At 38.2% G+C, this 72,089-nt stretch overlaps 2 protein-coding genes across 2 annotated transcripts; both read right to left on the reverse strand.

The window, feature by feature from the left end:
* Positions 1–3,399: 3,399 nt before the first annotated feature.
* On the reverse strand, positions 3,400–29,128 carry LOC110293135 (selection and upkeep of intraepithelial T-cells protein 1). Its single transcript, XM_021160927.2, has 7 exons — positions 29,053–29,128; positions 20,501–20,848; positions 18,221–18,502; positions 7,197–7,307; positions 4,526–4,633; positions 3,929–4,051; positions 3,400–3,446 (listed from the first exon to the last, which is right to left on the reverse strand). Exons 1-7 carry the CDS (start codon positions 29,126–29,128, stop codon positions 3,400–3,402), a joined length of 1,095 nt encoding a protein of 364 aa, XP_021016586.1.
* A 36,465-nt stretch (positions 29,129–65,593) lies between these two features.
* LOC110293217 (selection and upkeep of intraepithelial T-cells protein 7) lies at positions 65,594–68,950 on the reverse strand. Its single transcript, XM_021161070.3, has 3 exons — positions 68,875–68,950; positions 67,329–67,676; positions 65,594–65,928 (listed from the first exon to the last, which is right to left on the reverse strand). The coding sequence occupies exons 1-3, from the start codon at positions 68,948–68,950 to the stop codon at positions 65,594–65,596; spliced, it is 759 nt and encodes a 252-aa protein (XP_021016729.2).
* Positions 68,951–72,089: the final 3,139 nt, after the last annotated feature.

The following is a 72,089-nucleotide window of genomic DNA, read 5'->3' on the forward strand; positions in this document are numbered from 1 at the left end:
TACCATACCTGACCTCAAGCTGTACTACAGAGCAATGTGATTAAAAAATAAATAAATAAAATTAAAAAAAAAAACTGCATGGTGCTGGTACAGCGACAGACAGAAATATCAGTGGAATAGAATTGAAGACCCAGAAAAGAACCCACACAACTATGGTCACTTGGTCTTTGACAAAGGAGCTAAAACTATGCAGGGGAAAAAAGACAGCATTTTCAACAAATGGTGCTGGCATAACTGGGGGTTGTATTGTAGAAGAATGTGAATTGATTAATTCTTATCTCCTTGTACAAAGCTCAAGTCTAGGTGTATCATGAAACTCCACATAAAACCAGAGACACGAACTTATAGAGGAGTAAGTGGAGAAAAATCTCGAAGATATGGGCACAGGGGAAAAATTCCTAAACAGAATAGCAATGGCTTGTGCTATAAGATCAAGAATCAACAAATAGGACCTCATAAAATTGCAATGCTTCTGTAAGGCATAAGACACTGCCAATAAAACAAAAAGGCCTCCAACAGATTGGGAAAGGATTTTTACCAATCCTAAATCTGATAGGGGACTAATATCCAATATATAAAAGGAACTCAAGAAGGTGGACTCCAGAAAAACAAACAGCCATATTAAAAATGGGGTACCTTTCCATCTTCTGAGATCTTCTTTAATTTCTTTCTTCAGAGACTTGAAGTTCTTGTCATACAAATGTTTCACTTCATAGTTGGAGTCACACCAAGGTATTTTATATTATTTGTGAATATTGAGAAGGGTGTTGTTTCCCTAATTTCTTTCTCAGCCTGTTTATTCTTTGTGTACAGAAAGACCATTGACTTGTTTGAGTTAATTTTATATCCAACTACTTCAGTGAAGCTGTTTAATAGGTTTAGGAATTCTCTGGTGGAATTTTTAAGCTGGAAAGAACCCAGATGCCCCTCAACAGAGGAATGGATACAGAAAATGTGGTACATTTACTCAGCTATTAAAAAGAATGAATTTATGAAATTCCTAGACAAATGGATAGACCTGTAGGGCATCATCCTGAGTGAGGTAACCCAATCACAAAATAACTCACACAATATGTACTCACTGATAAGTGGATATTAGCCACTTAGAATACCCAAGATATAAGATACAATTTGTGAAACACATGAAACTCAAGAAGAACAAAGACCAAAGTGTGGACACTTTGCCCTTTCTTAGAATTGGAAACAATACACCCATGGAAGGAGTTACAGAGACAAAGTTTGGAGCTGAGACGAAAGGATGGACAATCTAGAGAATGCCATATCCAGGGATCCATCCCATAATCAGCTTCCAAAACGCTGACACCATTGCATATACTAGCAAGATTTTGCTGAAAGGACCCAAATATAGCTGTCTCTTGTGAGACTATGCCGGGGCCTAGCAAACACAGAAGTAGATGCTCATAGTCAGCTATTGGATGGATCACAGGGCCCCCAATAGAGGAGCTAGACAAAGTACCCAAGGAGCTGGGGGGATCTGCAACTCTATAGGTGGAACAACATTATGAACTAACCAGTACCCCCCAGAGCTCATGTCTCTAGCTGCATATGTATCAGAAGATGGCCTAGTCGGCCATCAGTGGAAAGAGAGGCCCATTGGTCGTGCAAACTTTATATGCCTCAGTACAGGGGAATGCCAGGGCCAAGAAGTGGGAGTGGGTGGGTGGAGGAGTGGGTGTGGGAGGGTGTGGGGGACTTTTGGGATAGCATTGGAAATGTAAATGAAATAAATACCTAATTAAAATAAAAGAACAAAGGGTCTATAAAAAATGGGGAACAGGGCTGAACGAAGAATTCTCAACAGAGGAATATCGAATGGATGTGAAGCACCTGAAAAAAATGTTCAACATCCTAAATTATCAGGAAAATGAAAATCAAAACAACCCTGATATTCCACCTCACAAGAGTCAGAATGGCTAAGATCAAAACTTCAGATGTCAGCAGATGCTGGAGAGGAGGTGGAGAAAGAGCAACTCTCCTCCATTGCTTGTGGGATTGAAAGCTGGTACAACTACTCTGGAAATCAGTCTGGCATTTCCTCAGAAAATTAGACATAGTACTATTAGAAGATACTGCAATACCTTCTGGGCATATACTCAGAAGAGGTTCCAACTTGTAATAAGAACACATGCTCCACTATGTTCAGAGTCACCTTATTTTTAATAGCCATAAGCTTGAAAGAACCCAGATGTCCCTCAACAGAGGAATGGATACAGAAAATGTGGTATATTTACATAATGGTGTACTACTCAGCTACTAAGAATGATGAATTTATGATATTCTTAGGTAAATGGATGGATTTGGAGGATATCTTCCTGAGTGAGGTAACCTAATCACAAAAAACCTCACATGATATGCACCCACTGTTAAGTGGATATTAGCCCAAAAACTTAGAATACCCAAGATACAATTTGCAAAACATATGAAACTCAAGAAGGAAGACTAACGTGTGGATACTTCATTCCTCCTTAGAATGGGGAACAAAATACCCATAGCAGGAGTTGCAGAGACATACTTTAGTGCTGAGATGGAAGGAAGGACCATCCATTGACTGCCCCACGTGGGAATCCATCCCATAAACAACCACCAAACCCAGACACTATTGCATATGGCAGCAAGATTTTCCTGACAGGACCCTGATATAGCTGTCTTTTGTGAGGCTATGCCAGTGCCTGGCAAATTCAGAAGTGGATGCTCACAGTCATCTATTGGATGGAATACAGGGCCCCTAATGGAGGAGAAAAGGTATCCAAGGAGCTGAAGGGGTTTGTAACCTTATAGGAGGAACAACAATATGAACTAACCACTACCCCCAGAGCTCATGTCTCTAGCTGCATATGTAGCAGAAGATGGCCTAGTCAGCCATCATTGGGAGGAGAGGCCCTTGGTCTTGTGAAGATTATATGCCCCAATACAAAGGAATGCCAGGGCCAGGAAACAGGAGTTGGTGGGTTGGGGAGCAGGATACGGGGCGGGGAGAGGTTATAGGGGACTTTTAGGATAGCATTTGAAATATAAATGAAGAAAATATCTAATAAAATTTTTTTAAAAAGGCTGGTTGAAGCAAGCCAGTAGGAGGAAAGGGTACTAAAAGCAGGCAACTGATTCAGAAAAAGCTCCTACTTCCCCTGTTAGAAGTCTCACCAGTAGATCCAGCTACATAACTGTAATGTATTTGAAGAGGGCCTAGGTCACTCCTATTCAGGCTTCCTGGTTGACTGCTCAGTCTCTGTGAGCCTCTTTCAATCCAGGTCAGTTGATTCTGTGGGTTTTCCTGTGGTGTCCTTGACCTCTTTGGTTCTTACATTCCTTGCCCTTCCTTCTATAGGATTCCCCGAAGTCTGCTTAATGTTTGGATGTGGATCTTTTCACCTGTTTCCATCAGTTGCTGGTGAAGACTCTCTGAGCATGATTGTGCTGGCACCAGTCTATAAGTACAACGGAGTATTATTAGGCATCCTTTTACTGACATTTTTGTTAGTCATGTTTGTTTCTATACTAGAGCTCTAGACTATTCAGCCTCTTGGTCCTGGCCTATAAGGCAGTGTCATGGGTGGGATGCTTCTCATGTCACAGGTGTCAAGCTGGACCATCATTATCATCTTAATATTTAAAATTGGAAGAAACCTTACAAGCCTTCAGAGAATGAATGAAACAGTAGTCTTTCCACGTTTCCCTGACACATTTGTCAGAAGTGAAATCCAATCTGAGTATGCCACTAGTCTTTGAGGCACAAAGATTACTATAACTACATTCCCCAGAACCCTGAAGGTCTTTATGGAGCACACATGTTTTCCAATTTTTCTTTCTAATTAAGATATAATGATTAAGAATTTCAACTTAAAGACATCTTTACATCATACAAAACACACTCTATAAGTCAAGTTAACACGCATCTCATCGCATTTACCTTTCAACCTGAAGTATGTATAGGAAACGAGCATGGTGGCAGGAACCATCAGTGAACACAGGATTACACTTATGTCTTCCACCCACAAAGTATCCAATTCAAAATGTACATCTGAAACAGGAACTGAAGAGAGTTGCAAAGATTAGGAAGGTTGCCACAGAGGTGATGCACCCGAACTACAGACCTATGATAGATTCACTTCTCAGGTTGTATGCAGTGTGGATGTATGAGTATGAGAGAAAAGGCTAAGATATTGATTTTAGGCAAGGTCCAAATCTCACAAGAGAGAATTAATACAATATTACTGAAAATACAGCTCAAGTTTGTGAATTCTGCATTGGACTTTTGGAATATAACTCAATTGCTATAGAGAATTACCCCATCTTCATTTTCTTTATCTTCTTTATATAGCTCCTATTACAACTATAAAATTAAAGAGTCTGCAACCCAATTGTAGGACAGGTAATTAAGGAATCAACTGATCTTGCAATCTAAGCCACCATCACCCTTCTTTAGCCAAGTGCTTTACCAGTGAGAAGACATTTTGGGAAAAAAAGGGTATTTGCTAGAAGTTTCCATATACTTGATGGCACTTACCTCTTTGTTTCATATGTAAATACACCATGACTAATACAACAGTCACCACAGAAGATGTAATTATTAATAATCCTATTATCCAAGGAGCATCCCACGTGCACCTAAAAACTGGAAAGAAAAAGTTATAATCACTATTTATGATATAAAGTTTCCTATGTTTGAAAAGTATATCAAAAAATCAGGAGCTATAATCTGATGTCATATTTCTTTGGCCATTAGAACATAGCATGACTTAGGACTAAAGCTCACATATCTGATGGTGACATGAGGGAAGGGCAAACTGTTTATAGGATGGAATGAATGCTGGGCTGAGACTGACAAGCCCACAGAAAGAAGATCCTCTTTACATTGCTGCCTCTTGTTAATCAGCGTGTGATGTAATAATTCTCATTACAAAGTTAATTCTTCCCCTTTGTAAATGATCCATTTAACACTTTATACACAACATTAGAAAAATGTTAGGTGCTCATTGCATGCCAATGATAAACACTCAAATAATGGGAAATTTTTACAGTAAAACTCTACTTAGAACTATTTTTATTAAATTAATTTATTTTTCACTCCATATTTCATTTCCTGTCCCCCATCCACCCTCCAACTGCTCCACACACACACCCTGTCTCCACAAGGATGCCTCCACACTCCACCCCACCTGACCTCTAAACTCCCTGGGGCATCCAGTCTCTTCTACTGTAAGTCTCTCAAAAGCTTTGGGAAAAACATGTTTAACCTTTAATACCTGAAAAAATGTGGGACACACAGGAAATGTGTTCTTACATTTAAAAGAATGTTTTCTATTTTTTAACTTTTTACACAAGTTTACAGTTTCTCTCTTCCCTTTTCTTCCCCAAATCTTTCCATATTGCACATCTCACACAGATCTATTTCAAATTAATGGCCTATTTTATTGCCATTAATATATATATTATATATTACATATACACATATGTATATATGTGTATATACTCACATATATGTGAGTGTGTACGTGTGTGTGTGTGTGTGTGTGTGTGTGTGTGTGTGTGTGCGTATGGCATGAGGATCCCAAGGGGACAATATTGGCATGAATGCCCTCAGTGGTAACTAATATTATGACCTGCTCAGCAAGAAGAAATCAAGCCTGGTACTGGAGTCCTAGATAATCATCCAGGGCTAGCAAAATTATGTATGTTGAAGGAGAACCTACAAATGTCAATTTACTAAGCCTCCATAATTTATAAGTACATTGTAAATATTTTCCTTAAATCTACATTTTAAAGAATGCAATAACAGTATAATGCAGATGTAGCTCAGTTGATAAACTGTGTGCTTAGTATACACAATGTCCTGGGATCCATCCCTAGCATTGTGTAAAACCATGCTTGCAGCACACACCTATTATATTAGGATTAGGGAGGTTGAAGAAAACAAAGCAAATTCAAAGTCATTCCCAGGGATGGTAAAATTGTGACTAGTACTGGCAACATTCTTCAGGCATTCCATTCTATATTCCTTAGATACAGTAGTAGAAAATGGGAACTATTTGAATCAGCTAGCAAGCTCAGACTAAAATAGAAGTTTTCAATGTGGAGAGGAAATTCATGAACTTTTCTGGGGTAACAGCAATGTTCTCAACTGTACATGACAGAATGACTATACAGATTCATGCATCACAGCAATGGGACAATAGATAACAGTGGAAAGTGCACTAATTGTGATGTCACAACACTGAATTCCCTAACTGATGGCCAAACTACACTTGGGAGGAAATCTAGGATGTCTAATTGTGATCTTCCAAAAGAGATCTCTATTTGAGGCCTTTTAAGTGGGGAGCACCTTAAAATTCGAGACAGTTTTTTTCATTAATTAATTTATTTATTCACTTTACATCCCAATTTCTGTAACCCTCCCTCATATTCTCCCAGTCCCAGTTTTTGTTGTTGTTGTTTTGTTTTTGTTTTGTTTTGCATTTTATGATTTTGGAGGAATTCTTCTCTTGAGCACAGCATATTAGAGAGTGTATGCAAACTTTTTCTCCTATAATAAATTAATAACCTAATGTCGCAATTAACACCCCTCCCAGTGTACTCATCTCTCCCTTTGCTGTGATGAGTAACCTCTGTTACCATTCTTACTATGGTTGAGAACATTGCTGTTTCCACAGATAAGGTCACTGGATTCTTGAGGAAGTGAAGTGACAAATACATTTTTGTATTTTTTGGTTTTTGTTGTTGTTTTGGTTTTGGTTTTGGTTTTTGGTTTTGGGGTTTTTTTTGTTTTTTGTTTTGGTTTTTTGAGATGTTTTCTTTGTGTAACTCACTCTTTCTGTTGTGGAACTCACTCTGTAGACCAGGCTGGCCTCGAACTCAGAAATCTGCCTGCCTCTGCCTCCCAAGTGTTGGGATTACAGGCAAGCACTACCACTGCCCAGCCAACAAATACATTTTTAAAACATTTTCCAGGTTGGCTTTGGGTCTTCAACACAATCAGACAAAAAAAATTCCAACATGAGCCAAACAGCATTGTCAATAGATTCAGCAGAAAGGGAGGACACATTAGGAACAAGGAATAAGTAAAGGCAGACAGCTAACTGACAACAAAAACTCATTAGAGCACTGTAAAAGAGAAAGACCCACAAATCAAGGCATGTGCAGCGCTAGTTCCCTCCCCTGCTCCCACATGGCATACGTACCTTTATGCTCATGATGTAGCAGACAACTAAAAACAAGGATAGAGACCACCATCATAGATAGTATTATACCCAGAATCATTTTCCAAATCCTATTCCACGAAAAAAATGCATCTGCAATAAAGGGTCACAAATCTTAGAATGTAGAAATTAATAAGTCTTTAGACCAATCCAATTTCAAATGATCAACTTGCAAGGCATGTTTCTGTTCAAGATCTCATATCTCTGGTAGATTAGATGTAGTACATTTTAGAGAAAGTTATTATGTACCCAATGAAATGCACAGCATTGTCTGAAGTAAAGCTAAGCCAGGCATGAATGAGTGTGAGACTTATGCAAAGTTAAATGGGAGCACTTTTCTTGTATATTCTTCCCCATTTCCTCTCAGGAGCTTCTTTGGTAAAAGAAAAGAGGCAAAGCAAAGTTTTAGCAGGGGCCTGTGGCTAAAATACAGGTTTGCAGGAGCCATTTATAACTTCATCTTCCAGCCCTTTGTCTTAGCTCTTATACTGTGTGCAGTACTAAATTCATATGAGGATTACCTTGAACTTCTGATTCTCCTGCCTTTACCTCCCTGGTACTGGGATTACTAAAGCACGCCAGAAAGTGCAGAGTATGTGGTACTAGGAATTGAACTCATTACTTTGTGCATTCTAGGCAAATATTCTATCAACTGTGTTATAACTACAGTCCCCAATACATATATAGCAGAGGACAGCCAGGTCTGAGTTCAGTAAGAGAAGATGCACCTAACCCTCAAGAGACTGGGTGTCCCATGAAGTTTAGAGATCTAGTGGTGTAGGGGGTAGGGATTTGGGGGTGGGGGTGGGGAGTGGGGATATCCTCATGGAGCCAGGGAGCCAGGAGGAGGTACAGGATGTGGAAGAGTCAGAGGGTAGACCAAAAGGAGAATAAAATCTAGAGTGTAAATAAATAAATAAATACATAAATACATAAAAGATTAAATAAAAATAAATGAAATATAATAAAATGATAGGGTGTTAAAATAAAAAAAAAACAGCTTATCTTCGCTAAGTAGCTACTAACTCATACAATATGCATTGCATCCTTTACTCAAATTGTAAATAAATAACAAGTTCTTCCTTTTCCTGTTTTTATTTTTTTTAATTGGGTATTTATTTCTTTTACATTTCCAATGCTATCCCAAAAGTCCCTCACACGCTCCCCCCACCCACTCCCCCATCCACCCACTCGCACTTCTTGGCCCTGGCATTCCCATGTACTGAGGCATATAAAGTTTGCACGACCAATGGGCCCCTGTTTCCACTGATGACTGAGTAGGCCATCTTCTGATTCATATGCAGCTAGAGACACGAGCTCCGGCGGGAGGGGGGGGGGTGTTGGTTAGCTCATATTGTTGTTCCACCTATAGGATTGCAGATCCCTTCAGCTCCTTGGGTACTTTCTCTAACTCCTCCATTGGGGGCCCTGTGATCCATCCAATAGCTGACTGTTAACACCCACTTCTGTGTTTGCCAGGCCTCGGCATAGTCTCACAAGAGACAGCCATATCTGGGTCCTTTCAGCAAAATCTTGCTAGTGTATGCAATGGTGTCAGCGTTTCAAAGCTGATTATGGGATGGATCCCCGGATATGGCAGTCTCTAGATGGTCCATCCTTTCATCTCAGCTCCAAACTTTGTCTCTGTAACTCCTTCCATGGTTGTTTTGTTCCCAATTCTAAGAAGGGGCAAAGTGTCCACACTTTGGTTGTCGTTCTTGAGTTTCATGCGTTTAGCAAATTGTATCTTATATCTTGGGTATTCTAAGTTTCTGGGCTAATATCCACTTATCAGTGAGTACATATCATGCGAGTTCTTTTGTGATTGGGTTACCTATGTTGTAGGTGCATTATAGGTGTCTATATGTGTGTTCCTATACACATAGCATGTCATATATATGTATATATATATACATACATACTGTGTCTGAGAGAGAGAGAGAATGTATGTAAGTATAACTATATTTATATACATATAGGCTATGAACGCTAAAAGGAGGATAGAATATTTAAATTTTGTTTATACCTTGGAATTATTTACATTCCTATTTCTGCTGCAACTAAATTACGAAGATTTACTTTTCCATTGAACATGTAATGGAATGGGAAAATGGAGTCAACTGAAGAAACTAAATTGTCGAAAGTGGTAGGTGAGGAGGCGGCGCCATTTTCGGCTCCAGACAACCGGCCACCTCCCTAGTCAGAGCACACGTCTCCACTCAGCCTGAGAGGCTTCTGCCACAGGTTTCACGGAACCAGCTTGGTTCCAGGACTCCGCGGAGGGCAGTCTGCACAGGCCAAAGCAACACAGCATCTGGGAAAGATCCTGTTTTGGGCCTTCATCTTCAGCCAGGAGGAGGTCCAAACACCAGATAACTGTGCACCTTCCCTGAAAGAGGAGACCTTGCCTGCAGAGACTGCTCTGAACACTGAAACTCAGAGGAGAGAGCTAGTCTCCCAGGTCTGCTCATAGAGGGTAACAAAATCACCAGAGGAACAATCTCTAAACAGAGACAACTATAACAACTAACTCCAGAGATTACCAGATGGCAAAAGGTAAACCTAAGAATCTTACTAACAGAAACCAGGACCACTCACCATCATCAGAACCTAGCACTCCCACTTTGCCCAGTCCAGGGCACCCCAACAAACCTGAAAAGCTAGACCTGGATTTAAAAGCATATCTCATGATGATAGTGGAGGACATCAAGAAGGACTTAAATAAGTCACTTAAAGAAATACAGGAGAACACTGCTAAACAAGTAGAAGACATTAAAGAAGAAACACAGAAATCCTTAAAGAATTGCAGGGAAACATAACCAAACAGATAGAAGACATTAAAGAGGAAACACAAAAATCCCTTAAAGAATTGCAGGAAAACACAACCAAACAGGAGATAGAATTGAATAAAACCATCCAAAACCTAAAAAGGGAAGTAGACACAATAAAGAAAACCCAAAGTGAGGCAACGCTGGAGATAGAAACCCTAGGAAAGAAATCTGGAACCATAGATGCGAGCATCAGCAACAGAATACAAGAGATGGAAGAGAGAATCTCAGGTGCAGAAGATTCCATAGAGAACATCAGCACAACAATCAAAGAAAATGGAAAATGCAAAAAGATCCTAACTCAAAACATGCAGGAAATTCAGGACACAATGAGAAGACCTAACCTACGGATAATAGGAGTTGATGAGAATGAAGATTTTCAACTCAAAGGACCAGCAAACATCTTCAAAAAATTATTGAAGAAAACTTCCCAAATCTAAAGAAAGAGATGCCCATGAACATACAAGAAGCCTACAGAACTCCAAATAGACTGGACCAGAAAAGAAATTCCTCCCGACACATAATAATCAGAACAACAAATGCACTAAATAAAGATAGAATACTAAAAGCAGTAAGGGAAAAAGGTCAAGTAATATATAAAGGCAAGCCTATAAGAATTACACCAGATTTTTCACCAGAGACTATGAAAGCCAGAAGAGCCTGGACAGATGTTATACAGACACTAAGAGAACACAAATTCCAGCCCAGGCTACTATACCAAGCCAAACTCACAATTACCATACATGGAGAAACCAAAGTATTCCACGACAAAACCAAATTCACCCATTATCTCTCCACGAATCCAGCCCTTCAAAGGATAATAACAGAAAAAAACCAATACAAGGATGGGAACCACGCCCTAGAAAAAACAAGAAGGTAATCCCTCAACAAACCTAAAAGAAGACAGCCACAAGAACAGAATGCCAACTTTAACAACAAGTATAACAGGAAGCAACAATTACTTTTCCTTAATATCTCTTAATATCAATGGACTCAACTCCCCAATAAAAAGACATAGACTAACAAACTGGCTACACAAACAAGACCCAACATTTTGCTGCTTACAGGAAACTCATCTCAGAGAAAAAGATAGACACTACCTCAGAATGAAAGGCTGGAAAACAATTTTCCAAGCAAATGGTAGGAAGAAACAAGCTGGAGTAGCCATTATAATATCTAACAAAATCTACCTACAAACCAAAATAATCAAAAAACACAAGGAGGGGCACTTCATACTCATCAAAGATAAAATTCTCCAAGAGGAACTCTCAATTCTGAATATATATGCTCCAAATACAAGGGCAGCCACATTCATTAAAGAAACTTTAGTAAAGCTCAAAGCACACATTGCACCTCACACAATAATAGTGGGAGACTTCAACACACCACTTTCACCAATGGACAGATCATGGAAACAGAAACTAAACAGCGACACAGTGAAACTAACAGAAGTGATGAAACAAATGGACTTAACAGATATCTACAGAACATTTTATCCTAAAACAAAAGGATATACCTTCTTCTCAGCACCCCATGGTACCTTCTCCAAAATTGACCACATAATTGGTCACAAAACAAGCCTCAACATATACAAAAATATTGAAATTGTCCCATGCATACTATCATATCACCATGGACTAAGGCTGATCTTCAATAATAAAATAAATAATAGAAAGCCAACATTCACGTGGAAACTGAACAACACTCTTCTCAATGATAACTTGGTCAAGGAGGGAATAAAGAAAGAGATTAAGGACTTTTTGGAGTTTAATGAAAATGAAGCCACAACATACCCAAACTTATGGGACACAATGAAAGCATTCCTAAGAGGAAAACTCATACCTCTGAGTGCCTCCAAAAAGGAACTAGAGAGAGCACACATTAGCAGCTTGACAACACACCTAAAAGATCTAGAACAAAGGGAAGCAAATTCACCCAAGAGGAGTAGAAGGCAGGAAATAATCAAACTCAGGGGTGAAATCAACCAAGTGGAAACAAGAACTATTCAATGTATCAACCAATCAAGGAGCTGGTTCTTTGAGAAAATCAACAAGATAGATAACCCCTTAGCCAGACTAGTGAGTCTAGCAAGTGAGAGGGCACAGGGAAAGCATCCTAATTAACAAAATCAGAAATGAAAAGGGAAACATAACAACAGATCCTGAAGAAATCCAAACACCATCAGATCCTCCTACAAAAGGCTAAACTCAACAAAACTGGAAAACCTGGATGAAATGGACAAGTTTCTAGACAGATACCAGGTACCCAAGCTAAATCAAGATCAGTTTAATAATCTAAACAGTCCTATATCCCCTAAAGAAATAGAAGCAGTCATTAATAGTTTCCCAACCAAAAGAAGCCCAGGACCAGATGGTTTTAGTGCAGAGTTGTATCAGACCTTCAAAGAAGACCTAATTCCAGTTCTTCACAAACTATTCCACAGAATAGAAATGGAAGGTGCTCTACCTAACTCATTCTATGAAGCCACAATTACTCTGATACCTAAACCACAGAAAGATCCAACAAAGATAGAAAACTTCAGACCAATTTCCCTTATGAATATCAATGCAAAAATCCTCAATAAAGTTCTTGCTAACCGAATCTAAGAACACATCAAAACAATCATCCATCCTGACCAAGTAGGTTTCATCCCAGGGATGCAAGGATGGTGCAATATACGGAAATCCATCAACGTAATCCAGTATATAAACAAACTCAAAGACAAAAACCACATGATCATCTTGTTAGATGCTGAGAAAGCATTTGATAAAATCCAACACCCATTCATGATAAAAGTCTTGGAAAAATCAGGAATTCAAGGCCCATACCTAAACATGATAAAAGCAATCTACAGCAAACTAGTAGCCAACATCAAAGTAAATGGTGAGAAGCTGGAAGCAATCCCACTAAAATCAGGGACTAGACAAGGCTGTCCACTCTCGCCCTACCTATTCAACATTGTACTTGAAGTCCTAGCCAGAGCAATTCGACAACAAAAGGAGATCAAGGGGATACAAATTGGAAAGGAAGAAGTCAAAATATCACTTTTTACAGATGATATGATAGTATATATAAGTGACCCTAAAAATTACACCAGAGAACTCCTAAGCCTGATAAACAGCTTCAATGAAGTAGCTGGATATAAAATTAACTCAAACAAGTCAATGGCCTTTCTCTACACAAAGGATAAACAGGCTGAGAAAGAAATTACGGAAACAACACCCTTCTCAATAGTCACAAATAATATAAAATACCTTGGTGTGACTCTAACTAAGGAAGTGAAAGATCTGTATGATAAGAACTTCAAGTCTCTGAAGAAAGAAATTAAAGAAGATCTCAGAAGATGGAAAGATCTCCCATGCTCATGGATTGGCAGGATCAACATTGTAAAAATGGCTATCTTGCCAAAAGCAATACACAAATTCAATGCAATCCCCATCAAAATTCAAACTCAATTCTTCAATGAATTAGAAAGGGTGATCAGCAGATTCATCTGGAATAACAAAAAACCTAGGATAGCAAAAATTCTTCTCAAGGATAAAAGAACCTCTGGTGGAATCACCATGCCGGACCTAAAGCTGTACTACAGAGCAATTGTGATAAAAACTGCATGGTATTGGTATAGTGACAGACAAGTAGACCAATGGAATAGAATTGAAGACCCAGAGATGAACCCACACACCTATGGTCACTTGATCTTTGACAAGGGAGCTAAAACCATCCAGTGGAAAAAAGACAGCATTTTCAGCAAATGGTGCTGGCACAACTGGAGGTTATCATGTAGAAAACTGCGAATTGATCCATTTCTATCTCCTTGTACTAAGGTCAAATCTAAGTGGATTAAGGAACTCCACATAAAACCAGAGACACTGAAACTTATAGAGGAGAAACTAGGGAAAAGCCTCGAAGATATGGGTACAGGGGGAAAATTCCTGAATAGAAGAGCAATGGCTTATGCTGTAAGATCGAGAATCGATAAATGGGACCTCATAAAATTGCAAAGCTTCTGCAAGGCAAAAGACACTGTCAATAAGACGAAAAGGCCACCAACAGATTGGGAAAGGATCTTTACCTATCCCAAATCGGATAGGGGACTAATATGCAATATATATAAAGAACTCAAGAAGGTGGACTCCAGAAAATCAAATAACCCCATTAAAAAATGGGGCTCAGAGCGGAACAAAGAATTCTCACCTGAGGAATACCGAATGGCTGAGAAGCACCTGAAAAAATGTTCAACATCCTTAATCATCAGGGAAATGCAAATCAAAACAACCCTGAGATTCCACTTCACTACAGTCAGAATGGCTAAGATCAAAAATTCATGTGACAGCAGATGCTGGTGAGGATGTGGAGAAAGAAGAACACTCCTCCATTGTTGGTGGGATTGCAAGCTTGTACAACCACTCTGGAAATCAGTCTGGTGGTTCCTCAGAAAATTGGACATAGTTCTACCGGAGGATCCCGCAATACCTCTCCTGGGCATATATTCAGAAGATGTCCCAACCAGTAAGAAGGACACATGCTCCACTATGTTCATAGCAGCCTTATTTATAATAGCCAGAAGCTGGAAAGAACCCAGATGCCCCTCAACAGAGGAATGGATACAGAAAATGTGGTACATTTACACAATGGAGTACTACTCAGCTATTAAAAAAAATGAATTTATGAAATTCCTAAGTAAATGGATGGACCTGGAGGGCATCATCCTGAGTGAGGTAACCCAATCACAAAGGAACTCACACAATATGTACTCACTGATAAGTGGATATTAGCCCAGAAACTTAGGATGCCCAAGATATAAGATACAATTTGCTAAACGCATGAAATTCAAGAAGAACGAAGACCAAAGTGTGGACACTTTGCCCCTTTTTAGAAATGGGAACAAAACACCCATGGAAGGAGTTATAGACACAAAGTTTGGAGCTGTGACGAAAGGATGGACCATCTAGTGATTGCCATATGCAGGGATCCATCCCATAATCAGCTTCCAAAAGCTGACACCATTGCATACACTAGCAAGATTTTGCTGAAAGGACCCAGATATAGCTGTCTCTTGTGAGACTATGCCGGGGCCTAGCAAACACAGAAGTGGATGATCACAGTCAGCTATTGGATGGATCACACGGCCCCCAACCGAGGAGTTAGAGAAATTACCCAAGGAGCTAAAGGGAACTGCAACCCTATCGGTGGAACTACAATATGAACTAACCAGTACCCCAGAGCTCATGTCTCTAGCTGCATATGTATCAAAAGATGGCCTAGTCAGCCATCACTGCAAAGAGAGGCCCATTGGACTTGCAAACTTTATATGCCCCAGTACAGGGGAACCCCAGGGCCAAAAAGGGGGAGTAGGTGGGTAGGGGATTGGGGGGTGGGTATGGGGGACTTTTGGGATAGCATTGAAAATGTAAACGAGGAAAATACCTAATAAAAAATAAATTAAAAAAAAAAGTGGTAGGTAAGTTATTCCTATATGATTCTCTTGAGTTCTCAACATGTTTCCCTTCATCTTAATCTTACATTGGCATCCTGAACACATATAAACACTGACACATGCATGATTACTTGGCATTTTATAAGGCACACTTTAAGTTTTATTTTAATTCAGCTATATAAATTGGTTTATATAAATATAAATTAGATATTATGATATTAAATATTTGAAATACCTTACAGATATCAATATATACAACCAACAAAGATTAGACTTTTGTGCTTTTGATACATAGGTAAGGGAAAATAAGTAGAACTAAGTTATACAGTGTTCTTAAAGGAAATAATACTAAAGGAATAAGAAATAGAAAAGTAACAGATTACCAGGTGTGTGGAGGGGACAGATGGCATGCTTTTCAGTTGTTTTGTATAAGTATTCTTTTATAAGATCATTGACAATTGAGCAAAGAACTGTGAAAGAAACAAGGAAAATAAGTAGTATATACAGCTTGTTGAGAGAAAAAGTCATGCAGAGTGAAGATCTCACATCAGGAGTTAGTCTCCATGGATGAGAAGCATCAGAATATATGTGAATAGATTTGTGTGGACAATGAAGATGATTAGGGGATGAGATCAGATAAATTAATGGGCACATACAATACTGAACACTGTGAGGCATTTGTTCTGGAAAAAATATTTTAATAAATCTTTCCTCCTATTGGCTAATTTTAATTAATCATGGACAAAAGTAGCAATGGGTAACTTCCATCTTCCTATTGCTAAAACTGAGCATGGGTGATTGTGTCTTAAAATTGAATGGCAGGAGTAATATGGTCAAAAGAGATGATAAAGAATCCAGTCAATTTGAAACCATTTTTCTCTCTGCCCTGTTCTTTTATGAGATGCTCTATCCCTAATATATATCTTAAATCCAGAAGCATAGGTCTGATAAACACCTTGTACCCCAGGACTATAGCCTGTAGATTCCTCCAGTCTTTACAAAGCAACAGTTTTCTTGGTTCCATTACCATGGTATCTTCTTTAAAACCCCTCAACCCCTTCATTTGTTCAATCTCATATACAATATGACACCTGATACTGATAGTAGAACAGCCATCAAATTTGTCTTCCCACTTTGACTACACTAAAATTAAAGTTACATACATTACTTTTTGATGCATTACCATCAAAATCATTTTCTAAATTATATTCAGCTTATAAATGTGTGTGTGTGCATTTCTCTGTGTGTGCTCATGCACTCATGTATACACCTTTGAAGATCAAAGAACTACTTATGCTAGTGGTTTCTATCTTTTAACCAGGTGAGGCCCTGTGATCAAACTCAGTTCACTCACCATCAAGTCCTTTATCTGTTTTTCATTTCAAATACACAGCTAAATCTGTGTCATCAAGTCCCAGAATCAAATTTCTGCTTTGAAATTACAGTAGCAATGAGATTTTGGATAGACCTACTGCTTTCCCATAAAGAAAAAAGTCAAGCATTACTTCAAAATTTTTATTTAGAGAAGCTGAATATGTGAAATGTAATTTGTAAAGCAAAAAGTTCATCAAGCTTCTCCTATACTAGCTAGCTTGTATAGTACTGGAAGTTTCTATGTGGGTGGCTGGGGAAGAAAGGACATTTATGGTCCTACCTAGTGCTGAACTCCGCATAATTCAATATTCATGTGTCTGGCAAAATATGTGTACTGGAGCAATGACACAACAATAAAAGACTAATTGCATTCTGATTTTGTTTGAAACCTACTCCACAGGAGGAAATTTCATGCCTGATACTAGAATCCTACTCAAAAGCCCACGGCACAGAAACTCATAAACACTAGTGTTGAAACTGCTGTTTCTATTCTTCTCAGTGGTTTGTGTCAAATTGTCTTCTAAATAATTATGTTTACATGCATAATCCTAGACTCCTCTCAACCTTGGTCAGAGGCGCTTCTTGTGGAAAGAGCAGTAGTCAATGTTCACAACTGACTGAGAATAAGAAGCAGAATACTCTCAGCCCCTAACTATACCATATATATTAGTCTCACCACCCTTAGGTCTCTGAGAAAATTTCTGAAGTGTTGACAGAAAGACTATGATAGCCAGAAGATAGGGGGTGAGTGCTATAAAATGATGACTTTTGGATATGGCTTAGATTGAGCAGTCATGAACCCACAACAGCTGGGCAAGTCCTCAAAATATCAAGCCAATAAAAATCACAGCACAGATAGGGGTAAGTGATCTCCAGATCCCATTCTGAACTGTTTGCAGGAGATAGTTGCTGTAAGACAGTAACTTACTGTCTGTTGAGATGTGATCACTGGAAGGTTTCCAATCATCCAGTGATGCCTCCACAGCCATATCCATAGGGAAAACACTAACTAGACAGAGTAGGTTATCAGTAACAAAAGGACATGGAGTTGGGAGATGTGTGTGTTAAGGAGGCTGTGAGGAGGGGGGTGTTGAAAAGTACAAAGGGGATAGGTATGGTTATATATCACTATATATACATGCATAAAAGTTCTCCAAATAAAGATTTTTTTTAAATTGCCCTAGAACTCAAATATGAATAAGGAAAAGTGGATTAAAGAATGTAGAAGCTATAATAATCATGGTAAAAGTAATATGATGAATAAAACCAAAATAAAGTAGAGCTTAAGCAATCAAGTCAAGGAAGAAAATGAATCATTCTGTTTAGCTTTAAACTATGATACTGAAGAACAAATATACAGACATTACCTGATAGAATAACACTTGTCCTTTCCTCTTGGCCTGTTAGAGGGTTCTGAAGGCAACAAATGACTTTCGGAAAGAAGCTTTCTCTAATGAGAAGGGATATCTTCATATTGAACAGTTTGTCTCTACCCTGTGAGTGGGATTTTGATGCAGCTGGAATGACCTCCCCTCTTCTGTCTCTCCATTGCATAAGAGGCCGTGGGAACCAACCTCCAGAGTGACACTCCACTATCACACCTTTGGTATTAGGAGGGTGCACATTAATCTGTACCCGTAAGTTTATGGCTGGTGGGAACAGAAGAGTAAAACAGTATTTTTAATTTAATAAAAGGAGAAATAATAAAGAAAGAATAAAATTCTCTCACCTATTTTAATTGATTACTAGAACCTAAAGAGGCAAGGGCTCTAATTGCATGATTTTTCAAAATAGAAAAGTACCTGATAGAAAGTCATAGTCTGGACTGTAAAAAAAAGATTAAAGAATAAATTCTAAAAAAAGAAACCCATAGTACACTACTACCAACACATTCTATATTATTATTTATCTATTGATTCCCTCAAAATATTATCTATTTTATATGGATTCACTCAAAATATTTACTTCTTACTAACTTGAAACTAGCCTAGGTTCTTGAAATATAATAATAAAACAAAATCAATATTTATATACTATAGAATCTGGGATTTAAAATGATTTCTCCATAGTCAACACTTAATCACTGTTGAACTCCAATTTTAAATGTTGAAGTAAAAAATATAATGCAGCTTTGAGTCTTTAATTGAAACTTAAATTGTATATTCTGAGTATACAACTGATATTTACATACAGTATATTTCATATGAAATAACTAATACCTTGGTGTCTTCAAAATGTATTACATACTAATTTGGATCAAATTAATGTCTTTGAAAGTGTTAGGACATTATATGGGATATAAAACTTGCCTAAAATGTGGAGAAGAAAGAACTGTGATTTAACCCAACCGCAAAGCAACTGTCTTACAAATCTCTCTGATATAACAAAATTAGCTTATATCTTTGATGTCTGATACAGTTCTACTTTCTCCATGTGATGGTTAAGTGTCTAAACTATGGCAAGTGGTATTGAAGAAGAGAATAGCTAATTTTAATTTTAGGATATGTATGTGTGTGTGTGTGTGTGTGTGTGTGTGTGTGTGTGTGTGTATGAAGAAATAATACAGAAAGAATAAAATTCTCTCAGCTATTTTAATTTATTAATAAAATTTAAAGAGGCAAAGGCTCTAATTGCCTGATTTTTCAAAATAGAAGAGTACCTGATAGAAAGCCATAGTCTGGACTGAGTCCAGACTATATGTATATACACTATATGTATACACACACACACACACACACACATAGCTTTGCTGTAGCAATCTTCCTCCTCCTCCTCCTCCTCCTCCTCCTTCTTCTTCTACTTCTTCTTCTTCTTCTTTCTTTCTCTCTCTCTCTCTCTCTCTCTCTCTCTCTCTCTCTCTCTCTCTCTCTCTCTCTCTCTCTCTCTCTCTCTGTAATCCTGACTGGCGAAGAATTCCACTGAATTCATGGAAATCTGCCTACCTCTGCCTCATGTGTACAGGAAATAAAGAATCTTGCTATTTTAACTGGCTTTAAAATATAAAATTAATTAATTAATTACATCATATTCCTTAGTTTAGCTTTTAATTATTGGTTTGGAAAAACATATGAGCTTCATAAATATTAACTGTCTATGAGCTTAGAGTCAAAACCACACATGATCAGAAAACAAATCACTTCCATTTTCCTCAAGTCCTCACTTTCCTGCCATTATTTTCCAAATCATAAGTTAATAGGTGAAGAAAATTGTAAACGTGACATACTTACAGAAGTGATGATTCAGGAAAGTTATTCTCACACAAATTATCTAGTAGATTGATTTAAGTAAAATTGAGAATAAGAATTACCACAAAGAAAAATATTTTAAAATTTACATCACTGGTAATTATCACATCTTACTAACACGTTGTTAGAAAATAACTACAATGATAAAATAAACCTGAAAGTGTTCTGTGGATAAGTTAAAAATCTGGCAATCTGTTTAAACCAAAATCGGAATTTACTCATAGACTTGATGTGTATACAGACATAATTTTATTTTTGATTTAGGTAAAAAACAAAATTCATGATAACGACCTTGGGAATAAAACAATGTATTTAGATGTAGGAACACTGAAAATCTACCTTTCAGACCCAGAGGAGTTAAAAATGTTGATTCATAGAAACCTCAGAAAGATCCATGCCCACCTGTGACCTTGACCTCTGTTATGTGCTCTTCATAGAAATCACCATCTTTGAACACACAGTGGTAAGACCCATCATCATCAACAGTCACATTAAAGATCCTAAGGGTCACTTTCCCTTCTCCAATCCCATCTTTTAAGAGTTCTGTTCGTTCCACATACTTGGAGATAATTTCTCCAAACATGTCTTTGCCATCTCTGTACAGGTGCACAGGCTCTGTATAGAGGTTCCGGAACCAGCGAATCTCCATGTGCTGGGCTTGTTGTGGTGGAGACAACTGACAACTGAGTTCTAAGTTTCCACCCAATGAAGCCAAGACTGGCCCCTCTGAGCCGTTCACTATAAATGGCTCTGGAAAGAAAAATAAGAATGTAAGGTAGTAAAGATAGGACATTACTTTTATTTAAATCAGTCTCTCTCCCTGATCTCCCTATGACTCCCCTTCCCGTTTCACTTCCCCTTCTCCTTCCCCTTCCTCTTCCTCTTCCTCTCTCCCTTCCCCTCTGCCTCTCTATGCTCAACACACTAAAGGAAAATAAAAACACCATTTATTTATAATCGGTTAGTTCACCCCAAAGATATCATAATGTATACATTTAACTTATTTTTATATTTGATGTACTTCATAATAACTTGCATAAATTCTTTCTTCATTTTTTTCTGGTAAAGAGATTGAACTATAAAATTCCTACCTTTGTTCATTTCTGATTAATTCTTTTTCATTAAATAGTTATTACCCTTCTTCATTCATTTTAATCTCTTACCATATAACCTTCTATTATCTGTTAAGTATCACCTAGTTCAAACATATCTTTATTGTTGTTTTTCCTTTTAATAAAAGGTAGTAATAGCATATTATTTTTGGTTAGAGATTCAGAATTCTCAACTTTGACATTGTGTTCCTAAAGATTGGGAGTAGAACACATTTTATAGTTTCTTGTTTCTGTCCAGTCATACTTACTGAACGGGGGAAAAAAAACAGTTGATTTTCTTAGTATTCGGACTTTCCCCAAAAGAAACTTTTTAAAATTTCTGTTATTTTTCTGAGTTGATCAAGATTACTGCATCAATTTAAGTTATTCTCATCGTTGAGGCTAAACATTCCCTAATGCCAATGTATAACAACAGATAAATTGAGGTTTAGGATAATAAAATTATTTTGCTTAAATAAATAAAATAGAACATACATGATATGTACTCACTTATAAGTGGACACTGGTCATAAAATATAGGATACTCATGCTACACTCTACAAACTCAAAGAAGCTAAACAAGAAGCAAGGTTCAACCTATGATGCTTGAATCTCACTTAGAAGGGGAAATAAAATAGTCATAAAAGGCTAATGGAGGGATGAAACTGGGAGGGAAAGGAATGTGGAAAGAAATTAAAGGTTTTAGGATCAGGTGTGGGGATGGACAGGAAAGATAGCCAGATGGCCATGAGAATGAATAGTAATCTGTAACTGACAGGGGTGGGGAGGTGGGGAGCATCTCCAGAATGAGACAGAGACCTGAGATAAAGGAGGCACCTAAGATGCCTATAAAGGCATCAATAGGGGTAACCTTAGCTGTGACTCAGAGCATTGGAAAGATGAAACCTGAAAAGGCCACCTCTTGTGGCCAGGCGAGAACCCCAGTGGATCAATAGAGACACCAACACATCCACAAGATTTCAACCCAAAGTTTAACCTGTCTACATGAAATTCAGGGATGGGAGGATACAAGAGAAACTAAGGAGTTAGCCAACCAATAACTGGCCCAACTTGAGACCCATCCTGTGAGCAATTATCAATCTCTGACACTATTAATGATACTCTGTTGTGATTGCAGGCAGGAATCTAGCACGGCTGTCCTATGAGAGGCTCCACCCAGCAGCTGATTCAGACACAAGCAGACACCCACAACCAAATAGAGGATGGAGCTTGGGGACTCCTATGGAAAAATAAAGGGACGGATTGTGGCCTGAAAGGGATAGAAATTCCACAGAAAGACCAACAGGGTCAACTAACCTAGATCCTTGGGGCTCTCAAAGATTGAAGCACCAATCAAAGAACATACATGGACTGGACCTAGGCCTCACCACACATATACAGCAGATGAGCAGCTAGGTCTTCATGTGGGTCCTGAACAACTTGATTGGGGCTATTCCAAAACCTGTTGCTTCTCTGTGGAATATATTCTTCTAGCTAGGCTGCCTTGTGTGGTCTCAGTGGGAAAAGATATGCCTAGTCCCACAGAGACTTGATGTGTCAGGTTTGGGGGGATACCCAGAAGGTCCCACCAGCTCAGAGAAGAAAGGGAGGGAAGATGAGGAAAGTATTATGGGAAGAGGTGAATGCAAGGGAAGCAGTGGGCAGGATGTAAATTGAATACATAAAAATAAATAATTAATTTTAGATAGATGGGATAGATAGATAGATAGATAGATAGATAGATAGATGATAGATAGATGATAGATAGATGATAGATAATAGATAAAATTGGACAATAAATGTTTATTTTAATGTCCATGTAATAATATAAGAGTGTGTTTATGTGTTGCTAAAAATAATTTTATTTTCTTGGGAAAATAAATTCTGAAAATTTATTTGGGAATCTCAGATGACGATAATATGAGGCACTTATTTTCTGTGTCTGGCTTACCTCACTCAATAAAATTTTCTACTTCCATCCATTTTTCTGTTACATCTATGATTTAATTTTTCACAACTGAATAAATAGTATAGTGTAGTATATATGTGATATGTTTTCATTGTCAACTCATTACTTGAAGTTAATTGAATGAAGTTCTCTTACATTGTTTCCATTCTCTAGCGATTGTTAATACAGTAGCAATGAAAACAGATTAGCAAGTGTCTGTGGAGGAAGATATTAAGTCCTTTGTGCATATGTCAAGGAGTTATATAACGGGGTAATAGAGTAAAGTTAATTTTACCTTTCAAGGATTTTTCACATTGATTTACAGAGTGACTGTACCAGTTTGCAATCCCACCAACAGTGATGGAAGGTTCTGTTACCCAACTATTCCTTCCAGAATTTGTTGTCCATTGCTTTCTTGATATTAATTACTCTGAGTGGGATAACATGAAATCCCAAAATTGTTCTGATTTGTATTTCTTTAATCACTAAGTATAACGAACACATTTGACATATTTCTTAGTTATTTTTATTCCTTCACTTGAGAAGTCTCTGTTCAGATTCATAACCCATTTTTATTTTGGCTATTTTCTTGATTCTTTGTTTTCTCAGGAATTTATACAACTGTACAATAATCCTCTGATAGATGAATAGATGACCAAGAATCTCTACTACATCATGGACTTCATTTTCACTCAGTAGATTTGTTCCTGCTATGTGAAGAAGCTTTCCACTACTGCTGCCACTCTCCTAATTCAGTATAATTCTTAACTGCACATTAAATATATATTTTTAAATCCAGAGGTCAATGTAACCCTCACCTCTCATCAATTAAGATTTTTGCAGAAAGTCATAACTTGTCAAAGTACATAGAAAACTGACCTTGGGCTACTTAGCCAAATATATAACCCAACTCATATAAATAAAAGTCGAGGTTTTATTTATATATCTATGTATTTATTTAAATATGCTTATTTATATTTTTATATATGTTTTAATCTCTAGACAAAGGGGTCAGAAAGATTGTAAAAGCCAGAGGGACCAGGAAATCTACTGTTGAGTTTGTATCTAATAGAAAAGACAAGAAAGCTACAGCCATGAAATCTCAACAGTATAACTACCAAAACAAGACTAGAACAACAACTGCACCAGTTGACATGCCAATATGTACACAGAAGAAACCCCATTACAAATAATGACTACAAGCAATTAATGGGAATTAAGACAGGAATAACTAATCATCTCCAAAAAGGAGTCCCCTTTTGGTAATCCAATTTTAAGTGGTCAGCTTTAAAAGCATGTACATATAATCAACACTAAACATATTAAATAAATTTTATTTATATATTCATTTGTGTGTGTGTGTGTGTGTGTGTGTGTGTGTGTGTGTGTGTATGTGTGTGATGAGTTTGCAACCATTTTAAGGAAAGAGGTCAAGAATTTGAGAGGGAATAATGGAGGGATACACTAGGAAGTGCTGGAGGGAGGAAAGAGGTAAATGGTCTAATTATATTTTAATTAAATTTTTAAAATATATTTCCATGAAATTTACTTTTAACAATTAGATATTCATGACTTCAGTGTGTTGCTAGGCAACTTTATAGTCAATGCATAGTAGTTTAGAAGTAAGCAAAGTAGTATCAATATTCAATTCATTAGGACTTGGGAACTATCTTAATTACTCCATCAACTAACTCTACTTAAACCTAAATTTTGTTAGTAATAATCTACCTAAAATGACTTCATTGTAATAAATATATCATAATAACTAGAAATGTTAAAAATTAGGGAAATTTTATGTATGTGAAATAGACAGAGTTAGACTATTTGGAAACTGTGTGTATTTGATGCATAATCTTCCTATAAAACCAAAGATGATCTGGGGAATGAAGTTTAAAAAACTTTATAATGGTAGAGACCAAAAAAGAGAGAGGATGAAAAAGAGAAATTGAAATTTGGTGGGAAGGAGGTAGAGGAACTAAGGAACTAAGGAGGAACTAAGAGGAGTTGGGGAGAAGAAGGAATATGATCAAAATATTAAAAAAATTTATAAATTTTTAATTAAATGTTAAAAAAGAGAAAATGAAACATGATTGAGACCTAGGGAAACTTTGCCATCAACAAAATTATAAAAAGTCAGAACAAAAATCTTCTACACATGCCAAAAGTATTTAGTAGTTCTTATAAATTTTTAAGGCAAAAATACTTAGATAAGATATAAAGGGAAATTAATCTTAATATTAAGAGTTGTTTAAAAGCACAGTTCCAACTGGTAATAAGAACACATGCTCCACTATGTTCATAGCAGCCTTATTTATAATAGCCAGACCTGGAAAGAACCCAGATGTGCCTCAACAGAAGAATGGATACAGAAAATGTAGTACATTTACAAAATGGAGTACTACTCAGCTATTAAAAACAATGGATTTATGAAATTCTTGGACAAATGGATGTATCTGGAGGATATCATCCTTAGTGAGGTAACCCAATCACAAAAGAAGTCATTAGATATGCACTCACTAATAAATGGATATTAGCCCAGAAACATAGAACACCCAAGATACAATTTGCAAAACACAAGAAAATCAAGAAGAGGGAAGACCAAAGGGTGGATACTTCATTCCTCCTTAGAATAGGGAACAAAATACCCATGAAAGGAGTTACCAAGACAAAGTTTGGAGCTAAGATTAAAGGATGGACTATCCAGAGAATACCCCACCCAGGGATCCATCCCATAATCAGCCACCAAACCCAGACACTATTGCATGTGCCAGAAAGATTTTGCTGAAGGGACCCTGCTATAGTTGTCTCATAGGAGACTATGCCAGTGCCTGGCAAATACAGAAGTTGATGCTCACAGTCATCTATTGGATAGAACACAGGGCCCCCAATGGAGGAGCGAGAGAAAGTACTCAAGGAACTGAAGGGGTCTGGAACCCTATAGGTGGAACAACAATATGAACAACCAGTACCCTGAGAGCTTGTATCTCTAGCTGCATATGTAGCAGAAGATGGCCTAGTCGGCCATCACTGGCCCTTGGTCTTGCAAACTTTATATGCCCCAGTACAGGGGAATGCCAGGGCCAAGAATTGGGAGTGGGTGGGTAGGGGAGCAGGATGGGGGGGGGAGGTATAGGGAACTTTCGGGAGAGCATTTGAAATGCATATAAAGAAAATAAAAATAAAATAAAATAAAATAAAAACACAGAAAGGAAGATCAGAAATGCAAAGGAAATAGGGCATAAATGTATTCCAGAAAGAAATGTGAGGTTTTGAAATATAGTTGACATTACTGATTAATTCAAATAGCAAGCATAATAAGGGACTATTTTCTCATCTGTAGATGTCATTAATGACTGACACCTGCCATGCCTACCTGGCAAGCTCATACATGGCAACAGTGCAGAATAACATTTCGAATATCATAGTAAATAGCAATATATAAACATATACCAACTGATCTGTTCATAGGAATATGTGTAAAAAATTACCTTTAAAGTAAATGTTAGCAGTGAGTTAATTTGGCTGCTGTATTTCTTTACCTTATGCTAGTCCCCTATAACCACACACACACACACACACACACACAAAGAACAAAATTTATTTGAAACACACTGCAATAGCTGAGCAGTTAAATGATCTAATTTAGCCTTTTATGCTAATCTAGCTACATCCCAGACCCATCCCATGATACTTGAATATTATTATTGATCTGGATTTTTGGATTTCAAATGTATTTTCATGATGTCTCTTTGGACCTCTTCTTCATGGTTCCAATTCCTCCATCCTCCTGGCTGATCTCTCTCTCTCTCTCTCTCTCTCTCTCTCTCTCTCTCTCTCTCTCTCTCTCTCTCTCTCTCTCTCTCTCCCTCCCTCCCTCCCTCTCTCCCCCTCACTCCTTCCTCTAGCTGGTGGACATCCAGCCCTATTCACTATTCTGCCCAGTCATTAGGTGATCTACATTGATTAACAAGGCCGAGAATAAATGATAATAATTGTTTCCATGAATTTGAGACATGAGATTCTTGATATAAGCATTGCAATGCTATGTTCCTGTTAAAACAAGATATGAGGCTCGAGAAATTGGCATCTGAATAACATAAGTTAAAATTTTATACGGTGTAAAAAACATTATGCCAGCAAATATGTTTACAGTCATATTCACAGTTATGTTCAAGACTCTATGAAGACACATTTGTGGCAACCTAGCCAAATGTGAATCCCAACTAAATAGGATTCAATAAAAGTTTTAGCATTTAAAATGTAGCTTTTACTAGAACATTCTACATTTCAGCTCTATTTATTGCTGCTTCATCCTTTTTTTTGTACCTCCAAAGAATCTATATATCAACTGCACAAATTCCTTTATAAATCATTGTCTGCAGGACATAAAACCATGCCAGGAAGTTTGGTAAGGTAGAGCAGGTCAAGACTCAGAGACTCAGTGGTCAAACACCTGAGACTTAGGTGACACCCAGCTCCCTGATGGACTCCTGACTTGGAACAAGAGCCATGCTTGTCACATAAAAGAGACAAAACCTGTAGTTACAAAGGCCAAAAACAGAGTTCTCTATGTTAATGAAGTTCCTTGAGGCCCAGAGGGCTTCACCAATAAGCTTCCCTTCCCAAACATTACTCCCTGCAAAAGGGACTTAATCTCAGGCCCACCCTGAGAAGTGGGATAAGGTTTTATGCACTCACTTTCTGCCATGAAAATAAACTGTTTAGACCCATGGACTGTCTCTTTTTGCCAACATCCGCTGTGGGGAGCCATGAAGAAGGCCTTCACTACAGAGCCACAGCCTGTTCTCCCAGAGAAGGCTGCTCTGTGCTCCTAGCCACAACCACCACTAAGCCTGCCACCTCCAACCTGAGGGCAATTATCTCCTCTAGGGCAAGCTGGAGCTCCCCATTCCCCAGGGCTCCAGGCTAGACACTCTCCCCAATGTGTGGAACCCTGACTCTATTCTCTGTTCTTGACTCCCAGCAGCTCCTGAAAGCTTAAGAGTCTGAGAATCCCACTGTCTGGCCTTGTAGCAGGCCCGGGAATCCCTAGCCAGCTCTGGCTTTCCTGCCTCTCAGACTATGCTTTCCTACCCCTGTAACAGTGACTCAGTGCTTCCCTTCATTCCAGCACCCACGATTGTAATGGTGTGGGGTAAGGACGTCAAACGCCCCACATTCTGCCTCCCCAAGTGGCTATGTCCCACTGGTGGAGCGGAGACTTGTCTGGAACTCTACAATTGATCAAGATTTCAACATTCCTCATCTTATTGTATTGATAAGTCCCATGGAATGCCATAAGAATCCTCATCCTGGACTGTTTTCTCAATATAAATGTGGTATATGAGTCACATTTGCTCAATATGAGTAGTGAGTTCTGAGGATTTAAAATTTGATGGTTTTCACCCTTGATTTCTCCCATGAACCTGACACAAATCTAAGAAAACAAGACATTCTGGTTGAGAATGACTCATTATCCCTACCCATGTCGTTACTGTGTCTTAATTAAAGTGAATCTCAGGGCTCATATGTTTGAATATTTGAATATTGTGGGTGGAAATGTGTGGGACAAATTAGGATGTCTGTTCCTGATGAAAGACATACGTTACTGGAAGCTGACTTTAGTCCCAGTGAACACTCTGCTCATCAAGATTTGAGGTCTCAGTTGTTCTGTCCACAAGCATTTACTCTACCATCACAGACTCTAACCCTCTGAAATGCTCAGCCCAATTAAATGCTTTCGTTTTTTAGTTTGCCTTGGTTGTGATATTTTATCAAAGGAATAGAAAAGTAACTAATACAGTTACCTAGGACCTTAGGAATAATAGTCTTAAAATCCTATTATTTTATTGCTCCTTACTATTCCCAACAAACTTGATATTGCTAAAGGTATATATTGAGTGACAGATTTATACCTGAGCTTGCTGTGATCATCTGTAGAAGGCACATGACAATACAGTGTCCATAAAAACATAGTCCTGTGGATCCCATTGCACCTGTTAAAAAAAAAAAAGGATGCAAGTTACAAAGAGTGAAAACATTAAGAATTTGCAGGAGTGAAATCCAGACTGACGGGGGAAAGTAAGTAGATTGGTCACTGTAAGAAAATGTATTTGTAGCCAGGCATGGTGGCACACGCCGTTAATCCCAGCACTCGGGAGGCAGAGGCAGGTGGATTTCTGAGTTCAAGGCCAGCCTGGTCTACAAAGAGAGATCCAGGACAGCCAGGGCTATACAGAGAAACCCTGTCTCAAAAAACCAAAAAAAAAAAAAAAAAAGAAGAAGAAGAAGAAAAAAAGGAAAGAAAAAGAAAAAGAAAGGAAAGGAAAGAAAAAGAAAAAGAAAAAGATAAGGTATTTGTAAAATTTGGGCATTCTTCACCATTTCCAGCAGACCTAGAAAATGGGTATAAGAAATAGGAGGTTTTCAAATGTTAAAATAATTATTTGAGACAACTTTTGGAGAATTAAGCAGTCTCTATCTTAGCTTTAGAGAAACCCCCATCTTCTCTATTATTATAGGAGCTATTAATAAGACTCAAGTTCATATTCTGACTTAAAGAAGTGTAAAATTGGAGCAACATAGAATTTAAATATTCAATTGCTAAGTCTTAATCTAATTAATAACACTGAATGGTAGCCTGAAATTCATGGACCTGGGTAAAGGAAAATTTTGCACAGAAATTAGTCTTGCATGGGATAACTAGCATGTATTTCTTGACAGTCAGAATAATTCATTTCTAAGGACCCTCATGGTTATCTGGTAGCATCTACTATAGATGTATTATACAATTTCCTCACATACCAAAATCCTAAAAATGATCACATAAATGAAGTAAAGTTTTGTTTTGCCTTACAGATTAAGAAGTGATACAGTGCATCATACTTGGAAAAACATGGTGGCCAGTGTATAAAGCAAAATTGAGCCTGCAATCAGGAAACAAAGAGAGAATAGAAGCAAGGCCAAGCTACCAAACCACAAATCCTGTCCCCAGATGACTACCAAATCAGAGCTCCACCAAAAACTTTCCAAACTTACGTCCTAAAACTTTCCAAAACAAATCTACCATCTGAGAACAAAGTGTTCAGACCCAGAATCCTATGGAGATTGTGATTGTAAATATTGCTGGTCAACTTGAGAGTACATAACCTAGGATATCTACCTAGGATATAGCTCTCTGGGCACATGTGAGAAAAATTCTATACCAGGTTATTTGTGGTAGGAAGATCCAGCCTAACTATGTAACAGTATTTCATGGAGTGCAACCCTAGAAGACATATAAAGAAGAAGGTCAAATGAATAATGTCCTTCACCTCTGTTTCTAGCTAGCTGCTTCCTGTTTCTGCCAACATTATTTTTCTTGTCATGATTGGCTGAAAACTTTTTCTTTGATTATCAGGCTGAAATAAACCCAACCTCTCTTAAGTTGCTTTCTTATCTGGAAATTTGTGGCAAAAATAAAGAGAACAGCATTTCAGATTCAAATACAACATTACACACGTGTCCTCATAGGCTCATATTCATCTTATAATGGCAATGCATTTGTTCCAAATCTAGAAGTTAACACAGTCTCTAATGGTCTTAATGTTCAAAAGTTGAAAGTCTCTTCTGAGACTTAAGGTGTAATCTCTTGATTGGACCACTCTAAAATCCAACAACAAGCAACATAGTTTAAATACACAGTGGCATAGAGCAAACATTCCAATTCCAAATGTAAGGAGCAATGAAATAGAAATATTAGAACAAAAGTAATACTAAGAGTAAATAGCAAATACTGTAGCTCCATGCCTGGCATCTGGAGCTCATGGTGTCATTATCTGGGTTCTAAGTGTAACTTTCCTCCCTCCACCCCCAGAAACTCTGCCATCTTCAACACACATATCCTTTATGGGGTCAGCCTTATTCTCTGCCTGTAAGTTTCCACAGTTGATGTCTCCTGAGCCTGCCTTCCCCAACATCCTGAAGTTTCCATTAAAACTTAAACTTTCCTTCCTCATTTACTACAAAGTTTTCTTGGAGTTTCTTACCAGGATTTCCAACTTTACCACAAACTTTTGTGGGTTTGGAGAACTTTCATACAAACTTCCTGCATTGTTGCATGTTCCGTGCATTCAAAGCTGGTACCATGTAGTTGATGTTGCCAAGTTCTGATTCCACATTAAAACACAAATAGAGGAAATATTAACTTATCCTCAGCAGGTAGATACTCTGTCATTGTATCTGACTTCTCAGTCTATAACACTTCACAAGCATTGACACATATATGGTCTTTTCATTCTCATATTATCTTATGCATACTTATTTCTCATCAAGTGACTCATTTAGCAACAAAGTAAATTGCCAACACACTCAAGAAGAGTAAATTCTCTTGTCCTATCATGTACAGATGATTTACGACAATAACTCTATGATATATATGCTTTAAACTCAGGGCTGATAGTGCCACCTTCTGTTGTAGAATATAAAGGACTGCAAATCATAAGGTATGAATTCAAGATTCTGTATTCACTAAGTGGTCTTGGATCTATATTACTATTTTCTTTGCCATTTATGCCAGATGTTCACAAATTCTAAGATCTCACCAGAATATCCAATTATGGATCTGTTTTATTGATTGCTGAGACTTCCACTAGTCATTTCGAGAGTCTTATATCAGTAGGTGAGGGTCAGACGGATAGGTCACTGCACCCTGTTGGGAGTGATTAAAGGCCAGAGTAGTGTATTGACTGAAAATCGTAGTCAATAGTAAGCTAAAGTGGCTCACAGCTGCCTGTAACTTCAAGGATCTGGTATTCTCTTCTGGCCTCTGTAGACCACTGCATTCATGAACCATACAAATAAGAAAAACATACAGTCATAATAGAAATGAAACAAATATCTGAATAAGAACTTCCATGTCAACACTGAATGTACAAAGTATTATTAATAAGTTAGAGTTCAGTAATTAGCGTACTTTAAAACAGCTATTTTAGAATACTCATTATTTTCCACATTTTGGCATAGTTATTTTAAGTAATACTAGTAACCGCAGTATAAATTTCAGGCCAGAATTGTGGCCAAACTACTAGCTAGCAGGCTAACATCTTTTAGGATTAGAGGTCTGGCATGGTGCTGTTGTAAACTTTTATGCACCTGATGGACAAGTCTGAGCTGTGGACTAGACAAAAGTCAAAGTTTGACTATAAGGAGTAATGTCTTCTTTACCCATAGTCATTATTCTGGGTTACTTTGTAAAACTATCTGAGTGAAAGCCAAATATCAAAAATATTTGCAGTGTTGAAATGAAAGTGATACTCCTAGAGGGAAATTTGTGCTTTGGAACATTGCTAAAGAGACCTATAAATTTCATTCTCTTCTCACTTAGGCATAGATCATGACAAGTCTCATGCTGCTGATTTGTAAAAGCTATTTGAACAGTAGTGAGGGGTTTCAAAAATGTCTAGAGATAGAACATGATGGTGGTTGCACAGTAATGTGAATATATTTAATACTACTAAACAATTCATTTAAAATAATAAGTGAACATTTTACTGTATACAGAATTTATTAAGAAAGCTTTAAAATAGCTTGCTAGTTCTTTAGAATATCATACAATATGTTGATTGTACTCACCCTCTCCATCAGCTTGTAACAGCTTTTAACAGTTTTCAATCCCCCTTCCCTTCCCACCCACTTTGTGTCCTTTGTTGTTGTTGTTGTTGTTGTTGTTGCTGTTGCTATTGTTGTTACTGTTGCTGTTGTTGTTGTTAAACTATTCAGTCATGTTTAAGATGCCCCATATAATCTTAGGTGTGACACATTCCAGTGAACCTTGGTCTACCCACGAGAGATCACACCATTAAAGAAAATTGACTTTCCTTTCTCAGCTATTTTCAATTACAAATACCTCCTCAGATACCACCGGGACTTCAGGCCCATCTTTCTACTCCATGTTTGGGTTTTGTTTGGCTTGAGTTTAAGGAGGTGGGTGACTATAATGGGTCAATATTTTCCAAACATGAGAGGGCTGCTGAACATATGGACTCACAGCAGTCATGACAGCACATACCACCTGGACACCATAAAGCCAGTTGGTATATTTTTCCTGAAAGTTCTAAAGATTTTGCTGTAGTAGGCAAAATATACATACAATTTATACAAAATTTTAAATACAAAAAATTACAAATAATGATGGCAGGAAGGGTAAAGTGAGGAAACAAGTTCATGGGCAATACCACCACACTAAAGTATTCAATGTCTGGCTGGCTATTATTCATCCTTCTCACTCACAATATCTCACTAATCTTCAGATGTAGTTCAAGTGACAGAAAATAAAGAGCCAGAGCACCTTCCATGAAGCATAGGAAGTGGAAAAGATTAGAAAAAAAATCTATGGAAAGACAACTTATACCCATATCTTAATAAATTCTCTTACTTACTTGGACCTGGGGATCCTGGGTCAGCTCCCTTTTGTTTCTGTAGGATTACTCCCAGTTAGATCACCTAGATGTCTGACAGTGTTTTTGTGATTATCCTAGAGCCAGGGAAGTATATACCTGATGCAGATAGGACCCAGGAGAATTCATTACCAAACTTTCTTTTTTGCAGTCACACCTGGATATACAATTCTCTGACTCTAATATTTACATTACTTTCCAAGGGAAGTTTCCAATGAACTGATTACCTCAACATGTAAATGAAACCATTATTCAACTCTGTTCTTGCACTTGGCATTACTCAAGTACTGACATGACTCTCTTGACTGTGGGAAGAGACAAAACAAAACCTGACTCATAAATGTCATGTAATTAGCAATGCAGTCAAGAGCTGTGATAATTTGATTTTAGAACCTAATCTGTATTTAGAAGGGAAAGGGGACAAATAAAGGTTTCCAGATAAATTAGATATACAAGGGATGTTTCAGAGAGCCCATGATTGCTGCAAGGAGTCTTGAAACAAAATTACCCTCAAGCCAGTTAAGCAAAGAAATACAGCAGGGATTCTGTGCTGCAAGCAAAATGACTTTAAAAATATTAAAAGGAAAATCCTTTTAAAAATGTCTTTAATCTTTTTGTACACTCCAGTAGTTACTTTCCTCCCAGTACACCCTCCAACAATTCCTTAACCCATTCCTCTACCCCTTCTCACACCCACATATCCACAAGGATGTTTCTTCCCCCCACCCCACCTCTCCAGGCCTCCCCACTCCCTGGGGTCTCAAGTCTCTCTAGGGTTAAATGCATCTTCTCTAACTGAGGCCAGACCAGGCAGTCCTCTGCTGTATATGTTTCAGTGTCTTGGACCAACTAGGGTATGCTGCCTAGTTGGTGGCTCAGTGTCTGAGATATCTCAGGGTTTCAGATTATCTTCCTATGGGGTCGCTCTCCTCCTCAGCTTTTTCCAGTCTTTCCCTAATTCAACCATATGCATCCCCAGCTTCTGTCCATTAGTTGTGTTTAAGTATCTACATCTGACTTGTTCAGCTGCTTGCTGGGCCTCGATGAGGGCAGCCATGCTAGGCTCCTCTCTGTAAGCACACCACATCATCAATAATAGTGTCAGAACTTGGAGCCTCTCCTTAAACTGGATCCCAATTTAAGCCAGTCACTGGACTTCCTTTACCTCAGACTCCTGCATTTTTGTCCCTGCATTTCTTTTAAACAGGCACAGTTCTGGGTCAGTTTTTGACTGTGAGATGGCAACTCCACCCTCCACTTGATGCCCTTTCTTTCTACTGGAGGTGGACTCTACAAGTTCCCTCTCCCCACTGTAAGGCATTTCATCTAAGTCCCTCTGTTTGAGTCCTAAGATTCTTTCATCTCCTAGGTCTCTGATACATTCTAGAGGGTTCCCTATCCCCACCTCCTGAAGTTGCATATTTCCATTCATTATGCAGGCCCTCAAAACTTTGCTCCTGTCCCCCATCCCCAATACCTGATCATGTTTCCCTTATCCCCTGCCCTCCCCTCTCCCACCCAGCTTCCTACCTCCCTCTGCCCCCACCCCCTATGATTACTTTATTCACCTTCCCAAGTGGGATTGAAGCATCCTCACTTGGGCCCTTTGGCTTGTTAACTTTTTTGAGTTCTGTGAACTGTACCCTGGGTATTCTGTACTTTTTTTGGCTAATATCCACTTATTAGTGAGTATGTACCATGCATGTTCTTTTGGATCTGAGTTACCTCACTCAGGATGATATTTTGTAATTCCATCAATGTCTGTAAAACTCAGGATGCTCTTGTTCTTAATAGCTGAGTAGTATTATACTGTGTAAATGAAACACATTTTTTTGTATCCATTCTTTCGTTGTAGGACATTTGGGTTTTTCTTTTTTTCCAGCTTCTAACTATCACAAACAAGGCCACTATGAACATAGTGGAACAAGTACTCCTGTGGCATGGTGGGACATATTTGGGTATATTCCCAAGAGTGGTATCGATGAGTCATCAGGAAGATCTATTTCCAATTTTCTGAAGAACCTCCAGTTTGATTTCCAGAGTGGTTGTACAAGTTTGCAGTTCCACCAGCAATGGAGGAGTGTTCCTCTTTCTCCACATCCTCTCCAGCATGTGTTGTTACCTGAGGTTTTGATGTTTTGATGTTAGCTATTCTGACTGGTGTAAGGTGGAATCTCAGGGTCATTTTGATTTGCATTTCTCTAATCACTAAGGGCTTTGAACATTTCTTTAGGTGCTTTCAGCCATGCAAGATTCCTCTGTTGTGAATTTTGTTTAGTTCTATACCTCATTTTTTTGATTGTGTTGTTGGTTTTTTTGTTTTGTTTTGTTTTTTTTTTTGGTGTTTACTTTCTTGAGTTCTTTACATATTTTAGATATTAGCCCTCTATTGGATGTGGGGTTAGTGAAGTTTTTTTTTCCCAATCTGTAGGTTGCTGATTTGTCTTATTGACTATGTTCTTTGCCTTACAGGAGCTTTCCAGTTTCATGAGGTCCCATTTATCAATTCTTGATCTTAGAGCATGAGACATTGGAATTCTGTTTAAGAAATGTTTCCCTGTGCCAATGATTTCAAGGCTCTTTCCCACTTTCTCTTCAATTAGATTCAGTTTGAAATTCTATTACCATTGCTTTTACTCTCATCAATATTCACCCTTTGAAAATTTCAATCAGAATCACCTTAAGACTTCTTGTAGCTTGCAAGTCTTTACCTAGCTGGTTTAATAATCTTTTATTAATTCCTTCCAAAATATTCCAAAAGCTCTACCACATTTTCAGGCATATAGTAATGGGGGGATATCCCATCTTGGTAACAACTCTATGTATAAATAAACTATTTACTCTTATAGCAAATATCTAAGTTAATAAACTAAAAAAAAAAAAGGTTTATTAGATTTATTTTGGCTGGTAATTTTTGAGATCTCCAGTCACCATAATGAAGATGTATCTTTTAGGCCTACTATGCAAAGGCAACTCAAAATGATCAGATAAATAGCAAAGTCTATTACCATGTATGGGAAGCCAGAGAGAAAAATAAAGGTGGGGGGGGGAGCAGGCAAGATCCTATACTTATGAGGGAATATGCACAGTACCACAGAGAACTTTGATCATATGGAACTCTTCAAGATTTCATTGCCCTGTTCCCAGTCACACCAGGCTATGGATCTTGTAACACTTTACTACATGGATTTGGGAAGACATTTTAAAATAATATAACAGTTAGTATACTTTTATGTGTTTTTTGAATTATACATTTTTACTAAAAACACATTTATTTTTCTGACAAATTCACTGTATAATTTGAAGCATGGGTATATATTTTGTTTAGTGTACCTTTCATATTTGTCTTATTCTTAGACATTATGTAAATTGGAGATTGAGTTAGAGCAATGGTTCTCAACATTCCTAATGCTCCCACCTCTTAATACATTTTGTCATGTTCTGGCGACCCCCTCAGCCATGCAGTTATTTTCATTGCTATTCCATAACTGTAATTTGGCTAATATTATGTAAATATCTGGCATGCATATTGTCTTAGGTGATCTATGTAAAGGGCTCATTCAAGCCCTAGTGGAGTCACAAATATCAGGTTGAGAACTGCTTGATGAGATGTTTAATCAGACTTTAATTTTGATTATTTAGCCATTTATTTATTTAGTGTGTGAATGTGTCTGTTTGTCACTACAGTACACATATAGAGGTAAGAGGACAACTTGAGAGAATTAGTCTTTTCCTATCATGTGCATTCCAGGGATTAACCTCAGGTCTACAGATTTATTACCAATCACTTTTACCTGACAAGCTTTTTCACCAGCTCCAAGGCTTAATAAAGGAAACCAAAAAGGGGGGGGGGAGTATATCATATATTTATATCCAGTAAATTGTAATATTTGGTTATCTTTTTCTTTTAAATATATTGGTAGCCATTGATATTTAGTGGTTAGATCATAAATATGTAATCATCCATTGGTATCCATGAAAGGTTAGTTCCATGATCCTCATAGATACAAAGATATACTAATATTTAAGTTTCTTGGAACAATATTTTAACATTTACATAAGAAAATTAACAACTTCTCAAGACATAAAATACCTTCAAATTACACATGATACCTAATATAATAGTCCCTATCTGTCTCTCTAACTGCTTGTCTATTTCCCTTCTTTTCTACAACTTGTGGATGAGATGTTAACTCTATGCTACTTCTCCGCACGATGCCTGTCTGCTGTAAATTGCTTCTCACAAAATGGTCATAGGTTTACCCTTTGAAAATAGAAGCAAGCCCCAATAAACGCATTCTTCTATAAGTCGTCTGGTAATGATGTCTCTTTACAGCAATAAAAAAGAGATAAAAGGGGGAAAGTGTGCAAAAAATGTTCAAGAAGGATGAAAATAGTAATTATCAGTAAATGGAATACATTAGAGGAGTGTGAAGTGATCTATACAAAAGACACTGTGTTCCATTAGAAGAGGAACAGATAGTCAGTATTAAATTTCCCTATATGTTAAGAGAGAAGAATTAAAAACCTCGGATGCAGAGTAATAACCCTAAGAATTATGTATGAAAAGACAGCATAAAAAGTATATAAGCCTGAATTCTTTGTGATGGCACACTTGCAGTAAAATACAAGATATTCATGAAAGAGAAACCTGAAAGTTTTCATTAGATTGCTAATATATAATGTTAATTAAAAACTATGTTCTTCATATATCTTGTTTTGCTTCAGGAGCAGGCAGAACCTTAGCAATAATTCATAAAGTGAGGTCTTATTTAAAATGTAAATTACTCCCTCCATCTGCCTCTTATAACTATTTTATTCCCCCTTGTAAGTAAAAGTCAAGCTTCCTCACTTGGCCCTTCCTTCTTGTTTAGTTTCTTTGATACTGAGTTGTATAACAAGGTACTTGTATTTTATGCCTAGTATCCACTTACATGTAAGTACACACCACACATGTCCTTTTGGAAGTGGGCTACCTAACTCAGGATGATATTCTCAAGTTCCACCCATATTCCTGCAAAATTTATTTTCTCAGAGGGGAAGTAGGGAGTGAAATTGAGGGTTTCAGGATCAGGTGTGGATGACAGGAGAGATGGCTTGATGGCCATGAAAATGGATAGAAATCTGAAACATACAGGGGTGAGGCAGGGTGTCATATCCAGGACAGAAATCTGGGATAAGGGAAGCAATCAAGAATCAGTGGGGGTGACTTTGGCTGTAACTAACAACATTGGGGATATGGAAACTGAAGTATCCACCTCCTGTATCCAGAGAGGAACCCCGGTGGAGTGACAGAGACACCAACCCATCCATAAAACTTTCAACCCAAAATGTATCCTGTCTATAAGAAATGCAGGCATGCATTATAATAAGGCTGCTATGAACAAGGTGGACCACATGTTCTTGCTATGTTTTGGAGCATCTTTGGGTATATGCCCAGGAGTGGTATAATGGGGTCCTTTGGTAGAACTATTCCCAATTATTTGAGAAACTACCAGATTGGTTTCCAAAGTGGTTGTACCAGCTTGCGATCCCACCAGCAATTGAAGAGTGTTTCCTTTTCTCCACATCCTCACCAGCATCTGCTGTCACCTGAATTTTTGATCTTAGCCATTCTGATTGGTGTAAGGTGGAATCTCATAATTGTTTTGATTTGCATTTCCCTGATGACTAAGGAAGTTGAGCATTTCTTTAGTTGTTTCTTGGCCATTCGAGATTTGCCAGTTGAATTTTTAATTAGTATCCTTTCTTTTCTTTTTTTTTCCTTAGTCCCAGACATCAGAAATGCAAGAGATTTCCAAGACCCAATTAGGATGATTTTTTTTAATGTAAATACACAAACAGAAGGGATATAGAACCTGAAGAAACTAGCTCCAGTAGATAGTCATGGCCTCCAGTGAAGGGATGGGACCACCCACCTATCTAATGTTTTTCCTTTTATTAGATATTTTCTTTATTTACATTTCAAATGTTATCCCCTTTCCTAGTTTTCCCTCCAAAAATAACCTATCCTCCCCCCTTCCCCCTGCTCCCCAACCCACCCACTCCCTTTCCTGGTTCTGACATTCCCCTTTACGGGGGCATAGAACCTGAACAGGACCTAGGCCCTTTCCTCCCATTGATGACCAACTAGGCCATCCTCTGCTACATATGCACCTAGAGCATGTGTTTTCTTTGATTGGTGGTTTAGTTCCAAAGAGCTCTGGGGGTACTGGTTAGTTCATATTGATGTTCCTCCTATGGGGCTGCAAACCCCTTCAGCTCCGTGGGTCCTTTCTCTAGCTCCTTAATTGAGGACCCTGTGCTCCATCCAATGGATGACTCTGGGCACCCACTTCTGAATTTGCCAGGCACTGGCAGAGCCTCTCAGGAGACAGCTATATCAGGCTCCTGTCAGCAAGCTCTTGTTGACATATGCAATAGTGTCTGAGTTTGGTGGTTGTTTATGGAATGGGTCCCCAAGTGGAGCAGTCTCTGGATGGTTGTTCCTTCAGTCTCTGCTCTGAACTTTGTCTCTGTAAATCCTTCCATGGGTATTTTGTTTCCCCTTCTAAGGATTCTGAGCTTCTGGGCTAATATTCACTTATCAGTGAGTGCATATTATGTGTGTTCTTTTGTGATTGGGTTACCTCACTTAGGATGATATCCTTCTATCTAAAAAAATTTTAGACCCAGAATTGTTCGTGTCTAAAGGATATGCAAGGACAAAAACAGAGCAGAGACTAAAGAAAAGGTCATTCCAGACCTCCCCACGATGTGATCCATTACATCCACAGATAACTAATCCCAACACTATTGCTGATGTCAAAATGTGCTTAAAAACAGGAGGCAGGATCAGCACCCAGGAGCTGGGGCTGTTCCACAGCCCTCTGTACACAGGTGCTGCCAGAAGAGAACTGGTCACCCAGGAGTACTCTTACTCCCTAGTCAAGAGGTAAAATCAACACTTTCTCTCCAATAACTGTCTAAAGAAGGACCGACCAGGAGCTCACAGGCACAGGAACAGTAGAGCAGTTGGGACAGGAACCTTCCAGTTGCCACCTGCACCCAGGAGCTAAAGCTGTTCCACAGCCCTCTGTACAAAGGTTCTGCCAGGAGAGAGCTGGTCTCCCAGGAGGGCTGACAAAGGCTTACAGGCCCACAGGAGGGACAAGCTCCAGTCAGAGACAGAAAGACCAACTAACACCAGAGATAATCAGATGGTGAAAGACAAGTGCAGGACAGTAAGCAACAAACACTAAGGCAGCATGGCATCATCAGAACCCATTTCTCCCAACACACCAGAAAAGCACAACTCTGGATTAAAAATCACATCTCATTATGATAATAGGAGACTTTAATAAGGATATAAATAACTCCCTAAAACAAATACAGCAGAACATAGGTAAACAGGTAGAAGAACTTAAAGAGGAAACATAAAAATCTCTTAAAGAATTGCAGGAAAACACAACAAAACTGGTGAGGAACTGAAGAAAACCATACAGGATCTAAAAATAGAATTAGAAACAATAAAGAAATCACAAAGGAGACAATTCTGGAGAAAGAAAAACTAGGAAAGAGATCAGGAGTCATAGATGCAAACATCACCAGCAGAATACAAGAGATAAAAGAGAGAATCTCAGGTGCAGAAGATACCATAGAAAACATTGACACAACACCCAAAGAAAATGCAAAATATAAGAAGCTCCTAACCAAAAATATCTAGGATATCCAGGAAACAGTGTGAAGACCAAACCTAAGGATAGTAGGTATAGAAGAGAGTGATGATTCCCAACTTAAAGGGACAGTAAATATCTTCAACAAAAATGATGGAAGAAAACTTCCCTAACCTAGAGAAAGTGATGCCCATGAACATATAAGAAACCTACAGAACTCCAAATAAATTGAACCAGAAAAGAAATTCCTCCCATCACATAATAGTCAAAACAAAAAATGAACAAAATAAAGAAACAATATTAAAAGCAGTAAGGGAAAAAGGTCAAGTAATACATAAAGGCAGGCCTATCAGAATTACACCAGATTTCTCACTAGAGACTATAAAAGCCAGAAGCTCCTGGGCAGATGTCATACAGACCGTGAGACAACACAAAGGCAAGCATAGACTACTATACCCACCAAAACTCTCAATCACCACAGGTGGAGAAACCAAGACATTCCAAAAACAAATTTACACAATATCTTTCCCGAAATCCAGCCCTTCAAAGGATAATAAATGGAAAACTCCAACACATGGAGGTAAACTACATCCTAGAAAAAGCAAGAAAATAGTCTTCTTTTAACAAACCAAAATGAAGATAGCCATATAAACATAATTCCACCTCTAACAACAAAAATAACAGGAAGCAACAAGCACTTTTCCTAAATATCTCTTAATATCAATGAACTCGATTTCTCAATAAAATGACATAGATTAAGAGATGCATATGTAAACAGGACCCACTACTTTGCTTAGTACAGGAAGCCTACTTCAGTGACAAAGACAGACCCTACCTCAGAGTAAAAGGATGGAAAACAATTTTACAAGCAAAAAGCACCAAGAAAAAGGCTGGAGTAGCCATTTTAATATCAAATAAAATCAACTTTCAACATAAAGTTATCAAAGAAGATAAGGAAGGACACTTCATACACATCAAAGGAAAAATCTACCAAGAACTCTCAATTATGAACATTTATACTCCAAATGCAAGGGCACCCATATTAATAAAAGAAACTTTACTAAAGCTCAAAGCACACATTGCACTTTTCAGAATAATAATGGGAGACTTCAACACCCCATTCTCATCGATGGACAGATCATGGAAACAGAAACTAAACAGAGACACAGTGAAACTAACAGAAGTTATTAACCAAATTGATTTAAAAGATATCTATAGAACATTTTATTCTGAAACAATAGAATATACCTTCTGCTCAGCACCTCATGGTACCTTCTAATACAAAACTGACCATATGATCGATGACAAAAGAGGTGTCAACAGTTACAAAAATATTGAAATAATCGCATGCATTATATCAGATCACCATAGACTAAGACTGGTCTTCCATAACAACAAAAACAATTGGAATCCACATACACATGGAAACTGAACAACACTCTACTCAATCATAACTTGATCAAGATATAAAGAAAGAAAGAAATTAAAGACTTTTTAGAATTCAATGAAAATGAAGCCACAGCAACCCCAAAGTTATGGGACAAAATGAAAGCAGTGCTAAGAAGAAAAATCATAGCTCTGAGTGTCTCCAAAAAGAAACTGGAGAGAATATACACTAGCAGCTTGACAGCACATCTGAAAGCTCTAGAACAAAAAGAAGCAAATACACCCAAGAGGAATAGATGGCATGAAATAAACAAACTCAGGACTAAATGTAACCAAGTAGAAAAAAAAAACAACTATACAAAGAATCTACCAAACCAGGAGCCTGTTCTTTCAGAAAATCAATAAGATAGATTAACACTTAGCCAGATTAAACAAAGAACACAAGTCAGTATCCAAATTAACAAAATCAAAAAGGAAAAGGGAGACATAACATCAGAAACTGAGAAAATCCAAAAAAATCATTAGATCCTACTACAAAAGCCTATATTCAACAAAACTGGAAAATCTGAATGGAATGAACAATTTTCTAGACAGATACCAGGTGCTAAAGTTAAAAATGGATCAGGTAAACCGTCTAAATAGTTCCATAACCCCTAAAGAAATAGAAGCAGTCATTAATAGTCTCCCAACAAGTAAAAGCCCAGGACCAGATAGGTTTAGTGCGGAATTCTTTCAGATCTACAAAAAAGATCTAATACCAATACTCTTCAAACTATTCCACAAAATACAAACAGAAGGAACACTACCCAGCTGGTTCTATGAAGACACAACTACTCTGGTACCTAAACCATATAAAGAACTAACAAAGAAAGCAAACTTCAGACCAATTTGCCTTAAGAATATCGATGCAAAAATACTCAATAAAATTCTCACAAACCAAATTCAAGAACACATCCAAATGATCATCCATAATGATCAAGTAGGCTTCATCCCAGGGATGTAGAAATGATTCAATAGATGGAAATCCATCAACATAATCCACTATATAAACAAACTCAAACATAAAAACCACATAATCATTTCATTAGATGCTCAGAAAGCTTTTGACAAAAATCCAACACTCCTTCATAATAAAATTATTGGAAAGATCAGGAATTCAAGGCCCAGTCATAAACATAGTAAAAGCAATCTACAGCAAACCAGTAGTCAACATCAAAGAAAATGGAGAGAAACTTGAAGCAATCCCACTAAAATCAGGGACTAGACAAGGCTGCCCACTGTCTCCCTACCACTAAATACAGGACTCCAAATCCTAGCCAGAGCAATTACACAACAAAAGGAAGTAAAGGGGACACAAATTGGAAAGGTAGAAGTCAAAATATCACTCTTTGCAGATGATATTGAAAGAACCTAGTGGGGAAACCCCCACCCAATTTCCGATTTGACGTGCATCCAAAAAATCACGAAGGACCATCTCTTGATGTAATTACATGAGGACATTTAATTACGGAGCTCTAGACCAACATGCATCCCACACAGGAGATAACAGATGTTGGCCACGAGGCTCGAAAGCTAGGGATTTTTATGGGGTAAGGGGCTTAGGGGTGTGGAATTCAGCATAGCGACACACTATTGGCTTATTCAAACATTAACAGAAAGATTACAGGGCATCAGGACTTTGTTCCTGTGGGCTGGGGGCTTATCTTTGTTCACATAGCAACCAGTTGATGTATGACTTTACCCGGCATCAAGGGGCAGTAGATAGAGGGGAGGTTCCGGCCAGGTGGTGTTGACCCAGACAAGATAGCCCTGCTTGTACAATCAAGCTGTTCTTAGGAATGTCTTAACAACAGCCCTGTCTGTTCTGCTTTGTTCTCATCCCCAGGCCGGGGCTCAGGCTCCTAAACAACTCACAAGATACAAAATCTCATTTTCTTTCAATATGATAATATACTTATGTGACTTCAAAAAGTTTTCCATAAGAAAACTTGTAAATGTGATAACCAACTTCAGCAAAGTGGCTGGATATAAAAGTAGCTCAAACAAATCAGTGACCTTTCTCTACACAAAGGATAAACAAGAAAGAAATTAGGGAAAAAAAAAACACATCCCTCACTGTTGCGGCTGGCCAGCAGCTCGCAATGAGAATGGTTCGACTGAGATGACCACTTGAGCTAAGGGAGGAACTAGACAGGGAGAAAGAAGAAACAGAGCCAAGATAATGGTCATTCTGTTCAAAGCTCCATTTTACTTGTTCAGACACTCAGTTATAAAAGAAAGGGGAGGGGACCCGATTCCCACCAAATAGCCTCCGGGTCCAGTAGCAGGGCGAGCACGTGTGTGGCTCCAAGCAGCAAAGTGGCATGGTCCAGCAGTGGGCGTGGCAGAACGAATGAGCAGGAAACTCCACCCTTGAGCAAGCAGGTTCCAGGCTGGAGGTGGGGAGACTACATCTCCTCCCATTTGTTAGCAAAAAAAGGGGGGGGGGAGGGACTGGCCTGAGGCAAAAAAATGATTTATGCTCAATAGTTCTGCCTGAATTCTTAGGGCTAGAGAAAAAACCTGCTTTCGTGGGATTCTCTAACTTTTCTTATGGTAAACTGTATCTGGCTAAGACTGTCCTTTCTATCCTAGTGAGCAACTAACAGAATAGCCCTGAGCTGTAGGCTCTGACTTTATAATGCTAATTAGTGCTGAATAGGTAACTTCCTGGTTGCATTTTAAGTAGGGCATTGGAACGCTGGCTAAGTTTGACTGAACAAATTTGAAATACACTTTATTAAGAATAACACTGAGTTGATATTCCACCGCATTTATGGATGACAGGCGGGAAACAGGGAGAAGGGGTATGACCGGCTCCGTAGTACAAGGCCAATTGGCTTTTTCATTTGGGTGGGAGGCAGTGAAGGGCTTGCCTTCACAGTACAGTCTCCAACCTCTCTCCCCCCTATTAATTAAGTTTAATAAGACAATGCTAAACTGAGGTGATCAAATGATTTTCTCATCCGTAGATGAGTGGGCTTTTAACCTTGGCTTGGGTGGACATTGACCCAATTCCTCCAGTGGGTGCAATCACAACCCACACCTGTGGCTCTTGGTATTTTTGGGGGAGGGGGAGGCAGAGCCTTAGGTATTTTTTGTTTTTTAGCTGGAATCAGATACCAACCTCTATTTTAAATCAGGTATGTCGCACAGGGAACTCAGAAATGGTCAAGCTGGACCTTCCCCTGCAGTAATTCTCTGCACCAAGTAATACTCATACTGTATTCGTATGATCACGAACCAGTATTCACAATTCTGAGTACTGTGCAGCTCCTAAAGGAGAATTGTCAACCTCAGATTTAGCAAGGCCTAGGCAAGAATTATGTCATTAGTAACACCATGATTTGTGGCTAAAATAGGAGCTGGAAGTCGTTCCTCCTCATCTCTGTTATTTCCATAGCCTGAGGAACTAAGGAAACCTTGCAGTAACAGCAAGGGTTAAAAGCTAGAGGCCAGCTAAGGGACTAAGCCCATCTATCAAAATAAAATTCCATCTCTGTAAATATTTGAAATTTCTACCTTTCTAGTCCTCTGGTAAACCTAATTTCTAACTCAGACTGAAAGCCACGTGCTGGAATGTCCTTGGAAGGAAGATAGCAGTTGCCACCTGTGTGCTCTTGGGGGAGGGGAATGTATGCCTGTTGGTCCGGCTGGAGAATGTCGATTAACCTGTTTGAAAAAAGAAAGAGATCTAGACAATGAGAAAGTAGCAATGCAAATTTTCTTTTTGGGGAAGTCTAGGGACTTTATTCAGTTGCAAATTGTAAAGCTAAGGCTAGTCACTGGCCTCCTGTAGAGGAGGCTCTTTAGAGAGTAGCAGGAAAACAGTTTTCCTGGGAGCTTCCATTCTCAGCTGAATTCTAAGCACAAGAGAAATTTTAGTCTTCAGAATGATACTTAAGAGAAGAGTCAGAGTCTGTGTTTATCTGACGAATTAATCATTTTTGCAGCCACCGAGCTCTATCTTCATCTCGTGAAAAAACACAAACTGAGCCCTTTCCCCAAATTAGAACCGGATCTGGACCCTTCCATTCGTTAGTCAGGGGATCTTTCCATTTTACCAATGCATAAGAATTAGAAGTAACTGGATGCCAATGGCGATCTGCTGCAGACTGACCTTTAATATCAGTTTGCAAAAAATTTAGGACAAATAAGGTGAAGGCAAGGTGAGCCTTTGGTGACCTTGGGGGATATGCTCTGAATTAACTTTGCTAGGTAATTTAGAATATAGGAATCTCTAATTTTTGACTGAATATTAGACCAGTCTAAGATTGAGTTAGAATGGCTGGTCACACTGAAGAAAAGAGAAAAATCATTATGACTCTATTAAATGACTAATTTTACTAAGTCTGAATATACAGTCTCTGATGTACTAGTGCCATAAAGTTAAAAGGCTAGAAGCTAGTCTAAACTGGAAAAGTGACAAGCAAGGATGGATCTAAAATATGAATCTAATTTAGGGTTTTTTTTTAGTCATTTTAATTAGGACACTGAATCAACTTACTTGCCAGCTTGGCACACGAATTCCTAATATGCTTCTGCAGGGTTCTGTGGAGAGAACTCTAACAAAGTAAGTGAAAGCTCTATATTGCAAGATCTTCAAGTCTCTGAAGAAAGAAATCAAAGATCTCAGAAGATGAAAAGATCTCCCATGCTCAGGGATTGGCAGGATAAATATAGTAAAAATGGCCAGCTTGCCAAAAGCAATCTACAGATATTAATGCAATCCCCATCAAAATTCAAAATAAAGTCTTAACAGAGTTAAAAAGAGCAATGTCCAAATTCATCTGGAATAACAAAAAACCCAGGAGAGTAAAAACTATTCTAAATAAAAGAAATTCTGTTAGAATCACCATCCTTGACCTCAAGCTATACTACAGAACAATTATGATAAATACTGGTATTGTTACAGTAACAGACAGATAGATCAATGAAAACTAATTGAAGACCCAGAAATGAGCCCACACACCTATGGTCAATCTTTAACAAAGGACCTAAACCATCCAGTGGGGAAAAAAAGATAGCATTTTGAACAAATGGTGCTGGTTCAACTGAAGATCAGCATGTAGAAAAATGCAAATCGATTCTTGTCACCCTATACAAAGCTCAAGTCCAAGTGGATCAAGGACCTCCACATAAAACCAGATACACTAAAACTAATCAAAAATAAAGAGGGGAAGAGCCTCGAGTACATGGGCACAGGGGAAAATTTCTTTAACAGAACACCATTGGCTAATTCTCTAAGATCGAGAATTGATAAATGGGACCTCATAAAAATTCAAAGCTTCTGTTAGGCAAAGGACACTGTCAACAGGACAAAACAGCAACCAACAGATTGGGAAAAAAATTTTCACAATCCTACATCCAATAGAGGGCTAATACCCAATATATACAAAGAAATCAAGAAGTTAGACTCCAGAGGACCAACTAACCCTATTAAAAATAGGGTACAGAGCTATTTTTAATAGGGTTAGTTGAGAAACAAAGAATTCTCAAATAAGGAATACCAAGTGGCTGAGAAGAACCTAAAGAAATGTTCAACAACCATAGGCATCAGTGAAATGCAAATCAAAACAACCTTGAGATTTCACCTCACACCAGCCAGAATGGCTAAGATCAAAAACTCAATTGACAGCAAATGCTGGCAAGGATGTGAAGAGGAACACTCTTCCATTGTTGGTGGGATTGCAAGCTGGTAAAAACCACTTTTGACATCAGTTTGGTGGTGTCTCAGAAAACTGGACATAGTACTACCTGAGGACCCAGCTATACCACTCCTGGGCATCTACGCAAAAGATGCTCTAATATGTAATAAGGGCACATGTTCCACTATGTTCATATCAGCCATATTTATAAGTGCCGGGATCTGGAAAGAACCCAGATGTCCCTCAACAGAGAAATGGACACAGAAAATGTGGTACATGAACATAATGGAGTACAACAATTAAAAATTCAGGTGACAGCAGATGCTGGCGAGGATGTGGAGAAAGAGGAACCATTGTTGGTGGGATTGCAAGTTTGTACAACCACTCTGGAAATCAGTCTGGCGGTTCCTCAGAAAATTGGACATAGTACTACCGGAGGATCCAGCAATACCTCTCCTGGGCATATATCCAGAAGTTCCAACTGGTAATAAGAACACATGCTCCACTATGTTCATAGCAGCTTTATTTATAATAGCCAGAAGCTGGAAAGAACCCAGATGCCCCTCAACAGAGGAATGGATACAGAAAATGTGGTACATTTACACAATGGAGTACTACTCAGCTATTAAAAAGAATGAATTTATGAAATTCCTAGCCAAATGGATGGACCTGGAGGGCATCATCCTGAGTGAGGTAACCCAATCACAAAAGAACTCGCACAATATGTACTCACTGATAAGTGGATATTAGCCCAGAAATTTAGAATACCCAAGATATAAGATACAATTTGCTAAATGCATGAAACTCAAGAAGAACGAAGACCAAAGTGTAGACACTTTGCCCCTTCTTAGAATTGGGAACAAAACACCCATGGAAGGAGTTACAGAGACAAAGTTTGGAGCTGAGACGCAAGGATGGACCATCTAGAGACTACCATATCCAGGGATCCATCTCATAATCAGCTTCCAAAAGCTGACACCATTGCATACACTAGCAAGATTTTGCTGAAAGAACCCTGATATGGCTGTCTCTTGTGAGACTATGCCGGGGCCTGGCAAACACAGAAGTGGATGCTCACAGTCAGCTATTGGATGGATCACAGGGCCCCCAATGGAGGAGCTAGAGAAAGTACCCAAGGAGCTGAAGGAGTCTGCAACCCTATAGGTGGAACAACAATATGAACTAACCAGTACCCCCATAGCTCCTGTCTCTAGCAGCATATGTAGCAGAAGATGGCCTAGTTGGCCATCATTGGGAAAAGAGGCCTCTTGGTCTTGCAAACTTTATATGCCAGAGCCAAGAAGTAGGAGTGGGTGGGTGGTCGAGCAGGGCGGGGGAAGGGTATAGGGGACTTTCGGGATATCATTTAAATGTAAATGAAGAAAATATCTAATAAAAATTGAAAAAGAAAACTGGTTGAGTGCATATTACTTTTTTTCTTTTCTTCTTTTTTCTTTTTTTTTGTTTTGTTTCATTTATTTATTTATTTATTTTTATTAGATTTTTTTATATACATTACAAATGTTATCCCAAAAGTTCCCTATCCTCCTCCTGTCCTGCTCCTCTATTCACCCACTCCCACTTCTTGACCATGGCATTCCCCTGTTCTGGGGCATATAAAGTTTGCAAGACCAAGGGGCCTCTCTTCCCAGTGATGGCCGGCTAAGCCATAATCTGCTACATATGCAGCTAGAGACACGAGCTCTGGGGATACTGGTTAGTTCATATTGTTGTTCCACCTATAGGGTTTCAGACCCCTTCAGCTCCTTGTGTGCTCTCTATACCTTCTCCATTGGGGGCCCTGTGTTTCATCTTATAGATGACTGTGAGCATCCACTTCTGTATTTGCCAGGCACTGGCATAGCCTCATATGAGACAGCTATACCAGGGTCCCTTCATCAAAATCTTGCTGGCATATGAAATAGTGTCTGGGTTTGGTGGCTGATTATGGGATAGATCTCCTAGTGGGGCAGTCTCTGGATAGTCCATCCTTTCATCTTAGCTCCAAACTTTGTCTCCTCGGTAACTTCTTTCATGGGTATTTTGTTCCCTATTCTAAGGAGGAATGAAGTATCCATCCATTGGTTTTCCCTCTTCTTGATTTTCTTGTGTTTTGCAAATTGTATCTTGGGTGTTCTATGTTTCTGGGCTAATATCCAATTATCAGTGAGTGCATATCTAATGACTTCTTTTGTGATTGGGTTACCTCACTAAGGATGATATCCTGCAGATACATCCATTTATCCAAGAATTTCATAAATTCATTTTTTTAACAGCTGAGTAGTACTCCATTGTGTAAATGTACCAGTTTATGTATCCATTCCTCTGTTGAGGGACATCTGGGTTCTTTCCAGCTCTGGCTATTATAAATAAGGCTGCTATGAACATAGTGAAGCATGTGTTTTTATTACCAGTTGGAACTTCTTCTGTGTATATGCCCAGGAGAGGTATTGCTGGATCTTCTGGTAGTATTATGTCCAATTTTCTGAGGAACCTCAAGACTGACTTCCAGAGTGGTTGTACAAACTTGCATTCCCACCACCAATGGAGGAGTGTTCTCTTTCTCCACATCCTCACAAGCACCTGCTGTCACCTGATGTGACGGCGCTCTGGCTGTGACATCTATCACCCCATTGATCGCCAGGGTTGATTCGGCTAATCTTGCTGGCTAAGCAGGTGTCCCCTTCCTCCCTCACCTCTACGTGTGTCCCTCCCGAAGCTGCGCACTACGTTGAAGAAGACAACCTTGCCCCAATAGAGGAGGACAGGTCTTCGGTCAAGGGTATATGAGTAGCTGTGCTACCCTGCTAGAACTTCAAACAAGCTCACGAGTGTATATTACTTTTAGTTTCAGAAGATATCATGTATATTAAAGAGGCATTTAACTATTATAAATTATTTTGATGACTTAAAAATGTCAATACTGATTTGTACACTTTAAAATAAATTTTATTAGTTTAATAAAAATAAACAATATTTGACCTTAGTACAAGGATCAAGGAACTTCACATAAAACCAGAGACACTGAAACTTATAGAGGAGAAAGTGGGGAAAAGCCTTGAAGATATGGGCACAGGGGAAAGATTCCGGAATAGAACAGCAATGGCTTGTGCTGTAAGATCGAGAATTGACAAATGGGACCTCATGAAACTGCAAAGCTTCTGCAAGGCAAAAGACACCGTCAATAAGACAAAAAGAACACCAACAGATTGGGAAAGGATCTTTACCTATCCCAAATCAGATAGGGGACTAATATCCAATATATATAAAGAACTCAAGAAGGTGGACTCCAGAAAATCAAATAACCCCATTAAAAAATGGGGCTCAGAACTGAACAAAGAATTCTCACCCGAGGAATACCGAATGGCAGAGAAGCACCTGAAAAAATGTTCAACATCCTTAATCATCAGGGAAATGCAAATCAAAACAACCCTGAGATTCCACCTCACACCAGTCAGAATGGCTAAGATCAAAAATTCAGGTGACAGCAGATGCTGGTGAGGATGTGGAGAAAGAGGAACACTCCTCCATTGTTGGTGGGATTGCAAGCTTGTACAACCACTCTGGAAATCAGTCTGGTGATTCCTTAGAAAATTTAACATAGTAGTACCGGAGGATCCAGCAATACCTCTCCTGGGCATATATCCAGAAGATGTCCCAACCAGTAAGAAGGACACATGCTCCACTATGTTCATAGCAGCCTTATTTATAATAGCCAGAAGCTGGAAAGAACCCAGATGCCCCTCAACAGAGGAATGGATACAGAAAATGTGGTACATTTACACAATGGAGTACTACTCAGCTATTAAAACGAATAAAAAAATGAATTTATGAAATTCCTAGCCAAATGGATGGACCTGGAGGGCATCATCCTGAGTAAGGTAATAGAATCACAAAGGACCTCACACAATATGTACTCACTGATAAGTGGATATTAGCCCAAAACTTAGGATACCCAAGATATAAGATACGGTTTGCTAAACACATAAAACTCAAGAAGAATGAAGACCAAAGTGTGGACACCATGCCCCTTCTTAGATTTGGGAACAGAATACCCAGGGAAGGAGTTACAGAGACAAAGTTTGGAGCTGTGACGAAAGGATGGACCATCTAGAGATTGCCATATCCAGAGATCCATCCCATGATCAGCATCGAAATGCTGACACCATTGCATTCACTAGCAAGATTTTGCTGAAAGGACCCAGATATAGCTGTCTCTTGTGAAACTATGCCGGGGCCTGGCAAACACAGAAGTGGATGCTCACAGTCAGCTAGTGAATGGATCACAGGGCACCCAATGGAGGAGCTGGAGAAAGTACCCAAGGAGCTGAAGGGATCTGCAACCCTATGGGTGGAACAACATTATGAACTAACCAGTACCGCGGAGCTCTTGACTCTAGCTGTATATGTATCAAAAGATGGCCTACTTGGCCATCACTGGAAAGAGAGGCCCATTGGACATGCAAAATTTATATGCCCCAATACAGGGGAACGCCAGAGCCAAAAAAATGGGAATGGGTGGGTAGGGAAGTATGGGGGAGGGTATGGGGGACTTTTGGGATAGCATTGGAAATGTAATTGAGGAAAAGATGTAATAAAAAATATAAAAAAAATAAACAATATATTTTTAAAAAGATGAAATTAAATCTAAACCAGTAGGGTATCTCAGTCATGACTTTTCTCACATTTTTTTCTTTTTAGTAAGATTTTTGTTAACATTTGAGATTATAATTTAATTACATTTTTCTTTTTACTTTCTTCTCTTCAAACATCCCCATAAATTCCTCACTAATCTCCTTCAAAGGCAAGGTCTCATTTTTCAATAATTTTTATTGCATGGACATATATATAATATACACATAATAAATATAATAATATATTCCCAAATATAACTTGTTTAGCTTGTATAATGTGACTTGTATGTATGTTTTCAGGGCTAATATTTTGACACTGGACAATTAGTTGGCGGCTCTTCCCTGTGGAAATCACTTCTGCTCCCAGCTTTTTCCTGGTTGTTATCTATATAGGCTTGAGGTTTCATGGGCTTTTCCCAGTCTTGGTTGGCTGTCCATGATGCCATCCTTGTTCTTCTCCCATTTAGTCAGACTTGTGGTTTGAGATTGTATTAATAAGAGAATGATGGGCAAGGCAAACCATATTGTCAGAAAAAGTACCACAAACAGCAATTCAGTTATCCAGTTGTTGTATAAGTGAAACTGAGGATCTGAAAGATAGACTAAAGAAGGTGACACAATTAGGAAACAAGTAAGAAGTGAGATAGGTTCAACTTTTTTTTTTTTTTTTTGAGACAGGTTTTCTCTAGTGTAGCCTTGGCTGTCCTGGAACTCACTCTGTAGACCAGACTGGCCTCGAACTCAGAAATCCACCTGCCTCTGCCTCCCAAGTGCTGGGATTAAAGGCGTGCACCACCATGCCCGGTTAGGTTCAACTTTTTAAAATGACATTTAGTATTCCTTTGCATGCTATCAAATGTCTTTAACTAGGGCTGAGTACCGTGATGCACGCCTATATAGTCAACAGTTAGGAAGCCGAGGCACTCAGGAAGCCACAACAATAGGTCTCTTAAGCAAGATCTGAAAAATGAAAACTTCATCCCACATACCAACATAGTTGGCAGAGATCCCCTAAGGCCCTACCCCTAAATTAAGAGCTTCAGGCTATTGTTGTCTGCAGAAAGAAAAAAATCAGTCTTCTACAAAGAGAAGTTTCTGATAAGTTTATCAAATACCAAATGCTTAGCCCAAAACACATATACATATAAACAACACTTAGTGAGCTCAGCAGATTATATTTATGTATTATATATAAACATATATATATATATATATATATATATATATATATTATGAACCAGTAATTATTAATGAACAAAAGATCATAAATTTAAGATGTTGAAGGCCTGTTCACAAGAGGATTTCAAGTGGGAGAGAAAAAAGGGAAAATGATATAATTATTGTAGTCATGTATGAAACTCTGAAAAAAAAGAACATTTACATTTAATAAATAAACAAAAAATACAAATCTGAAGTGCATATGGCACCACAAAGTTATTCCAAATGGGCCAAAAGATCTTAGCTGGGTGTGGTGGTACATGCCTTTAATCCCAGCACTTGGGAGGCAGAGGCAGGTGGATTTCTGAGTTCGAAGCCATCCTGGTCTACAAAGTGAGTTTGAAAAACCAAAAAAAAAAAAAAAAAAGTGATCGTGCACATAAAAATCAAATTTGAAAGCATTATACTATTATACTTCAAACTATATAATTTATTTTCAGCACTAAGGACAAAACCTAGAGTCTTATGCTTGCTAGGCTACCTCTATGCCTTAGGACTAAATATCCAACTCTAAACACCATTGCAATGATACCGTAATGAAAACAATGTAGTACTGACATAAAAACAGATTGATTCATCAATGGAACAAAAGAGAGAGCCTAGAAACACACCCATGTATTTGTAATCAATTGAAGTTGACAAGGGCACCATATATATGCAATGAAAACAGGATACTCTCTTCAGTGAATAGTCCTGGGAAAACTAGATGTCCACATGTAAAAAAAAAAAAAAGAAATATCAAACCTCTGTATTACATCACATACCAAAATATCAAGTCAATAGTTTAAACATGTAAAGGTTGGCATATGCCTCCACAATGGTTTCTTGAACACAACAGCAAAAACAGACAAAAGAAGCAAAACTAGGAGAAACTACTGGAATAAAAAAAAAAAAAAAAGGTTTTGGAAAACAAAGAAAATAAGCCCAAAAGAAAAGAAAACTACTGAAATGGGGGGACAAGAAACTTATTTCTTTTTTTTTCAATTTTTTTATTAGATATTGCTTCATTTACATTTCAAACACTATCCTAAATGTCCCCTATACCCTCCCCCAGCCCTGCTCCCTAATCCACCCACTCCCACTTCCTGGCCCTGGCATTCCCCTATTCTGAGGCATATACTCTTCACAAGATCAAATCCATGTGTGTGTGTGTGTGTGTGTGTGTGTGTGTGTGTGTGTGTGTGTGTGTGATCAAACTTAATACATATGAAACACACAACTCAATACCAAGTGCTCCCCTGTCCATTGCTAATGATGTGCAAATTATTGCACTTTAGTAGTTACAGAGTTATACATACACTCAACATATAATCCAGCTCAATTTACAATTATTGCTTCCAAAGTAATTTCTGCAATCCCTGTGTATTCAGAAAATTTAAAAACTCATTTATAATCAGGAATAATTTAGAAGCTGAGATGTTCTTTGCCCTAGTCTTTGTCTCCTTATATTTTCTTCTACAGAATATTTAGGAGAAAGAGGCATTTAGTTGAATGCAAATGTTTGGAGGAGTTTGGGGTTTGGGGTTTTGTTTGGTTTGATTTGGTTTGATTTAATCTTAACTTGGTTTTGTGTGTTTATATTTTGAATAACAATGTACTTATTTCAACTGCCCAATAATGTACAGAGTTCCTTTATCTCCCCTGGTTTTATAAATTCCAAGGCTTGATGCTGTAATTTTCAGTGGAGATATTTGACATATATATATTATTTTCTAGGGCCTATCTAGCAAGATAATGGGAAATGAAGAAATAAAGAAAGACTGGAACCCCTAGAACTTTAAATTTCTCATTCTGCTTGGAAAGTCATGCTAAAAATAATGAAATTAAATAAAATAATGAAAATTTTCATTGCTCTGATTAGAGATAACTTTTCTCTACATGAATTTCCCTATATGCCTCTAAATAATGGAGACCTGCCAAAGCATCAAAGGCAAATAGTATAATTGTATCAATCATTAATTCCCTTTTAAATAATGGCCACATCTTATTAGAAATGCACCCATAGAAAGATTTCAAAGTTTTATAAATCTCCTTAAAGGGCCTATTTGTTTAGGATCTTTATTATTTATTAGCAGTGGAAACTATTGGGAAAAGTTAATATCAAGAATGCTACAATGTGAGAGTCGCTGAGGCAGCACACTTTTGGGGCTGCAGACATCCAGCACCCTCCCAGCCAGAGGACAGTGATCCACCCTTCAGGGAGCGCCATCTTGGCTCCGGGGCTCCGCCAAACTTAGTCTGCAGAGGTGAGAGTGAGGACCACAGAGGCAGACAGCTTCTGGGACAGGCGGGAGCCACAGAGTCGCTGAGGCAGCACCCTTTTGGGGCTGCAGACATCCAGCACCCTCCCAGCCGGAGGACAGTGATCCACCCTGCAGGGAGCGCCATCTTGGCTCCGGGGCTCCTCAGAACTTAGTCTGCAGAGGTGAGAGTGAGGACCACAGAGGCAGACAGCTTCTGGGACAGGCAGGAGCCACAGAGATGCTGAGGCAGCACCCTTTTGGGGCTGCAGACATCCGGCACCCTCCCAGCTGGAAGACTGTATTCTGCCCTGCACAGGAGCCCTCTGCCTCAGGAGCAGGGAGCACATCTTGGATCCAGGACTCCGCTGAACTTAGGAACGTAGTCTGCACAGCTGAGAGTGTGCACCACAGAAGCTGACAGCTTCTGTGACCTGCCAAAGCAACACAGCATCTGGGAAAGGTCCTGTTTTCGGCCTTCTTCTTCGGCCAGGAGGAGGTCCAAATGCCAGATATCTGTACACCTTCCCTTTAAGAGGAAAGCTTGTCAGCAGGGAGTGCTCTAACCACTGAAACTCAGAGGAGAGAGCCTGTCTCCCAGGTCTGCTGACAGACGATACTCAGAATCACCAGAAGAACAACCTCTGAACAGAGACAACTATAACAACTCCAGAGATTACCAGATGGCGAGAGGTACACGTAAGAATCTTACTAACAGAAACCAAAACCACTCACCATCATCAGTACCAAGCACTACGACTTCGTCCAGTCCAGGGCACCCCAACACACCTGAAAAGCTAGACCTGGATTTAAAAGCATATCTCATGATGATGATAGAGGACATCAAGAAGGACTTTAAAGAACTACAGGAGAACATGGCTAAAGAGTTACAAGTCCTTAAAGAAAAACAGGAAAACACAACCAAACTGGTAGAAGTCCTTAAAGAGAAACAGGAAAACACATCCAATCAGATGATGGAAATGAACAAAACCATACTAGACCTAAAAAGGGAAGTAGACACAATAAAGAAAACCCAAAATGAGGCAACACTGGAGATAGAAACCCTAGGAAAGAAATCTGGGACCATAGATGCGAGCATCAGCAACAGAATACAAGAGATGGAAGAGAGAATCTCAGGTGCAGAAGATTGCATAGAGAACATCGGCCCAACAATCAAGGAAAATGGAAAATGCAAAAAGATCCTAACTCAAAACATCCAGGAAATACAGGACACAATGAGAAGACCAAACCTACGGATAATAGGAGTGGATGAGAATGAAGATTTTCAACTCAAAGGACCAGTAAACATCTTCAACAAAATTATAGAAGAAATTTTCCCAAATCTAAAGAAAGAGATGCCCATGAACATACAAGAAGCCTACAGAACTCCAAATAGGCTAGACCAGAAAAGAAATACCTCCCTACACATAATAATCAGAACAACAAATGCACTAAATAAAGATAGAATACTAAAAGCAGTAAGAGAAAAAGGCCAAGTAACATATAAAGGCAAGCCTATCAGAATTACACCAGATTTTTCACCAGAGACTATGAAAGCCAGAAGATCCTGGACGGATGTTATACAGACACTAAAAGAACACAAATTCCAGCCCAGGCTACTATACCCAGCCAAACTCTCAATTAACATAGATGGAGAAACCAAAGTATTCCACGACAAAACCAAATTCACACATTATCTCTCCACGAATCCAGCCCTTCAAAGGATAATAACAGGAAAAAACCAATACAAGGACGGGAACCATGCCCTAGAAACAACAAGAAGGTAATCCCTCAACAAACCTAAAAGAAGACAGCCACAAGAACAGAATGCCAACTTTAACAACAAAAATAACAGGAAACAACAATTACTTTTCCTTAATATCTCTTAATATCAATGGACTCAACTCCCCGATAAAAAGACATAGACTAACAAACTGGCTACACAAACAAGACCCAACATTTTGCTGCTTACAGGAAACACATCTCAGAGAAAAAGATAGACACTACCTCAGAATGAAAGGCTGGAAAACAATTTTCCAAGCAAATGGTATGAAGAAACAAGCTGGAGTAGCCATTCTAATATCTGATAAGATTGACTTCCAACCCAAAGTCATCAAAAAAGACAGGGAAGGGCACTTCATACTCATCAAAGGTAAAATCCTCCAAGAGGAACTATTAATTCTGAATATCTATGCTTCAAATACAAAGGCAGCCACATTCATTAAAGAAACTTTAGTAAAGCTCAAAGCACACATTGCACCTCACACAATAATAGTGGGAGACTTCAACACACCACTTTAACCAATAGACAGATCATGGAAACAGAAACTAAACAGGGACACAGTGAAACTAACAGAAGTTATGAATCAAATGGATCTGGCAGATATCTACAGAACATTCTATCCTAAAACAAAAGATATACCTTCTACTCAGCACCTCATGGTACCTTCTCCAAAATTGACCACATAATTGGTCACAAAACAGGCCTCAACAGATACAAAAATATTGAAATTGGCCCATGCATCCTATCAGATCACCATGGACTAAGGCTGATCTTCAATAACAAAATAAATAATAGAAAGCCAACCTTCACGTGGAAACTGAACAACACGCTTCTCAATGATACCTTGGTCAAGGAAGGAATAAAGAAAGAAATTAAGGACTTTTTAGAGTTCAAGGAAAATGAAGCCACAACATACCCAAACTTATGGGACACAATGAAAGCATTTCTAAGAGGAAAACTCATAGCTCTGAGTGCTTCCAAAAAGAAACTAGAGAAGCTCTAGAACAAAAGGAAGCAAATTCACCCAAGAGGAGTAGACGGCAGGAAATAATCAAACTCAGGGGCGAAATCAATCAAGTGGAAACAAGAAGAACTATTCAAAGAATCAACCAATCAAGGAGCTGGTTCTTTGAGAAAATCAACAAGATAGATAAACCCTTAGCCAGACTCACTAGAGGGCACAGGGAAAGCATTCTAATTAACAAAATCAGAAATGAAAAAGGAGACATAACAACAGATCCTGAAGACATCCAAAACACCATCAGATCCTTCTACCAAAGGCTATACTCAACAAAACTGGAGAACCTGGATGAAATGGAGAAGTTCCTAGACAGATACCAGGTACCAAAGTTGAACCAAGATCAGGTTAATGATCTAAACAGCCCTATATCCCCCAAAGAAATAGAAGCAGTCATTAATAGTCTCCCAACCAAAAAAAGCCCAGGACCAGATGGGTTTAGTGCAGAGTTCTATCAGACCTTCAAAGAAGATCTAATCCCAGTTCTTCACAAACTATTCCACAAAATAGAAACAGAAGGTACTCTACCCAACTCATTCTATGAAGCCACAATTACTCTGATACCTAAACCACAAAAAGACCCAACAAAGATAGAAAACTTCAGACCAATATCCCTTATGATTATTGATGCAAAAATCCTCAATAAAGTTCTTGCTAACCGAATCCAAGAACACATCAAAACAATCATCCATCCTGACCAAGTAGGTTTCATCCCAGGGATGCAGGGATGGTTCAATATACGGAAATCCATCAACGTAATCCAGTATATAAACAAACTCAAAGACAAAAACCACATGGTCATCTCCTTAGATGCGGAAAAAGCATTTGACAAGATCCAACACCCATTCATGATAAAAGTCTTGGAAAGATCAGGAATTCAAGGCCCATACCTAAACATGATTAAAGCAATCTACAGCAAACCAGTAGCCAACATCAAAGTAAATGGTGAGAAACTTGAAGCAATCCCTCTAAAATCAGGGACTAGACAAGGCTGTCCACTTTCTCCATACCTATTCAACATTGTACTTGAAGTCCTAGCCAGAGCAATTCGACAACAAAAGGAGATCAAAGGGATACAAATTGGAAAAGATGAAGTCAAAATATCACTTTTTGCAGATGATATGATAGTATATATAAGTGACCATAAAATTCCACCAGAGAACTCCTAAGCCTGATAAACAGCTTCGGTGAAGTAGCTGGATATAAAATTAACTCAAACAAATCAATGGTCTTTCTCTACACAAAGAATAAACAGGCTGAGAAAGAAATTAGGGAAACAACACCCTTCTCAATAGTCACAAATAATATAAAATATCTTGGCGTGACTCTAACTAAGGAAGTGAAAGATCTGTATAATAAAAACTTCAAGTCTCTGAAGAAAGAAATTATAGAAGATCTCAGAAGATGGAAAGATCTCCCATGCTCATGGATTGGCAGGATCAACATTGTAAAAATGGCTATCTTGCCAAAAGCAATCTACAGATTCAATGCAATCCCCATCAAAATTCCAACTCAATTCTTCAACGAATTAGAAAGTGCAATCTGCAAATTCATCTGGAATAACAAAAAACCTAGGTTGGCAAAAACTCTTCTAAAGGATAAAAGAACCTCTGGTGGAATCACCATGCCGGACCTAAAGCTTTACTACAGAGCAATTGTGATAAAAACGGCGTGGTACTGGTATAGTGACAGACAAATAGACCAATGGAATAGAATTGAAGACCCAGATATGAACCCACACACCTACGGTCACTTGATCTTCGACAAGGGAGCTAAAAACATCCAGTGGAAGAAAGACAGCATTTTCAACAAATGGTGCTGGCACAACTGGTTGTTTTCATGTAGAGGAATGCGAATCGATCCATTCCTATCTCCTTGTACTAAGGTCAAGTCTAACTGGATCAAGGAACTTCACATAAAACCAGAGACACTGAAACTTATAGAGGAGAAAGTGGGGAAAAGCCTTGAAGATATGGGCACAGGGGGAAAATTCTTGAATAGAAGAGCAATGCTTGTGCTGTAAGATCGAGAATTGAAAAGTGGGACCTCATGAAACTGCAAAGCTTCTGCAAGGCAAAAGACACCATCAATAAGACAAAAAAACCACCAACAGATTGGGAAAGGATCTTTACCTATCCTAAATCAGATAAGGGTCTAATATCCAATATATATAAGGAAATCAAGAAGGTGGACTCCAGAAAGTCAAATAACCCCATTAAAAAATGGGGCTCAGAACTGAACAAAGAATTCTCACCTGAAGAATACCAAATGGCAGAGAAGCACCTGAAAAAATGTTCAACATCCTTAATCATCAGGGAAATGCAAATAAAAACAACCCTGAGATTCCACCTCACACCAGTCAGAATGGCTAAGATCAAAAATTCAGGTGACAGCAGATGCTGGCGAGGATGTGGAGAAAGAGGAACACTCCTCCATTGTTGGTGGGATTGCAAGCTTGTACAACCACTCTGGAAATCAGTCTGGCGGTTCCTCAGAAAATTGGACATAGTACTACCGGAGGATCCAGCAATACCTCTCCTGGGCACATATCCAGAAGATGTCCCAACCGGTAAGAAGGACACATGCTCCACTATGTTCATAGCAGCCCTATTTATAATAGCCAGAAGCTGGAAAGAACCCAAATGTCCCTCAACAGAGGAATGGATACAGAAATTATGGTACATCTACACAATGGAGTACTACTCAGCTATTAAAAAGAATGAATTTATGAAACTCCTAGCCAAATGGATGGACCTGGAGGGCATCATCTTGAGTGAGGTAACACAATCACAAAGGAACTCACACAATATGTATTCACTGATAAGTGGATATTAGCCCAAAACTTAGGATATCCAAGATATAGCTAAAAGCATGAAACTCAAGAAGAATGAAGACCAAAATGTGGACACCATGCCCCTTCTTAGAATTGGGAACAAAACACCCATGGAAGCAGTTACAGAGACAAAACTTGGAGCTGTGATGAAAGGATGGACCATCTAGAGACTGCCGTATCCAGGGATCCATCCCATAATCAGCTTCTAAATGCGGACACCATTGCATACACTAGCAAGATATTGCTGAAAGGACCCAAAGATAGCTGTCTCTTGTGAGACTATGCAGGGGCCTAGCAAACACAGGAGTGGATGCTCACAGTCAGCTATTGGATGTATCACAGGGCTCCCAATGGAGAAGCTAGAGAAAGTACCCAAGGAGCTAAAGGGATCTGCAACCCTAGAGTTGGAACAACATTATGAACTAACCAGTACCCCGGAGCTCTTGTCTCTAGCTGCATATGTATCGAAAGATGGCCTATTCGGCCATCACTGGAAAGAGAGGCCCATTGGACTTGCAAACTTTATATGCCCCAATATTGGGGAATTCCAGGGCCAAAAGAATGGGAATGGGTGGGTAGGGAAGTGGGGGGCGCTATGGGGGACATTTGGGATAGCATTGTAAATGTAATTGAGGAAAATATGTAATAAAAAATATTAAAAATAAAAAAAAGAATGCTACAATGTAATTCTTGAGTCTCAAATAGACTCTAAAACTTGATTTTGTGTCATGGATTCATACCGACAATTAAGTGACACCAACACTTAAATTATTGAAAGCAATTAACTGGACATTGATCATATTTTCTGGTCATGTATTTGTTTTTCTATTTGTGGCAGAAGGAGCAGGAAGCTCTGATGTCTAGCACAGCTGGAACGACTGTGGAATCAATGAGAGTAGCTCTAGTTCTTGACATCTGCAATTTTAATGCTGGAAAATAGTCCTGTGAGATGTCATCAAAAGCACAGTTTCTCCTAATAGTGATGAAATGCTCACATAACTAAATCTCCAAGAAACAATTTTTTTGGAAAATGAGATCAACTTAGGGATATACCACCACAATTAGTTCCATTTACCTCTGCTGCGGTGAGGTAAATATATAGCAAAGAATACTCCAGTACAGAATAAGAAATGCACTATTTGAACAGGCCAGGAGGTCACCACACGAAAACATTTAGACAGGCATCCAGATGCACACCCTAGAACAGAGAAGGGTAGAATATACAATGAGGAGTACATGATTGTAGTATATTAACCTACAGGCAACTACCTGAAAGGCACTATCTCATGCACTCTTGATCTAGTTAGCAGAGATCCATCTGAAAGTTTGGTTTGTAGCTAGTGGCAAGACAGAATGGGAAAAAGTTGCTGTACCAGGAGATCTGTATTGGAAGCAGCACAAGCTGAGTCTATTCATTTTGAGCTTAACTACTTCTGAAAATGGAAATTATTCCTTTTATTTTAAAATTTTAATTTTTCATTTATTTTATTACTTCATTGCATGCTCCATTAGAGCTATAAAAGTGACTATAGGTTAATATACTAAAAGGCCATAAGGCATGTCAGTAGACACATCCCTAAAAATAGTCATGTCTTGGGAATCTCAATGTAATCAATGTGAAATTCAACATTTCTAAGATGAAAAAATGTCATGAGTCTGCTTGTGACAAGCATCACATTGGAAGATCCATGTCATCTAGCTTTACCTAACACCCACATGGCTTGAAATAAAATTTCTTAAAGATACTTTCATTATTCTACCTTCACCATATAATTACCTGTTCTCCGGAAAATGCAGATTATGGATAGAATATATACAGAGAGTATTATCCATGTAATGGAAACTAAACTTTCCATCCAAATATGGTCCCGATAAAAGAGTTCATCTAAAAAAAAAGGACAGAATATCTTAAAGCCAATACGAACACTATAAACAGCATCAATTGTTTGGAAAATTGTTGATCCTAAATATTCTTCTTCCCCTTTAAGTACTGGAATCTCATGTCTGTGAGGTATTCATTATGCAATGTCCCTGTGTCAGATTCAGTTTTGTGTCAGATTCAGTTTTGTCACCTTGTAATCATCTTAAAATATATTTTACTACATATTAAACATATCTGGAAATCTCTAATCTCTGCAAAATTTGTAGAATAACTCTCTCTCTCTCTCTCTCTCTCTCTCTCTCTCTCTCTCTCTCTCTCTCTCTCTAGAGACAAAATAGACAAAAATTTAAAAATCATTAAGTTGAAGGTGCAGTAAGTAAAACTGCTTGTCACAAACGCTTGAGGACCCATGTTTAAACTCTGAAACCCAATGTAGGAGAAAAAAATGCTAACTCAAGAAAGTTGTCCTCTGACCTTTACACACGCATCATCTCTAGAGAGAGAGAGAGAGAGAGAGAGAGAGAGAGAGAGAGAGCCTTTGCTCTTGGTATAAAAAACAATGATTTCATGACAAAAGAAGTGAAATCTAAGTTACATATATCCCATGCTCAAAACATTCTCCTAGAATCATCCTTAACAGAGCCTTGTTAGCCAAAGATAATTGTTATATACACTATATACAAGTTATTTCTGATTTGTCTTTGCCAATCACATATTACACCTCCAAAGGACAAACAAAAGTAAGCAGTGTGCACTTTAGTTGCATATGTTAGAACTGATTTTCCTGGCTTCTGTCAACTATCATTCAGCACTATAATCAAATGTAAGAATGCTACTGATTATTATTTAAGAATGGCAAAAGCTTTTTGCTTAAATTCATTAGGATTTATAATGTAAAAATAAATAAAGAAAGAAAGAAAGAAAGAAATAAAGCCATACAAGTTGGCAACAGGGACACGGGCACAATGCCACACACCTTTCATCGCAGCACTCTAGGAGCATAGACATGTAGATCTGAGTATATTCAAAGCCAGCCTAGAAAATTATGCAAGTTATAGGCCAGCCAGGGCTACATGGTGAGATTTTTTTTTTCTCAAAATCAAAAATAAACAAATAGACAAAAATTTAAAAATCATTAAGTTGAAGGTGCAGTAAGTAAAACTGCTTGTCACAAACGCTTGAGGACCCATGTTTAAACTCTGAAACCCAATGTAGGAGAAAAAAATGCTAGCTCAAGAAAGTTGTCCTCTGACCTTTACACACGCATCATCTTGTATACTCACATGTGCATAGACACACATACACACACACACACACACACACAACTAAATGAAATAAAAATTTAAAACATGATGTAAATTATATATTCATTTTCTAGATACATATACATAACAGGTAAAAACATAGATAAAATATAAACAACATAAAATATAAATAACATCAATAAAAGTAGACAAATATATCAACAACATTCTTAGTTATCAAAAATATATCTTATTCAATTTACATAAAAATATTATGTCTACTGAAATAACTCTCAATGGCCATCAAGCTGTGTTTATTATAGAATGTCATTGTCTACTTGTCTTCTGAAACTCTCATCATACCACATGACAATTCCTGTCTTACTTAAACCCACAGGAACTCCATAGTAAAATAAGCCTTTTTAATGTTAATTGCCTCCTTATTTTTGTCTTTGTTTCCCAACCAACAGCCAAGCCAGATGACAGTACTCACTTGCTAGAATGATACTTGTTTGCTTCTCGTCACCTGTTACAGGGTTTGAAATACAGCAAATGATGCTGCCCTGTGACATGTTTGTGAGGAGAAGAGTCATCTTCATGTGGAAAAATCTGGCTTCATCCTGTGAATATGATTTTAATGAGTGTGGAAGTGTTGCCCCCTTACTATCTCTCCACTCCATTTGGGGCCTTGGGAACCACCCTCCTGAATTACACTCCACCATGACTCCATCAGCATCAGGAGCTTGAACATGTATCTCTGTCTCCAATCCAACTGCTGGAGAAAATGAGAAAAAAATACAATCAGGGTATTGTGTTAAAGTTGAATTGACAATTTCAAGGATTAAAAAAACAAAACAAAACAAAAAAACAAACAAAAAACAATAGTTTGTTCTATAATCTCAGAACTTTGGTGACTTAATACAATATTTGATTTACAAGTTAGAGTAACCAGTTGGCATTTGATGTCTATCCACTGCATAGTGTATTTTTTAGTTGGCTACATGATTTTTGCTCATTACTATAATCTTTTAATATTTTCTGAGGCAGCATCTTCAAGAAATGTATCTGGGGAAACTGGATGTTCACATACAGAATTAAGTTAGACTAGAATTTATCACCTTGCAAAAAAATTAATTTCAAGTAGATCAAAAATATAAACATGAAACCAGGAAATACAAAGAAAGTATAGCCAATATGCTATATGATAGAGGCTTAGAAAACACTTCTTCATTACTACCCCATTTCACCAGGAATTAAGGTTAATGTTTGATGAATGGACATTTATGAAATGAAAAAGCTTCTGCACAGATAAAGAAACAATCAACTAGGGGATAAGAAAGAATCTTTATCAGCAATACATCTGACAGGGAATTCATATAAACAATGAATAAAGAACTTACAAAAGGAAGGAAGGAATAAACAAACAAATGAACAAATGAACAAACAAAGGATCCTTTCAAAACAATAAACCTGAGACCTGAACAAAAGTTTTAAAACAAAGAGAAATAAATGGTAAATAAAATCTCAAAAAAAAAAAGTTTATCATCCTTGAAAATTTAGAAAATGCAAATCAAATCAGTTTTGAGATTTGAACTTACTCCATATAAACGACAAAGATTTAAAAAACAAAAAGACAAAAAACAAAAATAAACCAACAGGACCAAATACTGAGGCATGGGTGGGGAGGGGAAGCAGGGGGAACAGGGGGATGGTAACCCTGGTTCACTACTGGTAAGACTGAAACTGGTGCATTCATTTTAGTAATCAGTATGGAGAGTTCTCAAAGATAAAAGTAAATCTACCTTATATTCAGGGTATATCACTTGTTAGCATGTGACCCAATAAGAGGTATATCAGAGGGTTTGGAGAGGAAAATGTGAAGAAAATAATTATGTAAATTCACTATGATTTCAAAAAAACAAAAGAAAATTTTCAAAAGGAACTATGATATCATTGGAACTAGCAGATGACAATGACTAGTTTATATAGATGCCTCAATGTTTCAGTGTTATCTTAAAAATAAATATATTATTTATATTAGATAAATAATAAAACTTTAGTACTTATAAACTTAAAATATAAAAAAAGAAAACCAAACATCACAACATAATTAGCATGTAATTCCATTTATTGGTCACAATGACACTGGTATACTGTGCTCCACAAACAACTTACCTGTCACATTGAGGTTCATGATAGCCGCATCAATGAATCCACTACCATTAAATGAACATTGGTAAGGTCCATCATCCAAAATGTTTATATTATGAATTCGGAGAGACACTTTGCCTTCTCCAATGGCCTCCTTCACAAACTCTGTACGATTTGCATATTCAGGAGCAGCTTCTTCACTCATTTTATGGCCACCTCTGTATAGGTAAACAGGTTGGGAATGCCCACTCCTGAACCAGCGTACCTCCATATGCATCACACTGTGTGGTGGGATCACCTGGCAGCTGAGCACAGCCTGGCCTCCTACTCTAGCTAACAGGTATCTTGTGGGAGTAGTTACCCTCAGTTTCTCTGTGGAAGAACAAAAAATACCAAAATAAGTCTGATGCCATGACCTCCTCTCTGTATATACTCTGTTTTAAAAAATACATACTAAACACTGCCTATTTTACCTAGCTGATCCAAATGTTCAGCTCTGACTGTACTCCCTGTACTCCATCAATATTTTATTTTTTGAAAACACAATACTATTTCATTGTACCTTAGAGATATACTGTAGATGATTGTAGAGCAGAAACCACTAACAATTTGTTTCCCTATTTAAAAAAAAAAAAAAAAAGGAGATAGAATCTGCCTGATGCAACTATTTTGAAACTTCACATGATACCGTGGCCTTAGAATTAGTCATTTGCTGGGAACTGTGGTGGAATTCCTCAGAGAAACACCTTACATCAGGAGAGATTTGCTTTGGCTCCTGGTTTCCTAGTTGTCTCACTTTTATGGAGCTACAATGAATTTCAGATTTCAGGGTTTGGTTTTTTTCAGCATTTTTCTTATTATAACACTAGAATGATGAATTTCTACTTCTTAGATGCAGAAGGAGTCATGTGGAATTAAATCTTAGATTCCATGCACAGAAAATAATTGAGTAGATTGGATAAATATGTTATCTTCAAGCACCTTCCTTTATCTGAGATTAATGCTGACTTCTGCCTTCATAAAGAAGCTCTAAGTTTGAGGGTGTGTTCACTAATTCAGAAATTCATAGCTGGTCAGGATGATGGGATTGAGAACTTCTCTGCATCAAATGGGACATTTATATCATTCCCTTCAAGGCGCTAAAAATATTGAAGCAGTAGGGGCCAAATGAATAAAGAGAGAGATCATGATAAGATGTGTAGGAAAAAATAATCCTCTGGATATAACAGATGTTGTACTCATGCAGCCATGGAAACTGTGGTCATAAATACAATCATGGCACACTATCAAATCCATCAGTAATTCCTCATGCTCAGAGAGGGGGTCAAGAGCCCCCACACATGCCAGAGGATCTGTTGGACCTAATTGGTTTCTGGGGTAAGGAATATCACTTTTTTCAGTAGTGTAGGAGTGAGGCTTGCTTAGAAGAAGGGATTTAGCAGAAGAAACGGTGTGTGAACAGGGAAAGGAAGTGAAACCAACTTAATTTACTATGCATATGTATGAAATCACGAAGGAAAATTTGAAATGACTTTAAAAGAATTTTATTTTAAGCAAATAAACTTCTTACCTAAAGATACTACCAATTGCAGAAAAAAAAAGTACACACAGAATCCAGAAAAGCAAGAAATCTCAGGCTTCATCATATCTGCAAATGATACCAGAAAGAGGTCAAAGCAATGAAACATGAGGCATGCATTGTCTATGCAGGCAGATATTCTTCATAACTATAAATGGGGTCAAATTTATTGTATTTACTTTGAAAGAGTAAGGCTTTCCAGTATTTGACAGAATGTCTCTGTCTTGATACATCATTCTGATCAGGAGAGGTCTTCTCAGTACCTTTATCCCACTGCCTCAAACTCTTCTATTTTATCATGTTCTATAGTATGAGTTTGTCTAGACAGGTGGTAGACCCTAGGAAAAACCTGTAGGGAGTAGTTCTGATGCTTTGATCAGGGCTCTGCCTGTGAACTCTGAAGGTCCTGTTCCCAATTGGTTCTTGATCAATCAATAAAGATGCTAGCAGCCAATGGCTAGAAGGAAGACAGAACTTCTGGGTTCTTGCAGGCTGGCTAGAATATGCAGGAGGAAAATTAGATCTGCCATGCTTTGGATGGAGAAAAAGCCACCAGCCTTGTGATATCTTCAACAGAGTGGCCATTGGCTATTTCCCCAACTGGGTCTAGGGTAGCAGGTGGAAGATTAGAAATGCAACTAAGCTGAGGGAAGATTTAGAGGTGTTGAGCTGGCAGTAAGGGTAACTGAGCAAGTAAGCTGAGGAAGATTCAAAGATGTGGAGCTAGGAGTGAAGGTTAGGGCAGGTTAGCCACAGGAGACTTCGATGTTTCCAGGCATTGAGCTAAAAAGCATATTAAAATAAGTGTGGTTGTGTATGTGTGTGTGTGTGTGTGTGTGTTTCATCCACAGATCTGGTGTGACTCCTGAGCAGTGGCTAGTAGAGTCGTCTGCCCAGAACTTAAAGTGGAGTAGTAGAAACTACTAGATACAAAATCCTTCCTTAGTATGCTGCTAAATTGATATAATCTTTAACTAACTACTAATGACTTATCCTAGGAATCACAGAATAATATGTCCAATCATCATCTCAGAAGCGTCTATTTTCAGTAGATAGTGATAATTACAACTGGCCAAAGTACAAAAAATATGATACTGAAAATGATTATCACTGAAGGTACATATATTACTAATGGTTCACCCTCACAGGTCCCAAGGATGATTGGTTAAGGGGGTTCAGAAACAGTATAGTAATCAGAGGTAGTGGATGATTAAAAGTAAACATCTTCTAGACACACTAGGGCAGATGCACTTATAACACTATGCATGAAACTTGCACACACACAACCCATGCCAAATGAAAAAGAAAGCTGGGCACACAATTTCACTCCTATGTTTAGAGCAATTGCTAATTATTAGCATCTGGGAAAAAATGGCTAGATTTCTCAAAGAGTATAAAGATTGGAAAGCTGATCACACTTCAAGGGAAAACTATACATCCAAGAATATCTAGGTAGCATAATATTGGTCTTCAAGGGCTTTAAAATAGACACAAAATTGTATTTTTAAAAAGGGATGGAAATGGGATAGTTTTGGAGGTGAATAAGATCAAAACTTATTGTACAAAAATGGAAACTCTCAAAGGAATAATAAATGCAAAGAAATGATAGATGATAGATAGATAGATAGATAGATAGATAGATAGATAGATAGATAGATAGATAGATAGGGATAGAGAGATAGATGATAAGGAAACATTGACATTTGATAAATTTAAACTTCAAATTTCCCTCTAAATTAGCACTTTAAGCAAAACCATAGTACATATTCAAATTTAATTTTAAAGAAATGATGAAGTCTTATATAAATGTAACTGAATCTTTGGATACACCATATCAAAACAAATAAATTACTTAAAACTTAACTGGTATCCTGCATTTTAGGTAAACACAAATCACTGTAAAGTCATAGGTATGAATTTATTCACTGTGTTAGAATGACAAGTCAGTCTGCAAGCTAACAACAAAGAGACTTTCAGAAAACACATATATTAAAGAGAAATACAAGACTTTGCTAAAGCCTTAGCCATATGTTCTAGAGATGAGTCAAGATCAAGAGGAGAAAATCCTTATGGCCATGGAGATCATCAAAATATCTCTGCTACTAAATAAAAGTAGGAGGTCTGCTTGGCGTTTGTGTGGTTAGTGTACACTAAAACTAATGGTATATTTTTCCATTTATCTGTCAAATAACACAAGTTACATAACCCTATTCCATCAAATGACTTACACACATGCTATGGGTAGGTGATTGGTTGGCTTATTATCTGGAAGATCAGGTTTCAGCAAACAAGGAGACATAATAAGAAATGTAATTTCTAAGTGACTGGTATGATTCTGGAATCACCTTCCATTACCACCCACAACTTTCAGAACAATTAATCTAATGATTGAATTTATTGAAGATATTTATTCTTAAAAAAAAAAAACAAAAAACAAAAAAACAAAAACCAACCAAACAAACAAACAAAAACTACTGCTCTTCCGATGAGATCACTTCCTCCTTAGCTTCTTCTAGACTTTCCCTGATTCAACCACAGGATTCCCTAGCTTCAATCCATTAGTTGGGTGTAAGTATCTATGTCTTTATATTCCAGCTGCTTGTTGGACCTCTCAGCAGACAGCCATGCTAGGCTCCATGCTAGGCTCCGAAACCATAGCATTTTTAATAGTGCCAGACCTTGGAACTTCCCCTTGATCTGGATCCCAGTTTCCCTGTCTCTTCATTTATGTCCCAGCAGTTCTTTTAGGCAGGAACAATTCTGGGTCAGAATTTTTGAGTGTAGGATGGCAAACCTATCCCACCACTTGATGCCCTGACATTCTACTGGAGGCAGATTCTACAAGTTCCTCTCCCCACTGTTGGGCATTTCATCTAAGGTCCCTCTCTTTGAGTCCTAGGCATCACTCACCTCCCAGGTCTCTGGTACATTCTAGAAGGACCTCCTCCCTCCTCCCTCCTACCTCCCTAGGTTTCCTTGACCCTAGAGATCTCTCAATCACTAAGCCACCAACCAGACAGCACAGAGTAGCTGATTTCAGGCCCCTGACACATATATAGCTGAGGACTGCCTTGTCTGGCCTCAGTGAGATACACTTAACCCTTGAGAGACATGAGGCCCCAGGGAGTAGAAAAGCCTAGTGGGCTTGGAGGCAGGAGACATTCACTTGGAGAAGGGGGAGGAAGAATGGGGTGAGGAACTGTTGG

This window comes from Mus caroli, unplaced genomic scaffold (assembly GCF_978045245.1).
Source record: "Mus caroli unplaced genomic scaffold, Mus_caroli_1 scaffold_6, whole genome shotgun sequence".
NCBI classification, from domain to species: Eukaryota; Metazoa; Chordata; class Mammalia; order Rodentia; family Muridae; genus Mus; species Mus caroli.

Bases quoted from the DNA above. Each gene is read 5' to 3' on its own strand.
- LOC110293135 (XM_021160927.2), bottom strand. From the start codon at position 29,128: ATGGGATCCACAGGACTATGTTTTTATGGACACTGTATTGTCATGTGC. The intron at 4,052-4,525 runs GTAAGTGCCATC...AACTCTCTTCAG, and splicing joins TTTACATATGAAACAAAGAG to TTCCTGTTTCAGATGTACAT. The intron at 3,447-3,928 runs GTAAATGCGATG...TTGTACTTATAG, and splicing joins TACATACTTCAGGTTGAAAG to ACTGGTGCCAGCACAATCAT.
- LOC110293217 (XM_021161070.3), bottom strand. From the start codon at position 68,950: ATGATGAAGCCTGAGATTTCTTGCTTTTCTGGATTCTGTGTGTACTTT. The intron at 67,677-68,874 runs GTAAGAAGTTTA...GTTCTTCCACAG, and splicing joins GCAATTGGTAGTATCTTTAG to AGAAACTGAGGGTAACTACT. The intron at 65,929-67,328 runs GTAAGTTGTTTG...CATTTTCTCCAG, and splicing joins CATGAACCTCAATGTGACAG to CAGTTGGATTGGAGACAGAG.